The sequence below is a fragment of the Odocoileus virginianus genome, chromosome 20 (genome assembly GCF_023699985.2).
Source record: "Odocoileus virginianus isolate 20LAN1187 ecotype Illinois chromosome 20, Ovbor_1.2, whole genome shotgun sequence".
Taxonomy (NCBI): Eukaryota; Metazoa; Chordata; class Mammalia; order Artiodactyla; family Cervidae; genus Odocoileus; species Odocoileus virginianus.
In genome coordinates, this window is record NC_069693.1 from 10,342,048 (window position 1) to 10,406,861 (window position 64,814).

The window sequence follows — 64,814 nt, forward strand, 5'->3', positions numbered from 1 at the left end:
ATGCTGAAGCTGAAACTCCAATACTTTGGCCACCCGATGCGAAGAACTGACTCATGTGAAAAGACCCTGATGCTGGGAAAGATTGAGGGCAGGAAGAAAAGGGGACAACAGAGGATGAGATGGTTGGATGGCTTCACCAACTCAATGGACATGAGTTTGAGTAAACTCTGGGAGTTGGCAATGGACAGGGAGGCCTGGTGTGCTGCAGTCCATGGGGTCGCAGAGTCGGACATGACTGAGTGACTGAACTGAACTGAAGGAGGTGGAGAAGGAGCCTGAAATCCATCCTTCCCTCTAAACAGACCCTCGGGGCCCCTCCTGTTGTGCCTGCTCTGTGCCCCACGCTCCTTCTAGGGGCCTAAGGACACCCTGCCATGCCAGCGCCCATCCCTGCCTGGCACCCCCACCCATGGGAAAGGTCACAGTGACCACAGGAAAATCAGCCAGGCTGACAGGGCTACCTCTAATGGCAGGGAGGAACGTGGACAGTTTATGAGCCAAGACACAAAGCAGGAGGGTTTCCCCAAACACTTCCTCCGAGGACCAGGGAGCCCACAGTCAGCCCACCCCCCAGCACCAGGTTCCTCTCTTCCCAGGACACACAGGAAACCTTTCCTTCTCACCTGGGTACTGCAGCTCCTCCTGACAGCCAGGTCTGGGTCTCTGTCCCTGAAAACAGACGCCAGGCTGGTGCCACTCTAAGGTGGAGGTCAGGTCCCCTCACCATCATCACTCAGCTGACCCCTTTCTCTCTTCCAGAGTCATCTATAACCTTAACCTTCTCAAATATTTGAGAACAATGGGAAGACCTGGGGCACCCATCTGGGTTTCTATGTCACCACAGAAATTATCACCAATTTTGGAGATCCCAGGGTCTCTGTGTCATGCTGACAGACCCCAGACCAGAACACGGCAGAGGCCGACACTTGGTGGGGGGGGGGGGGGGGGGCGGTCGGCCTCTCGGTTGACTTGTCACCATCAGCCTTGCTATAGAAAGTGTGCTCCACAGTCCAGTATGGTCAGCATCACCTGAGAGCTTGTTAGATGCAGACTCTCAGGTCCACCCCACCCCTGCTGAGTCGGGCTCTGCATTTTAACAGGATCTGCAGACCCTCCCTGTGCATTGAAGTTGGGGAGAGGCTGCCCCACCCCACATTATGAAGTCTCAGCCAGGCTGGGCAAGCATATGACCTGACCGGCTGCTAAAACATTTCGAAGGTGTCACCTGGGGGTTCGCAGTCTTCATGAAGCTCCACAGGTGATTCCCATGCATTGTGGGTATGATGTCCCTGTGACAGGAGTTCCTGATGTGCCTACCCCGCCAGGCTACTGCTCTGAAGGGAAAAGCCAGAAGGGGATGAGGGAGGGCAGTCGGGGAGGCTGAGTGTGCATCTGGTCCAGAGGAGTGGGGACCCTGGAACTGGACACCCCAGGTTTGTGCTTGTCCACGCAAGTGTGTGTGTAGGGGTGTGTGTGCAGGGGTGTGTGTAGGTGTGTGTGTGTGTATAGGTGTGTGGAGTGTGTGTGTGTAGGGGTGTGTGTGTGCAGGAGTGTAAGAGTGTGTAGGTGTGTGTGTCTGTGTGTAGGTGTGTTGTAGGTGTGTATGTGTGTAGGTGTGTGTGTGTCGGTGTGTGTGTAGGTGGAGAATCACTGCTCTAGAAGGCAGAGGCCTCCGCAGAGCTCAGGGAATAGAAACACAGACAGAAGGGGAAGGGGGCGGGGCCACTAGGGAGGGAAGGAAGAGCGGGGAGGCAGTGGGAGGGGCCTGGGCAGAGGCCCCGCCCCGGGCCACGTGACCCAGCCAAGTGCTCCTGCCCCGGGAGGAGGCCCAGCGCAGAGCGGGAAGGACAGCAGAGCTCACACAGCGACTGCAGGCCCTGTGAGCGTTTCTGGACCGGAAGTTCTCCTCACAGAGAGAGGGGCCAGCAGACAGCAGGCCCCATGGAGCCCCCGTCAGGCCCTGCAAGCAGGAGGCATGTCCCCTGGAACAGGCTCCTCCTGGCAGGTGAGAGGGGCCAGTTTTCAGGGAGAGGGCAGAGACTGGAGAACAAGAGACGGGCTGGTCTCTGAGGGAGACGCGGCTCTGAGAGGGGGCAGAGGACTTCTGTTCAGGCCTGAGGGCAGAGGGCGGGGAGCAGGGGAGGTGGGGGGCTCAGCCCCAGGGGACTCTCCATGAACTAGAGTCAGTGAGGGGCGGGAAGACCTCAAATGGTATAGGTTTTACAAGTTATTTAAGAAATTATTCTTCACTGAGCAATAACTGTTGAAGACTGATGGCAATAATAACAATTTATGTCTGGGTGTTACTCCAGAAAGAACACACCAGGACACTAGACAACACCCTTTTCTACAACTCCTAAAAGGACAAACACCAGGCTGTAGAGGCTCCTTCACCAGGAATTTGGGTACAAGAAAATCAGACAAGCCCCTGCTCTCACGGAGCTTACACTCTGTGGGGAGGAAGACAGACAAGCAGAGAGATCTAGAATGTGCTGTCGGTGCTGACAGGCGTCATGCAGGAAACAGACAGGGAAGGGTCAGCAAGTGAACACGGAGGGTCTTTAGAGCAGGTGGGGGGGGGCATCTCCCAAGAGCACCTGAGTGTGAGCAGGTGTGTGAGGGCAGCGAGGGAGTGAGCCAGGGGACAGCTAGGAAAACAGAGGAAAAAACGACCCCAGAGGGGCTGAAGTGACGGGGTCATGCTGCTGACCTTGAACCACGCACACACACACACACACACCCCCCAAGGCTGAGGGATGAAGAGAGCTGCTCAGAACCCAGGGCACCATTTCCCCATCCCCCACACAGGCCAGAATATTAACTGGTTTCTCTCGCTTCCCTCCAAGTCGCGCTCTTATCCTTCTGGCCCCCGCCCACCACTGCCCGCCTCACTGTTGACACGGTGCCCCCACTGGCTGCAGAAGGGTCAATCGTTGTTTTCAACGTCCTCGGAAAAGAAGGACTTGTCCTAGGCTATGGCTGGTTCAGAGGGAACAGGGTAGATAGAGCAGCTGCAATTGACGTCTACCAAGTACTTAACAATTCATTTACACCTGGGCCTGCAAACACCGGTCGAGAGACAATAAAACCCAATGGCTCCCTGATAATCCAGTCTGTCCAGAAGCGGGACTCGGGAACCTACACTGTGGTCACTGTAAAGGCTGATTTAACAAACGTTTCGGCATCTGGAGATCTCCAAGTATACAGTGAGTACTTCCTCTCTGACCCCAGGGTGTCGGGTGAGGTGACTTCTGTTCACACTCGCAGGACTGACAGACCCAAATGGTGCCTCCATCTCCCTCTACATTATGTGCCGTGTTGGGGTTTGAAGATTTAGTGCAGGACACACACTGTGGAGACAAACTCCAAAGGGTCAGAATTCCATTCAGGGGATCTGGACCCTGCAGACACTGTGCAGAAAGAAGGACGGTCTGATGGGAGGGACTCAGCAAAGGGAGAGAACTCTCAGTCCAGGCCCCTGGGTCCCTCCCTGCAACCATGACCCTGAGGAAGACCCTGCAGGACTCAATAGGGGCCTGGCCTGAGGGATCCTCACAGAGAAGCTCAGGCCCACAGGGAAGCCCCTCCCCAGACCCTGTCCCAGGGTCCCGGCTCCAGCGACCACGGAGAACCGTGCCGCCGGTGGGTGTTGGCCTCCCAGGCAGGGCTAATGGGGCGGATGATTCCCAGCTCCCTGAGGCCAAGGTTTCTCTGGATGCAGAGTCCTAGGAGGCTCTGGCCACACGTGCCGCCTGTCTCTCCAGGGAGGGGAGCCATGTTTATCCTCTGACTACCTGCCCCTAAAGTGCACTGAGAGCCGAGTCTCACCGCGGCTGTGGGGCTGCTCTGCCGTGGGAGGGTTTCCAGGGGTGGGGGGCAGGGGGCCTGCTTCTGGGCAGTGGTGGGGCTCTTGGACCTCTGGATGTTTGAAGTCACTTGAAACCCCCAATTTGAAGTCGCTTGCAAATGGACATTTCTCACTTTCTGCTCTTCCCATGTGTCTCACTTCTTTCTCCTTCATTCCATCAAGGACTGGCCCTGCTCTGCACAGCTTCCCTGCCCTTAGATGCAAACATGTGCGCTCAGTCATGTCTAACTCTTCACGACCCGATGGACCGTAGCCCGCCAGGCTCTTCTGTCCATGGGATTCTACTAGAGCAGGTTGCCGTTTCCTTCTCCAGGGAATCTTCCCAACCCAGGAATCGAACTCACATCTTTTATGTCTCCTGCATTGGCAGGCAGGCTCTTTACCAGCTGAGCCATCAGGGAAGCCCCCACCCCCTGCCCTTAAGCCTTCCACAGATATTTCCCCAATTGACTGACTACCCTGTTCCCAGCCTGGCTTGTGGCCAGGCACGCCCTCCTAGGCGATAGTAAAGGACTCAGAAATCTGGGAGCAGCAGCCTCTGTGGGACTCCAGAACGAGCCACTTTCCCCAGGTCACCAGGAGAATGAGCTTCTGCTGTCATCATTTTATGATAGGAGTAACACATTAATGTCTCAGACGCAGAGTGATGGAAAATGAGGGGTGGTTGTAGTTGGAAATCTTTCCAACAAGATTGTACCAAGCTCAGAGGGTCACTGTCACTATATATATCTAGACCGGGAGACTGGACATGGTCATCCTCATTCCCTAATAAATTATTTTGTTGTTGTTTCTTAGTTGCTCAGTCAGGTCTGACTCTTTGTGACTCCATGGACCATAACCCTGCAGGCTTCTCTGTCCATGGGATTTCCCAGGCAAGAACACTGGAGTGGGTTGCCATGCCCTTCTCCAGGGGATCTTCCCGACCTAGGGCTTGAACCCATGTCTTCTGTATTGACAGGCGGATCTTTTACCTCTGAGCCTCCGGGAAAGCCAGTAATAAATTTTTTAAAAAGAAATAATTGCCTTTCCTGCTTTGTGTAAAGTTCCCTCAGCCCCACAGAAACACAGGTGTGGCACAACTGTCTTCCGTAACATACACAGAAGGGTATATAACGAATGAGACCTGAAACTTTTTAGAACCAAAGGAAGTTCTAGGAAAGGGTCCATCAAAGTTCACAGGAAAAATTTCACTTCAGGCTGAGGATGCTGTATACACGGGTTGAGAAGGTATTACAGAGATGTCTCATGGATGGGTCAGGGTCATCCAGGTATTGTTGGGGTGAGGGAGGAAAGGGAGCCTTCTCCTTACACATCCTGTCTTGAAGAGAGACCCACGACCTTGTTCACAGGCTCAGGGTCCTGCTCGGGGTCGCCTTTACAGAGCTCGCTGGGCCCCGGCAGTGGCTAAGACACCCGAGGAAGGAGCATGGCCCCAGGCCACTGACCTCGTCTCAGTCACCTCCTCTGTTCTCTCCACAGGCCTGCTGCAGCAGCCCTCCATCCAAGTCAGCGACCCCGTGGACAGAGATAAAGAGAACAAGGTGGTCATTACCTGTAACACAAACGAAACTGACATCAGCATCAAGTGGATCTTCAATGGCCAGTATATAAAAGCCGCAAAGAACATCTTCCTGTCCGAGGACGGGAAGAAACTCACCATAGACCCCATCAAGAAGGAGAATGCCGGGAAGTATCAGTGTGAGATCTTCAACATAGGCACTTCCAACAGAAGTGGGATCTTTGAGCTGAAGGTGAAGAAATGTAAGTGACTGCGTATCCTGTGTTCCACCTTCCCAGAGGATGCCTCCACCAACGGGAGGCACGATGGCTTGAGGTCACAGCAGGCGGAATATCAGTGAGGAGACCGTTACAATAAAAAGCCAGCAAGATCTTAATAGCTCTATCTCTGAAAAAAAAGTTGGAGGGGCTTCCCTGGTGGCTCAGAGGATGAAGAATCTGCCTGCAATGTAGGAGATCCAAGTTTGATCCCTGAGTTGGGAAGATTCCCCTGGAGAAGGGAATGGCTACCCACTCCAATATCCTTGCCTAGAGAATTCCATGGACAGAGGAGCCTGGTGGGCTACAGTCCAGGGGGTTGCAAAGAGTTGGACCGGACTGAGCGACTAACACACACACACAAACATGCACACACACACACACACACACACACACAGAAAAAGAAATACAGTAAGTTTCTAATCCTGGGGCTGGCATTTACTCTGTTACCTTACACAAGATTTTTTTTCCTGGTACACACTCTTTATAAGGTAAAAAAAAAAAAGTAAGATTTATCATGTAAATAATTTTGAAGTTTATAGCCCAGTGGTATTAAGTCCATTCATATTGTTTTGCAGTCATTACCCACATCTATCCAGTACACCTTGCTTAGTACTGTCATCTAAGCAATATTAAGGCTTCCAGTCCATGAACACTTATCATTTATTCATGTCTTCTTTAATTTCTCATACTATGTTTTTCCTTTGAAAAAAAAATTTTTTTAGTTTCTCTTATACAAGTCTGTCAGCTCCAAAATTCCTCAATTTTATTCTTATTGATGCTGTTATAAGTGGAATTTATTTTTATAAAAATGATGGTTAGATACTATGATTCAGGTAGCAATACCTTAACTGTATGAATATTGTCAGATCCACAGGCCTCTGCCATTTTTGTCAAAGGGAGTGTTAGCCTTATCTCATTCATACAATATATAAAGGGAAGTTTTAAAACTTTCTTTTCATATTGTTCACTGTTCATATATAGAAATACAACTGCATTTATGTGTTGGTTTCATATGCTGCAGCTCTATCAAATTTGTTTATTAGACCTAACAGTTTTTTGTGAAATTAGGGTTTCCTGTTAATATATAAGGCCACATCCTCTGCAAACAGTTAATTTTGCTTCTTAATTTACAATTTCAGTATCTTTTCTTTTTTCTTTCTTTGGCACTGAATTGGTCTATTACTTTTTTTAAATGTTATTTTTTTGTAATTCACAAAGTTTTATTAGAATTAAATGAGATACCTGGTATAGGTTCTTAATGCAATGGGCACTTTTTTATTAATTATTTAAAATAATTTTTAAATTTATTTTTGGCCGGGCTGGGTCTTTGTAGCTGTGTGGGCTCTTTCGCATAGACTTAATTACTCTATTGAATATGGGATCTTCTCAGACTGGGGTGAAACCCATGTCTCCTGCATTGGCAGGTGGACTCTTTACCACTAAGCCACCAGGGAAGTCCTATCTATTTCTTTTAATATTGTTTTGAATAGAAGTGGCAAAAGCAGGCATCCTTATCTTGTTCTTGATCTTAGAGGGAAAACTTTCAGTCTTTCACACTTAGAATGGTGTTAGATGCGGGTTTTAATATATGGCCTCTATAACACTGGAGCTTCCCAGGTAGCGCGTGAGTAGTAAAGAACCTGTCTGCCAAGGCAGGAAATGTAAGAGACACAGGTTCAATCCCTGGGTCAGGAAGATTCTCCTGAAGAAGGGCATGGCAATCCACTCCAGTATTCTTGCCTGGAGAAGTCCATGGACAGAGGAGCCTGGCGGGCTACAGTCCATGGGGTCGCAGTCTTTGTGATTCCACTTTGGTAGCATCTGTGTTTCTAGGAATTTGTCCATTTTACTGAAGTTATGCAATTTGTTGGCATGCAGTTATTCATAATACTCCTATAACTCATCATTTCTTGAGAATTAGTAGCAATGTGCCCACTTTCCTTCCTGATTTTAGTAATCTGAATCTTCCCTGTTTTTCTTGATCAGTCTAGTTAAAGTTTTGTCAAAATTGTTCATCATTTGTCCCCAATTATTTATTTTCTTTGCTGTGCTGGATCTTCATTGCTGTGCTGGCTTTTCTCGAGCTGTGGTGAGTGGGGTTTACTCTCCAGTTGCAGTGCACGGGAGTCTCATTGCGGTGGCTTCTCTTGTTCTGGAGAATGGGCTCTAGGGCCTACGGACTTCAGTAGTTGCAGCCCGTGGGCTCAGTAACTGCAACTCTCTGGCTCTAGAGCACAGGCTTAGTAGTTGTGGAGCACAGGCTCAGCTGCTCTGCGGCGTGTGGGATCTTCCCAGATCAAGGGTCAAACCGATGTCTCTTGAATTGGCAGACTAGTTCTTTACCACTGAGCCACCAGGGAAGCCTTTCTTATTCTTTTCTGAAGAACCAATTTCTTGTTTTATTGTTTTTTCCCTATTACTTTTCCATTCTCTATTTTATTTATCTCCACTCTGTTATTTTGTCTTTCCTTCTGCTAGCTTATGGTATGGTTTGTTCTTTTGCTAGTTCCTTCAGTTGTAACATTTGGTTGTTGATTTGAGATCTTTCTTCTTTTTTAAGGTAACCATTTACAATTATAAATTCTTGCATGAGATTCCTAACTTCACTGAGCCTCAGAGTCCTCAACTGAAATCGTACTAAAAAGTCTCTGCTTCATGTCATTGTTTCAAAGATTTAACGTACTATTCAGTTAAACCCTTAGTAAAATGCCACACGCTGAGGACATGTTCCATAACTATTAAATGCTATTATTACTGTTACTACCATTGGGTTCTATAAAATCAGGTATTCCTACAGTCAAGGACTACACTAGATCCACCTCTTATTAGTTATATGACTTTGGGTACCTTTTTTTTTTATCATCACTGGAAGTCTCGGGTTTTTCATCTATCATGTGGAATAATGTTGACCTGCACTCAATATGCCAGCAAACTGGGAAAACTCAGCAGTGGCCACAGGACTGGAAAAGGTCAGTTTTCATTCCAATCACAAAGAAGGGCAATGCCAAAGAATGTTCACTCTACCATACAATTGCACTCATCTCACACGCTAGCAAAGTAATGCTCAAAATTCTCCAAGCCAGGCGCTAACAGTAGATGAACTGTGAAATTGCAGATGTTCAAGCAGGATTTAGAAAAGACAGAGGAACCAGAGATCAAATTGCCAAAATCCATTGAATCATAGAAAAAGAAAGAGAATCCCAGAAAAACATCTACTTCTGCTTTATTGATCACACCAAAGCCTTTGACTGTGTGGATCACAAGAAACTGTGGAAAATTCTTAAGAGTTGGGAATACCAGACCACCTTACCTACCTCCTGAGAAATCTGTATGCAGGTCAAGAAGCAACAGTTAGAACCGGATGTGGAACAACAGACTGGTTCCAAATTGGGAAAGGAGTATGTCAAGGCAGTATATTGTCACCCTGTTTATTTAACTTATATATAGAGTACATCATGTGAAATGCCAGGCTCGATGAAGCATAAGCTGGAATCAAGATTGCCAGGAGAAATATCAATAACCTCAGATATGCAGATGATACCACCCTTATGGCAGAAAGTGAAGAGGAACTAAAGAGCCTCTTGATGAAAGTGAAAGAGGAGAATGAAAAAGCTGACTTAAAATACAACATTCAAAAAACGAAGATCATGGCATCCGGTCCCATCACTTGATGGCAAATAGATGAGGAAACAGTGGAAACAGTGACAGACTTTTATTTTCTTGGGCTCCAAAATCACTGCAGATGGTGACTGCAGCCATGAAATTAAAAGATGCTTACTCCTTGGAAGAAAAACTATGACCAACCTAAACAGCATATTAAAAAACAGAGACAAACAAAGGTCCATCTAGTCAAAGCTATGGTTTTTCCAGCAGTCATGTATGGATGTGGGAGTTGGACTAAAGGAAAGCTGAGTGCCGAAGAATTGATGGTTTTGAACTGTAGTGTTGGAGAAGACTCTTGAGAATCCCTTGGACTGCAAGAAGATCCAACCAGTCAATCCTAAAGGAAATCAGTCCTGAGTATTCATTGGAAGGACTGATGCTAAAGCTGAAACTCCAATACTTTGGCCACCTGATGCAAAGAACTGACTCATGTGAAAAGACCCTGATGCTGGGAAAGATTGAAGGCAGGAGAAGGGGACGACAGAGGATGAGATGGTTGGATGGCATCACCGACTCAATGGACATGAGTTTGAGCAAGTTCTGGGAGTTGGTGACGGACAGGGAAGCCTGGTGTGCTGCAGACCATGGGGTCGCAAAGAGTCAGACACTACTGAGCGACTGAACTGAACTGAATGTTGACCTGGCAGGGTTATTATATGAATCAAATGTGGTATGTGTAAAGTATATAGCAGAGAGTCTGTCATATAATAAGTACCTCGTAACAATAGCTAACATCAGCATTCATCTTCAGATTTGAGTTGACTAGTGAAGAAAACAGAAATAAAAGAGAAAGTGATGCAAAAAACATTACATATTGGAAGGGAGGGAAAGGATAAAACAAAAGACTCATAGGAACATGTTACTGACTAAATATGGGAGAAGAATAAAAAAGGATTTGACTGCAAGGTTTCTTGTCTGATATGATACTTTTCATCCTTCAGATGCAGCCAAGATGACACTAGACATACAAGACATTTACTGGAAGAGTGCCTGTTTAGGAAAGTGGGGCAGAAGTGGGAGGAGCCTGGGAAGGTCCTCAGACCACAAGGCATATCTGACCCAAGTGAAAGAGAAAGAGAAGGAAGGAAGTTTTAGGCTGCAGTGCAGTTTTAGAGAGTGTCTGCAAAGCTGATGGGGAGTCCTTGAGCTAAAGTTACCCATGGGGGAAGATCATTTCTCATCAGTTCAATTAAGTTGCGGGAACTGGAATTCCATCACCTCCACTAGCTTTGCTTGTAGTCATGCTTCCTAAAGCCCATTTGACTTTGCATTCCAGGATGTCTGGCTCTAGGTAAGTGATCACACTATTGCGGTTATCTGGGTCATGAAGATCTTTTTTGTATGGTTCTTCTGTTTATTCTTGCCACCTCTTCTTAATATCTTCTGCTTCTGTTAGGTCCATAACATTTCTGTCCTTTATTGTGCCCATCTTTACATGAAATGTGCCCTTGGTATTTCTAATTTTCTTGAAGAGATCTCTAATCTTTCCCGTTTTATTGTTTTCCTCTATTTCTTTGCAGTGATCACTGAGGAAGGTTTTCTTATCTCTCCTTGCTATTATTTGGAACTCTGCATTCAAATGGTATATCTTTCCTTTTCTTCTTTGCCTTTGGCTTCTCTACTCTTCTCAGCTATTTGTAAGGCCTCCTCAGCAACCATTTTTCCTTTTTGCATTTCTTTTTCTTGGGGATGGTCTTGATCACTGCCTCCTGTACAATGTCATGAACCTCCATCCATAGTTCTTCAGGTACTCTGTCTATCAGATCTAATCCCTGTCACTTCCTCTGTATAATCATAGGGGGTTTGATTTAGGTCATACCTGAATGGTCTAGTGGTTTTCACTACTTTCTTCAATTTAAGTCTGAGTTTTACAATAAGGAGTCCATGATCTGAGCCACAGTCAGCTCCTGGTCTTGTTTTTGCTAACTGTGTAGAGCTTCTCCAGGCCAGAATAGTGCAGTGGATAGCCTATCCCTTCTCCAACAGGTCTTCCCAACCCAGGAATCAAACCCGGGTCTCCTGCATTGTAGGGACATTCTTTCCCAGCTGAGCCACCAGGGAAGGCCCTATCATTTCTCATAGAATTATTGAATTAACATCCTTACCGGGAGCCAGTGTGAAGGGTGTTCTCTGTGCAAAGGGGCAGTGAATTCAGAGGGCTTTCCATCAATAAATGCCCACCACAAGACACCTGAGAGGCGTATATTTATAGCTGTTACACCTGGTACCCAGAGAAAGATGCAGTCATGAAACGGTGGGAAGTGATGTGTGGGTTAGTCACTCAGTCGTGTCCGACTCTTTGCGATCCCATGGACTGTAGCCCCCCAGGCTCCTCTGTCCATAGAATTCTCCAGGCAAAAATACTAGAGTGGGTTGCCATTTCCTCCTCCAGGGGATCTTCCCGACCCAGGGATCAAACCCATATCTGCTATATTGCAGGCAGATTCTTTACCAACTGAGCCACCAGGGAAGCCCCAGGAAAAGGTGGGAAGTTATAACGTACAAAACCATGAAAAGGGGGGAAATAGTAACATACAAAAATAACCATCAGTCCTTCTTACATTTCCAAAGCCTTCAGAAATATATGTGTGCAGAAAAGGCCAGATTGGAACTGAGGCAACTCTGGTCACCAACCTAGAAATACATGGAGAGAGAAAGAAACTCACAAGGATCTAGTCACCTAATCACCACACAACAGCTGTCCCAGAGAAAATCGATTTCTTGAAGGCACAAGTAGAGACTACTTAATGTTGACAGCTGTTTCGTAGAGCACCTCCCACTGTAAAATAATGTCACTTTCATTCATTCTTTTCTTTTCTTTCCATTACAGCCTCTCTGTTTGACCTCACAACTGGTACTGTTGTTGGCATCCTGGTTGTAACTTCAGTTTGTTTGGGTCTGATAGCAGCCCTGGTGTATTTTCTGTTTTTCAAATAAACAGTAGGGTATGCCACCTTTCCTTTTGTTCCACTTTCTTTGAGACTGACTGCCCTGCTTGGGAGAGGGAAGGAGAGTTCGTCTCCATCTCTGGCCTTGATCTGTTCCTCAGTCTTCCTAAAGCCCTACTTCTCAGCACTGATTTTTATGGGTCTCCTCTTCCCTGGTCTTCATGCTTCCTGAACCCCCCCCCCCTTGGACATGGCTATTCCCACGCCCATCTGATTTACAGGGGTGTCAACTAAAAAAGGTGAACAACTTGAGAGCTGCGAGTTACGTTTTATTTGGGGCAAAATGAGGACTGCAGCCCGGGAGGCAGCACCTCAGATAGCTCTGATAGCCTGCTCCGAAGAGGCAGTCGGGGAAGGTCACTATGTAAGATTTCGTTGAAGGGGGAGTTCAAGGCAATTAAGCGCTTACTTTATAAGAGGCTTTCTGCAAGACATGAGGAGGTAATGTCATCATGACGGGACTTAGTGCTTTTCTCGAGATGAGGAGATGCAAGGATGGGAATCATGCAAACAGTTTTCCTCTAGTTGTGGGTAGCTGGGGCTCCTTTTCATCACAGTGCGCAGGCTTTTCATTGGGGTGGCTTCTCTTGTCGCCTTGCCTGGAGACTTCCATAGACAGAGTAGCCTGGCAGGCTGTAGTCCGTTTGGTCACAAAGAGTTGGACACGACTGAACGACTAACACTTTCACTTTCTGTGGAGACTGAACCCTGTGCTACTGCAGCTGTTGACCTTCAACACCCACTGAGGGAATTCAGGGTGGCATGAGGCACTCTGTGCTCCAGGGAATCTGGTGGGGTAGCTGGACATTTTCAGGAACTGATTTCATGATTCCCATCCTTGCGCAGCCAAAAATAAATAAATTTTTAAAAACCTGTTTCTAAAACAATCTATGAACTTTCAGGAGTTGAACAATCCAGGTTAGCAACACCCAAATCAATCAATCAATCAATGTGTCATTCCTACTCTAAAGAAGACCTCCAGTTAGTTCCCTTCAAAGAGTAACCAGCATCCTCACTTCCAATGCATGAGATAGGTCTGCCTGTTCTTGGTTATCCACACAGGAAAAACACAGTACGTCCTTAATGTGTCTGGTTCTCTCATTCAAAATCATGAGAGTCATCCATCTCATTGTATGCTGTTGTGCTTAATTTATTCTCATTGCTCTATCATTGTATCTGTTGTAACCACGAGTTCTGGGAAACAAACTCACTCAGAAGGACAATGCAGATAGTGGAGTGCAGTTTATTACACTGGCGGGCCCAAGGCAGAGTCTCCTCTTAGCCAAGGACCCCGACCAGTTTTTGTGAAAACCTTGTATACCCTAAGCGTACGTGCCCAAACCCACCTCCCCAAAATTCCCTGAAACTAGTCTGAACAAAGGATAAAGAAAGATACAATCAAAGTTAACCCATGATTCATATGTCTTAAGCCTAGGTAGTTAACAGTGGACAATTATCAATAGGCTTGTGGTCATACCCCAATAAGCATAATAGAATGTATGATTCTATTCGGTTACCAGATAATTAGGGTGTTTTTTAGGCGATGGAGAGCCCTCGGGCTCTTCCTTCCAGGGGCCTGGTTTTCCAGTTGGTATGTCGTTTCCATAGATACTGGGCATATAGCTCAAAGTCCACAGTCCGGACCAAGATGGAGTCCTGCTTTCAAGATTGAGCCTGTTCTGTTTCCTCCTTCATTCTGATTTCATGGCTGCAGTTACCATCTGCAGTGATTTTAGAGCCCAAGAAGAAGAAATCTGTCACTACTTCCACCTTTTCCCCTTCTATCTGCCATGAAGTAATGGGGCCAGATGCTATGATCTTAGTTTTTTTAATATTTAGTTTTAAGCCAGCTCTTTCACTCTCCTTCACCCTCATCAAGAGATTCTTTAGTTGCTCTTCGCTTTCTGCCATTAGAGTGGTATCTGTATATCTGAGGTTGCTGATGTCAACATCAACCAGATACAATCTGTTTTCATCTATGAGCTCTTATCAGTGTTATGCCCGATGTCCGAATCCCCGAGCAGGAAGAGAGAAGGCTTCCAAGACAATGCAACTCGCAAAAAGGGAAGTTTATTGCTGAGTCGAGTCAGGGCTCCTGCCCCATCCAACGCAGTGGTGCGGGGTCAGAGAGCCCTGAGCCCAAGCTGTTACACAAATTTATAGGGTGAGCATAAGCAGTTGGTAGCTGGCTTAAGTGGATTGGTTACATGTTTGCAAAGCAATTTTATTGGTCCAAACTTTCGCGGGCTTTTTTCAAACTTGGGCGTTCGCGGGCTTTTTCAGCTTTCCCCTAATAGATTCCCTTTTTCTTACTGGGCGCTTATTGATTGGCTGGCTCCTGGTGGCCTGATGGGGGTAGGGAATCGTACCGTTTCGGGGGGAATCTTACCATTTCGGGGGAAATTGAAACTTAGGTCCAGGCCGCCTGTCATGGTGTTAGCCCTGGCAGCCTCACAATCAGATACAATCTGCTGGGACTGGGGAAAGGACTCAGAAATTTACCCTCTAGAGATTATTTAAATAATGGTCAAAGAATGTACAACTGGGATTATTGTTTTTTCCCCCTTGCTTCTGAGATATTCTGCCATTTTAATTTTTGTAACTGCTTGTTTATGTGAAAGGGGTTCTGTTTAACTTGCTGCATAAGCCAGTCTGACTGCTTTAGAGGAAAGAAGCCACCAAAGTCCTGCATGTCCCTCTGACCAGGAGTTCCCCAAGGCCTCTGTGTGAGGGGCCCCACACAGAAAATGAGAAGCAGTAGTTTTCTACATTCATGCCCGGAAATGGATCCCACTCCCATTCTCGGCACCTCAGGCCAGTCATCTGCTTAGTTGCTCAATTACGTCCGACTCTGTTCGACCCCATTGACTATAGCCCGCCAGGCTCCTCTGTCCATGGGATTTCCCAAGCAAGAATACCGGAGTGTTTTGCCATTCACTTCCCCAGGGGATCTTCCCCACCCAGGGATCGAACCTGAGCCTCCTGCCTTGGCAGGCTGGTTCTTTACCACTAGCACCACCTGGGAAGCCCCAGGCCAGTCACCAACCCCCTGCTCTTCCGTCCGTCTGCCCCACTCACCTTCTCAGGATGCCTTGGTCTCTGCTGAGGGGTGTTTGGTCCTTGAGAAGCAGGAGCGCCCTGAAGGGAACACGGCCCCTTGCACTGTTAGCATTGTTTACAGTCCAGGAGGCCGCACTGGTGCGCAGGCTCCTGAGGACACAAGGTGCAGATTATGACTCAGCCCTGGGTTTCTTGAAGAGCCTCTGGAATTCTTCTCCCATGGGGTGCACAGGACCAAATTGTCGGCACAGAAAGGGAGGATGGGAAGAGGAGAGCCGCCCCTGCTTCCCACCAGCCTTCTGCACAGACGAGGCCTCCTTGGGCTGCTGAGAGAAAGGCTTTATTCCACCTTCATGATGGACCTCCTGCTGTGTGGAACTGGCCCCCAGAGAGGGGTGGCTGGGAGCGCTCTGTACTCAGGTACCTCTTTCAGGGTTTTCTCACCCTGATACAGACTGTGTACACCTGCCCTCATGCAAGCACTTCTGCATAATTTAATTTTGCCTGGCTAAGGCCACTTTTGAATGATTTGTAAAATTTGCTTTATTTTATAATAAAAATTATATATCAGACACCAACATGTTGCCTCGCAGTTGGTACTGCTTTCTGCATTGCCTTCTTTACAGGCAGAAGAAACAGAAATTGTTCAACAGAGAGTCAGAGTGAGCCTGTTTTTAAGTCCAGAGGTATTGGATCCTGGGATCCAAGAGCTCAATAAATTCACGTGCACCCTGCTGACAAAGTGCGTCCACCTAGAGCCACAGGTCACTGCTCCAACCTGCCTGGAAGTACCTGCCTGTCTTCCTCTGGGAGAGAAGGAGAGAAGATGATTTCATGAGTAAAAGGTCTGCTGGGCTCTTCGCTAAGGACACATTGCACTGCCCACGCAGATGGCTCCAGGGCATCCCATGCCTGATCCAGTGTTCACTCCCACAGTCTCCATGGGCTCAGTTGTGTAGAAATCTCTCCAGCACATCCCGCCTCCTTGTTCTCTGTCCCTTTTTCTGCCCCTCAGAGAGTCAGAGCTCTTCCAACCAGGATAACCTTCCTTTATTAATTCCACCAAGAATTAGCCTGTCATCTCATTTCCTTCACTTCCAAGCAATTGGAACATGTGCTGTGTTTCCCCTCCTCTTCCCCTGACTTCTCCTGGCCCTCTGCTGTGGTGCCTCCTTCCCAAGACTGCTGGAAGCAGCAATAAAATCAGTACCCAGGGGACTTCCCTGGTGGTTCAGTAGTGAAGAATCTGCCTTCCACCGCAGGGGGCACCAGTTCAATCCCTTGTCCAGGAAGATCCCACATGCCATGGAGCAACTAAGCCCATGGGCCACAATTACTGAACCCATGCTCTGCAACAAGAAAAACCACCCCAATGACAAGCCAAGCACCACAACTAGAGAGTCGCCCCCCGACTCACTGCAACTAGAGAAAGACTGAGTGCAGCTACGAAGACCCTGTGTAGCCAAAAATAAATAAATTCTTAGAAAGAAATAATATGCTGGCTTCTAAGTCTGTAAGTGAAGGAAGAGTCAAGCAGACTTCATTATGGTGTTATTCCAAGAAATTGCCACTGACACCAACCTTCAGCACCCACCAGGTGCTTCAGATGGCCCAGACGCCCCCACCACTTCCTCAGACTCCTGTTACCATCCAAAGGAAAACCTCACCTCTCCTGCCACACAGCTTCTAACCCAGTCACACAGGATCCTTGGCTTGTCAATGCGAGCCCCCAGAAATACACCCAGGTTCTCTTTATCCCCAACCATACCGTGTACTCAGATCCAACATTACCTGACAGGCCTGGATAGCACCACAGTCAGAAAATTGGGGTCTCTAATAAGTGGTCCCTGGAGCATTCTGACTGAGCCTCAGGTGGAGATCTCTCTGGTTTTCTTTCTTCTTTCTTTCTATCTTCTTTCTCTCTTTCAAGAGAAGGTTGGAGGGGTGGGAGGGATAAAGAGAGGCAGAGACAGAGAAGTGAAGTGAAGGTGAAAGTCGCTCAGTCCTGTCCGACTCTTTGCGACCCCGTGTACTGTATAGTCCATGGAATTCTCCAGGCCAGAATACTGAAATGGGTAGCCTTTCCCTTCTCCAGGGGATCTTCCCAACCCAGGGATCGAACCCAGGTCTCCTGCATTGCAGGCAGATTCTTTACCAACTGAGCTATGAGGGAAGCCCAGAGACAGAGAAGGGAGAGAGAAATAGAGAAGGGGGAGAGAGAAACAGGGAGAGAGACACAGAGCGAGGCTTCTCTGGTCTTCTAAAACATCCTGGGAGTAATTATTAACCAAGCGGTGTCCCATAGACAGTTCCCCTAGTTTATAGAAGGATTAATTTTTACAGCCTTTTGTTAAAACCATAACCACTTCTCTCTAGAGATTTCCTTCACCATGATATTCACTCCACAGGCCAGGATTAAAAGACTTCTTCAGATTAAGAAATCATTCAACTATAATCTCCCGTGGTCCTAAGATCATGAAAACTAACCAGATCATCTTCATTCCCAACTAAATTATTTCACAAATGGGAACACGTCCCTTAATAATATAAAGCTGTTCTGCCCAAAACATCGAGAGAGCGGGCAAGCCTGCCTCCCCAAAATAAACAGATGTGTGAAGGTCCATATAGTCAAAGTTATGGTTTATCCAGTAGTCAGATTTGTGTGAGAATTGACATAAAGAAGAATGTGAGAATTGACCATAAAGAAGGCTGGGTGCCAAAGAAATTATGCTTTCAAACTGTGGTGCTGGAGACTTTTAAGAGTCCCTTGGACAGCCAAGAGATCAAACGAATTAATCCTATAGGAAATCAACCCTGCATATTCATTGGAAGGACTGACGCTGAAGCTGAAGCTCCAGTACTTTGGCCACCTGATACAAAGAGCTGACTCATGGAAAAGACCCTGATGCTGGGAAAGACTGAGAGCAGGAGAAGAGGGCAACAGAAGATGAAATGGTTGGATGGCATCACTGATTCAATGGACAAGAATTTACGCAAACTCTGAGAGATAGTGAAGGACAGGGAAGCCTGGTGTGCCGCAACCCCTGGGTCACAAACAGTCAGACATAACTGAGCAACTGAACAACAGTGTACTGAATGAAAGGGGCTAACATTTATTCTGTCACAGAAGACCTTTGGATAGGGTCACATGGAAGCATCCTAGAAGATTTCCACCTGATGATGAGGTTGCTGGATACATGGGCTGAGAAGAGGTTCCCAGGGCTGATACCACAAGCTGTCCAATACTACAATGTTGTCCCAGCAACCAGGCAAGGGTCCCCCCAGGTGTGATCTGGGGTTCAGAGGAGATGTGCGATCATCTCTCCCATTGTCACCTGAACAGAGACCCAGGGCCTTCCTTACAGGCGCCTGTACAGAGGTCACTGGGCCCCAAGACTGAGGACGGGGCATGGCCCAGGCCCCTGACCCACTCTCAGCAGTCACCCCTCTGTCTCTCCACAGACCCAGTGGCACAGCCCTCCCTCAAGTCAGCAGCGCCACAGTCACAGAACATGAGGGTCCCGTGGTCCTGACCTGCCTCAGAGATGAGACTGGGGTCTCCATGTGCTGGTTTTTCAAAGACCAGAGAAGATGACAGAGGGGATGACCCTGACCCCCGACAACAGCACCCTCACCATAGACCGGCTCAGCACAGAGAATGCCGGGAATTATCAGTGTGAGGTCTCCAGGGGGCCAACTCCAGAATAAGTGACCCCCGTAGGCTGAGTGAGTAACCACCATTACCTCCTGTGTTAGTCGTTCAGTCCTGTCCAACTCTTGGAGACACCACAGCCCGCTAGACTCCTCTATCCATTGGATTTCCCAAGCAAGAATCCTGGAGTGGGTTGCCATTCCCTTCTCCAGGGGATCTTTCTAGCTCAGGGATTGAACCCATGTCTCCTGCATTCTTTATTGTCTAAGCCTCAGGTGAAGCCCATTTTAACCTGGAAAAACTTCTTTTATTAATTCCACCAGGAATTAGCCTATCATCTCATTTCCTTCACTTCAAGCAGTTGGAATGTGTGCTGTTTCGCCCCTCCTCACCCCTGATTTCTCCTGGCCCTCTGCTGTGAAGCCTCATTCCCAAGACCACTGGAAACAGCACTAAAACCAGTACCTGGGACTTCCTGGGCAGTCCAGTGGTTAAGACTCCACCTTCCACTGCAGGGGTTGCCATGTCCTCCTTCAGGGGATCTTCCTCACCCAGGGATTGAATCTGTATCTCTTACATCTCCTGCAGTGGCAGGTAGGTTCTTTACCACTCGTTCTACCTGGGAAGCCCCAGTGAGGTATTAAAGTCTAAATCTCCTTTTTTCTTAAGTGTACAGTGGTGTTTATATGCACTTTTATAACGTTTTGTGATAGGCTTTCCAATGAAGGTGGAAATCACACAGCAGATGAGTATTCAGGAAGTAGGGCTTCTCTGGTGGCTCAGCTGATAAAGAATTCATCTGCAGAGCAGGAGACCTGGGTTCAATCCCTCAGTTGGGAGGATCCCCTGGAGAAGGGAAAGGCTACCCACTCCAGCATTCAGGCCAGGAGAATTCCATGGACTGTATAGTCCATGTGGTCTCAAAGAGTCCAACAGGACGGAGCGACTTTCACTCTCACTTTTTCACTTTCAAGTGTTCAGTATGTTAGTTGGCACTGTTATTATTGGCTTGCTGTCACATTCAACTCCAGGTCCCTCCACTTGTCTTTCTTAGTTGCACCATCATCACTACAGTGGAAGTGACACCATTTCTTTATAGGATGGGCGGTGGTCATGTGTGGTGACAGATGGGAGCCTTGAGGCTGTAATTTGCACAACATAAACTCCCATGACTCTGTGTTGCCTATTGGTCGGTTAGGTCTCTGCTTACAGTGCTTTCATGTTCTCTAGTTTCTCACTGAAATTCTCTCGGATTCTGTGTCCATTATTGAAAGTGTGGTGTTGTAGTGTCACTGTTATGACAGAGCTATTTCTCCCCTTGATGATGCCCATTTTTGATTCACAACTCCGGTGCTGTGTTGTTAGGTGCATTATTCTATTTCCTTGATGAATGGAAACTTTTCTTGATATGTAAGGTCCTACTTTGTCTCTTGTAGGCTTTTTAGATTTAGAGATGATTATGTCAGACACTCATACAGCCACCACAATTCTCTTTTTATTACTATTTGCATAGAATATCTTTTTTCAACCTTACTTCAACCTTCTATGTCTTTGTATCTAAAGTGAGTCCCTTGAAGAGAGTAAAGAGAGGGTCATAATTTTAATCCACTCTGTCAATCTCTGCCTTTAATTAGAAGGTTGAGTCTATCTATGATTCAAATACTTCCTGGTAAGAAAGAGCTTCTGCCATCTAGCTACTTTCCATATGTCCTACATGCTTTATTCATTATTTCCTCTATTACTTACTGTTTGGTATTTAGGTGATTTCCTTTCATATGTGTCATTTTGATTCTATTCTTCCACTTTCCAGTGTATTCCAGTTCTTTTCTTAGTGCCTAACTTGAAGATGACAGTTATATCTTAAACATATACCTATCGAGTTGACATACCAACTAGATTCTATGATGTATAATACAATGTGCTCCTACACATCTCCATTCCCCCCATTCTATACACTTACTGTCATATATTTCAGCCATCCGTATACAATGTATGCCAATTATATAGATTTATAAATATCGTTTCATGCAATACCTTTGAGATAAAAAACAAGAACAAGTGATTACATAAAAGACAGTAATACTGGCTTAAATAAGATAGCTACCTACTGTGTCCCTTTGACCACTGTTCTTCATGTATTCCTATGCCTCTGCGTTACTGTGTAATGTTTGTTCAGTCATCTTAAAGGATTCCTTTTACATTTCATATATGCCATGTCTCCAAGGAATAAACTCCCTCGACTATTGTTTATCTGGGAAAGTCCTAATGAGCTTCAATGAAGGAGACTTTTCTGTACATTGCTTTCCTGGTTGACAATCTCCCTTTTAGGACTTAAATCAGTGGTCCCAATATCTTCTGGCCCTTTTCTCTGATGTGAAATTTGTTTTTCACATTATTGAAGATCCATTGTGCATGATAAGTCACTTCTCTCTTGCTGCTTTAATCATCCCCTTTCCCTCGGTCTTTCAGTGATTTGACTCTATTGTGTCAGAACATCTGTATCTTGAAAGATCCTTTTTTGGAGTTCCTTAACCACCCTTGATATGTAATCTCTCATCTAGTTTAGGAAGTTTTAAGCCATTAATTTTTTATATTTTTTTTCTTTGCTTTTTTCTCTCTTCTACTTCAGGAACTGCCATACTGCATATGTTTGTCCACTTGATGGAGTTCTGCATAATACTTTGCCTGGTTTCACTATTCCTCATTTTTTTTCCTTTCTATTCCCCAGTCTGAATAATTTTTTTTTCTATCTTCATGTTCACTAATTCTTTCTTCTACCTGCTCAAATGTCCTGATGAATCACTCTTGTAAGTTATTGCTTTCAGTTCTTGTACTTCAGCTCCAGATTTTCTTCAACCATGGATAAATAATTTAACAGTAAGAAAGAACATGTTCTTCTTGAGAAGCAGGTTCTTCTCAGACCTCTCCAATATGGATACAGCCATCCTCCCACACTAAGGTCTCCAGTGCTTTAGACATGAACACTGATTATAAAGCTACCTGGGTCAATCTCAGACAAGCACATTAGGAGTAGAAAAACACAACAGAAAGGAGGCTAGTTTTGGACCCTGAGAAGGAAGGCTCATCCCAAGGAGCACTCAGATGGCATCGATCAAGGAGCTGGACTTGTCCTCAAGTTTGATGTACCTTCTTCCCTCTAAATGATCAGGAACCACAGACAGAGTCATGCTCTTCAGTAGTCAATTCCTCCCTCCTAGAATTCCCATGCACATTCCAAGCTGGGTGCAAACAGGCCAAGTGACATGGGGACATGCATCCAATGGTCAGTGAATTGATGAGCAGAGTTTACTGCTCACGGAGAAGATGATGCTGGTCTGAGACAAGCAACCACGTCAGGACGGAGGATGCAGGGTCCCAACAGTGTGAAGTCTTCCCCCAGTCAGAATCTGTAGTTGTGACCCCAGCTCCCCAGATGAGCACTGTGAATGACCCTCAACACCTTACATCTTCCCTTGTAATTTCACTGGAAGTGGGTGTGTAATGAATGCAAATAATGAGGGTGTGGGTAGTCCCTTTCAGAGCCTGTAGAAGAATGTGTCCAGTTAATTATGCAAGACTCAGCTAATCTTGTCATGGTTTGGTTATTATTTGTGTGAGTTGTTAGACTGTGAGAAACACACTGAATCTTGTGCTTCAGTTTCCTCACCTGTAAAACTGGAGAAGAATAGCTGGATCTTAGGGATGTTGCGAGGATGTTCACTAGGAAGTTGATGAGATTAAAATCCTTCCCGGGGTACCTACACAGAGTCAGCATGCAAGAAATGTTTTCACAGGTGATATTTTGGTTTTCAACGTTTTGGGTTTTGGCTCTAGAGTTAAACAACTTGTTTATATTTTTGTTTCACCCAGTCCTAGTTCTATGACTTCCATTGAGTTTTTTAACTACTGTGTGTCTCAGATCTATGTATGTTCAGCAGGGATGACAACCCCTCCCTCATGGGGATGGAAAGATCCAAACAGATGGGTGTAAAGGATTTCCCACTGTGCCAGTCACACAGGAGGACCTGGAAACAGTTCATTAATATTATCACTACTAATCAGTGTTGAGTGGACTGGAGAGGACCTGCCCTCTAAGACCGACAATAGTGATAGAAAGAAAAAATCAGAGGGAGGGGGCATAATGTTCGACGAAAAGAGTCCTTCAAAGGAAAATGAACAGGACATGGAACTAGCTACAGTGAGAGAATGGAGAGTTAGAGCAAGTCCAAGGTTTCAAATTTGATAAAGAATGAAACGATGCAAGCACGTGCAGTGGGAGAGTCAGGAGGACACTGTGATGACAAAACACACCACAGGCAGACCTCAGAGCATTTCCTTCCTCCTAACCAGGACCTCCCCCTGTAAGACTCCTCGGGATATTCCCTCCAGTGAACTCGGACCCCACTTCCCCTCTCTCTCTCCTGCTTTCAGGGCAAGAAAACACCCAAGCGCTCAATGTGGAGACCATTGTTGGCATCGTGATTGGGCTCCTGCTTGTGCTGTCACTGGTGGCTGCCCTGGGATGTTTCATTTTCCTTCACAGGTACAATGGCATTCCCAGATTCTGCTCCTGCCCCCAGGTGACCCTAGTCCTAGAGGAAGGACACTCCATCCTCCCATTCTTGGCCTGGATCTCCAGGACCTCCCCACTGCCCCATGGATATTCTCTCTCATCCTTCAGTTCCTCCCTCACCAGGTATTGACCTGTGGCGGCTTCCTTAACACCGTCCTCTTTTATTTTGTTATTTAGTCGCGAAGTTGTGTCCAACTCCTTTGCCACACCGTGGACTCCACTGTCCACGGAATTTCCCAGGCAAGAATACTAGAGTGGGTTGCCATTTCCTTCTCCAGGGACTCTTCTTGACCCAGGTATCGAACCCACATCTCCTGCATTGGCAGGTGGATTCTTTACCTCTGAACCACCAGGGAAGCCTCATCATTCAGTTAACACAATTAAGACCCCTCCTTGTCCTAGTTCCCTATATGTAGGCTGGCAGGTTGTAAGTTCTCAGAAAAAGGTATGTCTTCCAATATATTTAAATCCAGCTACTCTGATGGGAGGCTGTCACAGGGCCAGGATCTGAGGGTAGTCCTCGCCAAGTCCACACTTGGCCAGAGAATGGAAGTCTGGACAGGCCAAGTGGGGTCAAATGCCCCCACGTGGCCGATGCATTAACAACAGCCCCTGATGCATGAGACAGAACATCATGCCAGGTCAGCAGGAGGTGGGATGTCTTTACACTTAAGGTCCAGGTAGATGGAGACAGAGGACAAGGCCACTGTCACATTTCAGCATCTCCTGGATGAAGGCAGGTGGCTGCAGCAGCGACACTGCACTCAGTGAGATCCCAGAGTCACTGGCTTCCCCTTTCCTCCCCACCCACTGGCCCTGCTCTCTCCACAGGCATGATGCATCCACTCAGACAAAGCTTTAGATGGATGGATGCCTTTCCCAGCACCTTGGTCCCTTTGCTGGCCACTTTCTCCTGAACCCTATTAGCCTGTGGTCCTGCCCCTCTGGACTCAGGGCAGATATGGCTTCTTAAGGACTTTCCTCAGCTTCCTTGCTGGGCCCTCCCCTCTAAGTAGCCTTGGTGGAGAAAGGAGGTGTCCAGCCTCTGCTTGGACATAGGGATCCTCCTGTCCCATGTTCTGACACCAAAGCCTTGACCTCCCTCTACACTCTTCACAAATTAGCCTGTTGCTTTTTTTTTTTCTAACCCCGGTTGCCTGCACCACAACAGAGGGAACTGGCCCCCAGAATTCACCTCAGGTGAGTATCTCTTCAGCCCAGGACAGCGAGGAGTCCCGATCAGGCCCTGCCACGTCTGTTCCTGCCTGCCACCCCCAAGGTCTCTGGCCCTTTCTCTGGGGCTTCAGCACAGGGGACCCTGATTGGCTAGTCTGCTTGTCCTGTGGGTTATAATCCTGGGAGGCTCCCTTGCACTCACTGGAAATTGCCAGAGTATCTCTTCCTTTGTGGGGATCTTTCTCCCATGCTTCTCTGGAAGGTAGACTCAGCCTCTCCTCGGAGAATGGGCTAAGCTTCCTCACACTCCCAGTGCTAACCCCAGTCTCTGCTCCAAGGACGTGGTCCCTCTGGTGTCTCTGTCTCCCAGGTAAGTACATCCCTTCCTTGTCTCTTCTCCCCAGCGTCCCCGCTTCACAGGCTCAGGGCAGGGGGACTGTCCAACCCTGAAGCACTGTGAGACACCCTTCACTCGAGGGCAATTGAAAGTGAAAGTCATTCCGTCATCTGACTCATGTGACCCCATGGACTGTAGACCGCCAGACTCCTCTGTCCATGGATTTCTCCAGGCAAGAATACTGGAGTGGGTTACCATTGCCTTCTCCAGGGGATCTCCCTCACCCACGGATCGAGCCTGGGTCTCCCGCATCGCAGGCAGATTGTTTGCCTTCTGAGCCACCAGGGAAGCTCACGAAAGTAGTTAGGACATGGCAAGTCCCACCAAGCTGGGAGCTGGATGCGCTTCAGGGGCATGACCACCCACCACCTTATCCTGAGGCTGCCCTGGTCCCCTGACTTGACCTCAGGAGAACCTTGCAGTCGAGCTAGGAAGAGAGTGGGCACGGGATCATCAGTCAGGGGAGCCAGGCTAACAAGGGTGGCAGTCAGAGCCCAGATAGGATTTGCGGTGGGGGCTGCAGGCTTGGAGATGGCTGCATGGGACAAATGACTGTCCTTCCCTCTTTCCCTATGCCCGTTCTCTCCCGTGCCCAGGCCTCCCTACCTGATGCCAGATCACCAGCTCCCATCTACCAGGTGAGTGTGGGGATCCAAGTTCTGGTGTCATAAGCCCAAGGGGCTCAGGAAATGCCCCTTAAACACCTGGCTGTGCTTGGGGGTCCAAGAAATAGCAGGAAAGATGGAAAAGGGATGAAGAAGAGAGGGGTCTGGGCCAAAAACCCTCTGATACAGCCAGACACCCCCCACAGAGCAGCCCTGGGGGACCTGGAGCCGGGAATCCCTGGTAAGTCATCTGAGAAGGTTACATGAGCTCCGAGGCATCGGTTTTCTTTTGCAGGAATTACTACGCCCCGACACAGATGTTTACTGTGGAATCAACCGCAAAGCAGATGTGGGTTTTTAGTTCCTCCAGACACGTCTCCTTACGGACTGTGGGAAGGAGCTTACCGGAGACCCAAGACCCGAGTGAGGTCAAGAGGTGGAGCCTGAGGCAGAGGACCAGCTCTGAGGCCTGAGGCTATTCGGCAACCTGGGTCCAGGCTCAGGGTCCTCCTGGATTCTTAGAGACCCTGACAGGCTGCCTTGAACCCTGAATGGACCAGAACTCAGACTGCCGTTCCCACAGTGGGGGGACCCACTGTGACCAGCTGAGAGATCTGCATAAAGAGCACTTTCCTTCCCCTGCTTGCAAAATATACGGCCCTTGAGTCCTGTCCAGCAAGAAATTCACCTGAATGTCTGCTCCCGTTTCTCCATGGTCCCACAGGGAAAGTATTAGCTCTGGTTACCTGACCTCCCCATCTATTCCCTGCGGGAAAGCAAGGGGAAGGCTGTGAGAATGGAGGTGGGGGGCATGCTAACAGGAAAGGAGGGTCACCAGACCCTTCGCAGCCACACGGGCACTCGGCAGTCCTCACACTGCCCTGGGGTCCCAGACACCTCCCCGTGCTTGCTCACTTGGAATGGAGTCTCTGGAGCACAGAATGTGGGACCCCCTGAGACCCACTAGAACACGAGTCAGGAAGGAAGAACAAGTCATGGGTGAGACAAATATTCTGGGTGAGGCCCCTTTGCAGCCTCTTGGTGTCCTGAACCCTCTGGTCCTCCTCACCAGGCCCTGCTGGTCCCAACTGGTGGATACCTCAAATGAATTTTTGTTGCTCAGCAGCTAAGTCATGTCTGACTCCTTGGGACCACATGGACTGCAGCATGCCAGCTTCCCTGTCCCTCAGTATCTCCCGGAGTTTGCTCCAAATCATGTCCACTGAGTCAGTGATGGGATAGAAACATTTGCCTGTCCCCAGACCCAGGATCCAGAATGCCTACTCTCTCCATGGGTTTCTGTTGTGTCCTTAAGGGCCTAAGTCCTGAGAAAATCATTCCCTTTGGGGGACACAGAGGAGCAATCAGAGTCACGGAAGTAGGAGGGACCCAGAAGCCATGCTCTGAGCAAGGCCCTCCCAGGAAATTCCCGTGACCTCTGTCCACTTCCCGCTGGTTTCCACTTTGCTCTCCAATGCGAATTGTGAGGCTCCCCCCCCCCCCCCACGCGCACACACACACTCAAGCCTAAGGGCGGAGTTGCAGGGCTCTACCTAAACATCAACCTGGCTACCACGGCGAAGGGCCCACCTGTCTCCTCCTCAAAGGGTCCCAAGGGCCTTTCCCACCTGCATCTCACCTGAAGCCCCCACCACACACCTGACCTCAGTCTCTCCCTGAGGTCCCTGTGATAGGTGCTGTTCTCATATAGGTCTGCTCAGGTCTCCCCCCACACTCACACAAATATAGCAGGTGTGCGCACTAAGGCAGAGAGCCCACGTTTGACAAGCATACTCTGCCAGTGGCCAGTGTCATTTGTGCTGAGATGAGATGAGAGGTAAGAGAAACCACCTGCAAAGCTTCCGATCATGATTTAGGTCTAAATTACTCCTTATCCCCCACCCAGGTACACAGTCTTGGATTAGACAAGGTGACACCTCTTGATCTTCCTTATCATGCTATGACAAATGACCACAAATTTAGTGGCACAAATCTACCCAAATCAAGGTGTCAGTATGACCCTGTTCCTTCTGGATTCTACAGACAGTTCATTTCCTCACCTTTCCAAGCTGTGAGTGGTGGCCTCCTTTCCTGGGTTTGTGGCCCCTTCCTTCATCTTCAAAGCCAGCAGTGGAGCCTCTTGAAGCTCCCCATGCTCTACTTCCATCACACCATGCCTCTCCTGCCTTCCCCTTTCATTTATAAGGAACATTGTGAATGTATTGGGCTCAGCCAGATATATTCCCTACCTATCTCCCAGTCACCCCCACCATATCTCCCATATATTCCAAAATAATCTCCCAGTCTCATGATTGGAATTTCATCTATAGGTTTCCTTAATCATGGAGCACATTCTCGGCTTTTTAGCATGAGGCTGTGCACATCCCTCAGGAGTCTTTGTTCTGTCTACCAGTCCTCTCAGAGCCATGGTCATCATCTTCCCACACTGCAATATTCTCTGGGCATCTTGGACTTTTTCATCCTGATATGGGGTCAAGTTCTGCCATGATGTCCACAGTAACATCACTGGCCCTGAACCATGGATATAGAGGCCAGTCCACACTCCCTGCAGCTCTCTCCACCTGTTCTTTTTTGTGAAGTGAAGGTTGTTCAGTCATGTCCAACTCTTTGCAACCCCATGGACTGTAACACACCAGGCACGTCTGTCGTGGGATTCTCCAGGCAAGAATACTGCAGTGGGTAACCATTCCCTTCTCCAGGGGTTCATCAAACCCGTGTCTTCTGCATTGCAAGCTGATTCTTTACTGTCTGAGCCACAAGGGAAGCCTCTTCTTTTCTAGCAATGCTCGATTTTTCAGAATGAAAAGAAAACAGATGTGACTCAAAGACCACAACTCCCAAGTCAGTAGGTAGCCTGTGTTCGTCAGCACCATGGATAGTGACTCTGCTGTGCTCAGCACCGGGCTTCAGCAAGAAGGGCTCAGTGAGAAGGGGCAGCTGGATATCCTGCCCATTTCTATTCTATGACAACAGTGAACACAGTAGAATGTGTTCAGGGGTAACCCAGTTTGCTCTAGTTTATCAATCGGGAGCACTTTCTCCTGTCTGTGTGTTAGTTATAGCTACACCCATGACAACTCCCAGGTGAACGATTCCTGCACATGGTGGGTGTCCTCAAGGAGTTTGGGAACTAACTACCCTCTCAGAGTATCTCCCCACCTCTGAGAGCCAGGTAACTGTCTTGTATTCAACTTGGAGGGAACGTTTCATGATTAAGTCCTGACCCCCACTGCCTGACCTAGGAGACACGGCTATTACCTAGCCTGGAGGCCTCCTGAGCACAGCCTATTGTTCCCCCAAACCCCAGATGAGGCCCCTCCCCCAGGGAGCAAGAATGAGCTGAATGCCTGGACTACCCTCCCAGCTCCTCCTGCCTGAAACCCAAGCCTGGTGTCAGAGCCTTTGCCATCTCTCCATGCTTCCAACAGAGCACGGGTCCTGCTGAAGGACAAGTGGGGCCTGAGACCACTCTCCAGGTACAGTCCATCACCCGAGGGCTCCTCCATCTGCCTGTGAACCCCAGGGAAGAGAAGGAGCTAGGACTCCCACAGTCACCCCAAATTCCTCTTCTCCATAAATGTACCATTGACAGGGGTAACTCTGACGCCCAAACCCAGCACTGTACTTCCCAAGGGCTCAGGTCTAACCCATCCAGCATCCCAAACAGTCATGCAAAATGCTCGAGATACCCATTCTAATGGTCACCTGGGTCCCAGGGGCCTCTCCTATCTTCCATGGGGACAGACTCTGCAGGAATCACCCGGGCTCAGGTGCGCCACCTGCGGAACCATGGTGTTTAAACGGAGCAGCAGAAGGAGCTACTGAGGGTATCTCAGGGGTCCTGGCATCTGGTCAACCACAGAGGCACAGCCAAAGGACTTCGTGATAAGATGAATGGAAGGCTGGGTAGGGGATAAAGGAGGGATGTGGGCAGGGAGATGGGCATATGGACACACGTGCTATCTCCTCACAGAATTTTCCGGTAAAGGGTGAGGATGCTGGAAATAGACATTCTCCTATACTCCCCCTGCAAATGCAGTTTAGTGGATACAGTGACATTCAGCGTGCACACCTGTTGACCAAGACTCCAGTTCTAAGAGGAACCCTGAGCTGGGAGCTCGGACATGGAAGGATTCACCTGTCCTGCTTCTGCTGAGTCCACTGGCCAGCTCCAGGCCTGGTGCAGGGAGTTTCATACCTGTGTGCCAAATGAATGAGCTCCTGGATCATACTCCACAGGGGCGGAGATTTGTGGCGAGGTGTTCACTGCAGAGCTAATGGTCAGTGTGAAAGGCAGGATGCTAGCTAGTGGCTGTCTAGACTGAAAACAAATTTGCAGTGCAGTCACCCAAATGGCAGAGCAGGTCCTCAGCCTGTGGAAAATCAACGTTTCAGTGGGGTCCTGGATGTTTGAGAAAGAAGGACATGAAAAGAACACCAGACAACTTCGGGAATAACATTTAATTCTGAACTATTCTTATTTTTTTTTTTAATTTCTGTCTGCACTGGGTCTTCATTGCTTTTCCACCGGTTTTCTCTAGTGCAGTGAGCAGGGGCTAGTCTTCGTTGTGATACACCGGCTGCTCATTGCGGCGGCTTCTCTACTCCCGAGCACGGGCTCTGGGCAAGTAGACTTCAGTCGTTGCAGCTCGTGGTCTCTGGAGAACAGACTCAGTAGTTCTGATGCATGCCTTTAGTTGCTCAGAAGCAGGTGAAATCCTCCTGACAAGGGATCAAGCCCATGTACCGTGCTCTGGCAGGCGGAATCCTATCCACTGAGCCACCAGGAAAGTCCTCTAAACAATGCTTAACTTGTAGATAGACACTGGTTCATCATGGCCACCCCATACATGAGGTTTCCATATTTGAGTATGGGTAAATAAACAAGCAATGTATGTCATACTTTTTGAATACACAGACACACAACCATCAGCTCTGTATTCATTAGCCCTGCAGACACACAACCACCTGCTCTGTACTCACTAGCCCTGATGATGTGACTTTGGCAGCAGGCCTGTCACTGACATTGTGGTTGTTCTAGTTGCTGAGTCATGTGCAACTCTTTGGCGACCCCCTCTATCCATGAAATTTCCCAGGCAAGAACACTCAGGTGGTTTGCCATTTCTTCTCCAGGAGATCTTCCTGAGCCAGAAATCAAACTGGGTCTCCTGAATGGGCAGGATGATTCTTTACCACAGTGCACCAGGGAAGCCCATGTTGCTGATAATCACTTGTTCAAACCCATGCAATTTACAGCACCAACTGTGAACCCTAATGGAAGCTATAGAAGCTGGGTAATTTTCATGTATCCATGTGGGTTCATCAATTGATAAAATGTACACCTCGGGTGTGGAAGGCTGAATATGGAGGAGGCCCTACACTTGTGGGCAGCTGGTCCCTAGGAAAACTCTGTACCTTCCCTCACTTTTGCTGTGAAACTAAAGCTACTATAAAAGATAACCTTTAAGACAACTGAACTGCCCTGGCACCAACCCTAATCAGGCTCGAGGAAGATGGAGATTCACCTTTGAAACTTCAAATATCAAAAGGTAAAAAGAAGTAAAAACAATCTAATAATTAAATTAGAATGCTAAAGAGGCCATTAGATCCTAATAATTCAGTTACTACAATCATACAGGGTGACAGGGACGCTGAGGCCAGAGCTAGCGTGCTTGATCCCTGTGTCCCTTTTGCTGAAAGAATCTCTGATCAGGGGCCTATGGAGAAGCCCCACCTTCCTTCCCACCATGAAGACCAGGTCCCCTGATGGGGTCAGAGATAGAGAAGGTGGGAAGAGGAGGTTCAGAATCACCGCACCACCCCTGGTCTTCCAATTCCACCTGGCCCTGCCCCATGCAGCCTTTGCATGTCCACATGGACCCTCTGGCACAGGCGAGACACACGGAGGTTTCCTCACCCTCCTCCTACTTACAGATGCTCCAGTCCTGCCCCAGGGCTGAGAATGTTGCAACTGGATCCTCTTCTACAAAGAGAAATTGGCCTGGTATCAACACAAATCTCAACTGAATGAAATCTTGGAGTGGGGTATGTAAAAGAAGATCTTGGATGAGAGAGTTGGAAATTCAGAGTGGGACATGATTGAGCATAAATGACATGTAGTGTTGAAAGGGTTAGTCACTTGGTCGTGTCCGATGCTTTGCGACCTCCTGCCTGTAGCCTGCCAGGATCCTCTGTCCCTGGGGTTTGTAAAATGATATGTAAACACTTGACAAATGCTTGAGCTGTCTTAGGAGAAAACTTGCTTGAGGGCCTTTCCCTTCTACACTCCCCTCCTTGGCCACCAGAGGGCGGCAGAGCTCCTCCACAGTCGGGCGCCTCCACAGGGCTGCCCACCTCCTTCCCACTTAGCAGCTCCCACCGCCCAGCAGCCTCTGACCCTCAGCAACCTACTCCGTCCACGGTCCTCCCCACTCTCGCAGTTCCCCACACTGGACTCTGTCAGCTCCTCCTCCCAGCCAGGCCCACCTGAAGGCCAGACTCCCCTCAGGTAGCTCTGCCCTCTCAGGCCCCTGTCCTTCTCTGCTGAGGGTCTGCTCACCCTTCACGTCTCAGGCAAAAGCTCACTTCCTCAGGGGTGCTTTCCATGATTCCCAGTCCAGCTGAGATTCCATGACAGACTCCGGATGCACCAGAGCCTTCCCCTTCAGTCCATCCCTCCATTATAATTGCTCCCTATTTCCAGGATTTTCTCTGGGTGTCTGCCTCCCCATCACAAGTCAAGTGTGTTCACCCACGACCCAACTCTATCCTATTCTCTGGAGTCCAGGACACAACCCAGGGCTGACATGTCACACATGCTCAATAAATACTCTTTAAATAGTTAAGGGAATCTACATAACAGAAGCCAGACCCCCCACTCCCCACCCATGTGACACCAAGGGGTCAGAGAATATCCCTTATGGACACAGGGGCCCTGACATCAGAGTGGGGGGAGACCTGCAAGTGCCCACAGCCTCTCCAGGGCGGGACTCTATTCCTCCCGGAGTCAGGAGTGAGGACAGGGGCTTCTTATCTGTGAGGAGGCAGACCCTCTGCTCATTCCCAGATTATCACACCCACTCCCATCTCTACTCAGGAGAATCTTCTAGTCTCCCAGGAGGGCCTGGGCTGGCAGCTTGAGTCCTTCTCCTTCTCTTGGAGACCTGACGTGGCTCAGAATCCTGATCCTCCATCCGAGGAAATGACCACAGGGGAGGGGGAGCCCCAGTGTGAACTCACAGGAATTGGGGAGCAGCGCCTCATCCCAGGGTCCCTGATCTGGGGGGACACCTGTGGTCCTTGGAGACATCTCAGTCCCCCAAAACATCCTGGGAAAGGAAGGGAACTTCCAGAGCAGCGTGGCACAGGGGAACCCAGCTTATGCAGTTGCTCCATCTCAGGGGGACTGGGGTCCCGTGGGGGAGGTGGAACTGCCCCAGGTCCCGGCACTGTGGGGAGACCGAGAGCAGACCACCGATGGGGACACAGAGAACTAGGGCGCAGCCCCAGTGCTGAGAGGTGGGGAAGGACAGGGCCTTCTGGGGTCCAGCCCACAGGCCGCCACCCTCGCCCCAAAGCCCCAGAGACTCCCCACCGACCCTTGCTTTGAAACCTCATGGACTGAGAGCTCCTCTTGAGCACACGTCCACCTCAATCGATGGTTCTGCTGCCACTGAACAACGCCCATCCTCTCCCTGGGCTCACCCTGCGCTGGGATGGAGTTGGGAAGTCTGAGGACAGTGACCTGCACCCTGGCTGAGAGCCCCTAGTCTGGAGGTCAACGCCCCCCTCTGCCCAGGGCGCAGAGCCGGCTCACACCCTTTGGCATTTGCACCCTTGTGCAGCCCGTAATATTGTCCCCAGGTCTGCTCATGACCTCCAGGGGGCGATATGGGGCCACACAGAAGATTAACAGGTGAACTTTGCCTTGGCTAAGGAGGTGGAGAAGGAGCCTGATTTCCATCCCTCCCTCTAAACAGCGGTCCCCAACCTTAAGGGCACCAGGGAACGGATTCATGGAAGACAGTTGCGGAGTGGTGGGGATGACTTGGGGATAATTCAAGCGCATTACAATTACTGTGCACTTATATCTATTATTATTACATCAACTCCACATCGGATCATCAGGCGTTAGACCCCAGGGGACCCCTCCTCTAAAAGACCCTCAGGGCCCCTCCTGTGTGCCCACACTATGCTGCCCAACCTTCTAGGGGCCTATGGGCACTCATGCCAGCTCCCATCCCTGCCTGGAACCACCCATGGGAAAGATCACAGTGACCTCAGAAAAATTGGCCAGGGTGACAGAGGAGGCCCTATAATGGCAAGGAGGACCTGAACAGTTTCTGAACCAAGTCTCAGGCAACAGACACAGAGAGGGAGAGTCTCCTGGAGCTTGACCCAAGGACCAGGCAGCCCACAGTCAGCCCACCCCCCAGCACCAGCTTCCTCTCTTCCCAGGACACACAGGAAATCTTTCCCTTCTCACCTGCAAACTGCAGCTCCTCCTGACACCCACTTCTGGGTCTCTGTCCCTGGAGAAGGCAGTGGCAACCCACTCCAGTATTCTTGCCTGGAGAATCCTGTGGACGGAGGAGCCTGGGGGGCTGCTGCCCATAGGATCGCACAGGGTCGGACACAACTGAAGCGATATAGCCTGCATGCATGCATTGGAGAAGGAAATGGCAACCCACTCCAGGATTCTTGCCTGCAGAGTCCCAGGGATGGAGGAGCCTAGTGGGCTGCCGTCTATGAGGTCTCACAGAGTCAGACATGACTGAAGTGACTTAGCAGCAGCAGCAGCAGCGGTCCCAGAAAACAGACGCCAGGCTGGTGACAAGCTAAGGTGGAGGTCAGGCCCCTCTCCAGTCATCACTCATGTGACCCCTTTCTCTCCTCCAGAATCAGTGTGTTCTTCCTGTGGTGAGTAAAGCAATCTTCTCAGATATTTGAAAACAACAGGAAGACCCTGGGCACCCAGCTGGGTTTCTGTGTCATGGGAACAGTTACCACCAAAATTTGGAAAGTTTGGATCTGTGCGTTGTGCTGAGAGACCCCAGATGAAAACACAGCAGAAGCCATCACTGGGGTGGGTGGGGCAGCCTAACCGGGGTTCTGGGATCTCAGTCAGGCTGGGCAAGCACGTGACCTGGGCGGCTGCTGAAACAGCATTTCTAAGGTGTCACCTGCCGGTTCTCAGTCTTCACGAAGCTCCACAGGAGTTTCCCACTCACCGTGGGGATGACGTCCCTGTGACAAGAGTTCCTGATGCAACCCCCACCCCCAGGCTCCTGCTCTGAAGGGAAAAGCCAGAAGGGGATGAGGGAGGGCAGTCGGGGAGGCTGAGTGTGCATCTGATCCAGATCATGGGGGCCCCAGACCCGGACACCCCAAGGCTGTGCTTTTCCAGACAAGGGTGTATGTGTGTATAGGTGTGTGTGTGTAGGTGTCTGTGCATAGCTGTGTGTTTAGGGGTGTGTGTGGAGGTGTGGAGGTGTGTATGTGTGTGGATGTGTGTGTGTGTGTGTGTCGGTGTGTGTGTAGGTGGAGAATCACTGCTCTAGAAGGCAGAGGCCTCCGCAGAGCTCAGGGAGTAGAAACAGACAGAAGGGGAAGGGGGCGGGGCCACTAGGGAGGGAAGGAAGAGCGGGGAGGCAGTGGGAGGGGCCTGGGCAGAGGCCCCGCCCCGGGCCACGTGACCCAGCCAAGTGCTCCTGCCCCGGGAGGAGGCCCAGCGCAGAGCGGGAAGGACAGCAGAGCTCACACAGCGACCGCAGGCCCTGTGAGCGTTTCTGGACCGGAAGTTTTCCTCACAGAGAGAGGGGCCTGCAGAGAGCAGGCCCCATGGAGCCCCCGTCAGGCCCTGCAAGCAGGAGGCATGTCCCCTGGAACAGGCTCCTCCTGGCAGGTGAGAGGGGACAGTTTTCAGGGAGTGGGCAGACACTGGAGAACAAGAGACGGGCTGGTCTCTGGGGGAGACGGGGCTCTGAGAGGGGACAGAGGACTTCTGTTCAGGCCTGAGGGCAGAGGGCGGGGAGCAGGGGAGGTGGGGGGCTCAGCCCCAGGGGACTCTCCATGAACTAGAGTCAGTGAGGGGCGGGAAGACCTCAAGTGGTGTTGGTTTTGTAAGTTATTCTTCACTGAGCAGTAATTGTTGAAAACTGATGACAATAATATTTTATTGTGTCACCACAGAAAAAGACATAACCAAGACAGTAACCACAGTCCTTACCCGGCACCCTTAGAAACTGACAAACACCAGGCTGTGGGATTCCTGGGAACACTCCTTCCTTCATCCCCAGCTATTAATACCTGGAGCCTGGTCCAGGCACTGGGGTGTAACGAGGATCAGACAAGCCCCTGCCCTCACGGAGCCCACGCTCTGTGGAGAGGAAGACAGACAAGGAGAGAGATCTAGAATGTGCTGTCAGGCGCTGACAGGCGTCATGCAGGAACCAGACAGGGAAAGGTCAGCAAGTGAACACGGAGGGTCTTTACAGCAGCTGTTCGTTGTGGGGGGCAGCTCCCAAGAGGCCCCTGAGTGTGAGCAGGCGTGTGAGGGCAGCGAGGGAGTGAGCCGGGGGACAGCTGGGGAAACAGAGGAAATACAGAGCCCAGAGGGGCTGAAGTGATGGGGGTCATGCTGCTGACCTTGAACCAGAAGGACACATATATACACATACACACAAACACATACACACGCACGCATGCACGCACACATATACACACACAGACACATACACACACATATACACAGACACAGATGCACATACACACAGACACATATACACACACATATACACATACACACATATACACACACACAGAGACACAGACACACACACACAGCCTCACACAGTATAAAAACACACACCAAGGCTGAGGGATGAAGAGACCTGCTCAGGACCCAGGGCACCATTTTCCCATCGCCACACACAGGTCAGAATATTAACTGATTTCTCTCTCTTCCCTCCTAGTCTCACTCTTTTTTTTTTTTTACTAGTCTCACTGTTAACTTTCTGGCCCCTGCCCACCACTGCCGGCCTCAGTGTTGACACGGTGCTCCCCCTTGCTGCAGAAGGGACAGATGTTCTTCTACTTGCCCACAACATGACAGAGAATAGTCTAGGCTATGCCTGGTACAGAGGAGAAAGGGTAGAAAACATCCAGTTAATTGCATCATACAGAGTAGACACTAATGTAACTACCAAAGGGTCTGCACACAGCGGAAGAGAGACACTTTACCCCACTGGAACCCTGCTCATCCAGACTGTCACCCAGAAAGACACAGGATCCTACACGCTGCTCGTTACAAACGATGATTTACAGACAGAAAGACAAACTGGGCATCTCTGCATACACTGTGAGTGCTTCCTCTCTGACCTTGGGGTATTGGGTGGGAAAGTGAAAGTGAGAGTCGCTCGGTCGTGTCCGACTCTTTGTGACCCCATGGACTATACAGTCCATGAAATTCTCCAGGCCAGAATACTGGAGTGGGTACCCTTTCACTTCTCCAGTGGATCTTCCCAACTCAGGAATCAAACCCAGGTCTCCCACATTGTAGGCAGATTGTTTCCCAGCTGAGCCACCAAGGAAGCCCAAGATAACTGGAGTGGGTAACCTATCCCTTCTCCAGCAGATCTTTTGATCCAGGAATCAAACCAGGGTCTCCTGCATTGCAGGCGGATTCTTTACCAACTGAGCTACGGATCGGGGTAAGTTCTGTTCACACACACAGGACTGACAGACCCGGATGGTGCCTCCATCCTCCTCTGCATTATGTCCAGTGTTGGGGTTTGAACATTTAGTGCAGGACCCACGCTGTGGAGACAAACTCCAAAGGGTCAGAAATGCTTTCCAGGAAGCCAGACCCTGCAGACACCCTGTGCAGGAAGGATGGTCTGATGGAGGGACTCAGCAGAGGGAGAGCACTCTCAGTCCAGTGCCCTGGGTCCCTCCCCAGGACCATGACCCTGAGGAAGACCCTTCAGGACTCAGGGAAGACCCTGGCCTGAGGGCCCCCAGGGATCCTCACAGAGAAACTCAGCCCCAGGAAGCCCTTCTCCAGACCCTGTCCCAGGACTCCTGCCTCCAGTGACACTGAGCCAAATCCCTAGGCTCCTAGCTGGTCGCCAGCCAGAGCTCAGCCCTGAGAGCCACAACCAGGCAAGGGGACAGCCTGGTCCTGCTCCTGAGACTCAGCATGGAGGTCACAGGGGCACAAGGTCCCCAGGTGGTCAGTCAGCTGCCCTGGGGGACTTGGAGACTCCAGAGAAGTCTCAGCATCCCCAGGGAGGAACGAAGGAAGGAAGACACTCCTAGAAGCTCCTCATCCCCGGGGTGCCGCCCAGGGAGCTGTCTCCCGAGGCTGGTTGATGAAAACCAGGAGACACAAGGTGGTCTCTGAATCCCTCCCTGTCCTGTCCACCACTAAACGCAACTGCACAGTCAACCCCCGAGGAAGCCTGTGCTTCTCCTAGACATAGAGCAGGTGGCCTCACACTCTCTGAGCTCAGCTCCCCATGCATTTGTCTTCGATACACAGACCTGCCTTATTCTTTAACGGCTCAGTCTGGCTGAGAGGTGAGAGATGCCAATCATGATTGAAGATGCTTTTAGAGAAGCCAAAGGTGGAAAAGGGGCAATGTTCTGTCTGTTATCTGCACAGCGGTGCTACCCACACCCGTCATCATCAGCAACAACTCCAGCCCCTGGGAGCACGAGGACACTGTGGTATTAACGTGTAGATTTGAGACTCAGGACATCTTCTACATGTATTCGATCAACAATCAGAGCCTCCACAACAGCACCAAGCTGGAACTGTGCAAGAGAAACAGGGTTCTCACAGTGTTCAATGTGACAAGGAATGACACAGGACCCTATGTGTGTGAAGCCCGGAACCCAGAGAATATCATCCATGGTGACCCAATCAACCTGAATGGCCTCTGTGAGTAACCTCTGTTCCTACATGGCCCAGGCCTCCTGGCTGAATCTACAGTGCCAGAGGCCAGGCCGTACCCATCCCTCTCAGGTCCAAGAGCAAGGACCCTCACCCTGGGACACCCAGGCTGGCCATGACTTCCTGTCCCAGGCAAGCCCAGGCAGGCCCACCTTGAATCAAGACTAGGAGGGGATGGACTGCTCTGTCTTGAGAGGCTCAGGGTCACCAGCCTGTGATGGAAGAAACAGGTTAATGTCTTAGACTCAGGATGAGTGAACATGAGAGGTAATGGTTGAGACTTTCTACAACAAGGCTGTGATCCAGACAGAAGGACGCTGTGGCCCTAATACAGACCAGGAATTTCCCTTCCCTCTGGTTGTACCATGTGTGGCTTTATGCTCTTTGCTTCAGATGGCCCAGACACCCCACCACTTCCCCTCAGACTACTGTTACCATTCAGAGGCAAACCTCAGCCTCTCCCACCACACAGCCTCTAACCCCAGCCACAACGTGTCCCTGGTTTATCACCGGGAGGCCCCCACAATCCATACAGGAACTCTTTATCCCCAACATCACTGCAGATAAGAGTTGATCCTGTAACTGCCTTGTCCATAACTTTGTCACTGATCCCAGTAAAACCACAGCCAAGGCTATCACAGTCTCTGGTAAGTGGCCCCTGGTCCATCAGTACCAAGTTTTGTGGTAGAGCCTGTAGGTTTTCAGAAAAGAATCTGAAAGAAGTTACCTCCCAACTTCCCAGAAGTTACAAACAAATTCCAAATCAGCCCCTGAACCCTCCCACTACATCTCAGCAGACCCTTCTTCCTCCTGCTGTCTGATTTCTCCTGGCAGACCTTGGGTCCAGCCTGGAATGTGGGGAGGAGATTCTCTCAGACCCTGACAGCCTCATGTAGGGGGAGATAGGAAACAAAGAAGGGGCCCCAGGGTCGAGTGCCTTTTGTTGTTGTTGAAGAAATGGATATTAATCTCTTACCAGATGTGATTTGCTATGTGCTCGGTCGCTCAGTTGTGTCCGACTCTTTGCGGCCCCATGGACTGTAGCCCACCAGCCTCCTCTGTCCATGGAATTTTCCAGGCAAGAATACTGAAATGAATTGCCATGCCCTCCTCCAGGGGATCTTTCCCAACCCAAGGATCAAACCCAGGTCTCCTGAATTGCAGGCAGATTCTTTATTGTCTGAGCCATCAGCGAAGCCCAGTTGTGTGAACTCCGTTGGTTTATTTAAGCGCCATGGGTCTCAGACGTATGTACACACAGCAAGGACGACACCCCCTCCGTCATGGGAAGGGGAGGATCAGAACAGATGGACCTAAAGGATTCTCCCACAGTGCCAGCCACACAGAATGAACTGGAAACAGTCGGCTAATATTACTATTACTCATCAGGCATTGAGCAGACCTTCCCTCTAAGACTGGCAATAGGGATGGGAAGGAAAAACAAGGGGAGGGGGCATAATGTAAGAGGAAAGAGTCCTTAACAGGAACATGAATAGGACATGGAGCTGGCTACAGTGAGAGAATGTCGAGTTAGAGGAAGTCCGAGGTTTCAAATGTGATTAAAAAAAGAGAGAGAGAGATGCAATCGCCTGCAGCAGGAGAGTTGGGACGACACTGTGATGACAAAACACACGACCACACACAGACCTCAACGCGTTTCCTTCCTCCCTAACCAGGCCCTCTCCCCCATAGGACTTCTTGCGGTTTTTCTGGTCAGGTGAACTCAGGCCTTCGTCTCCCCCTTTATCTTCTGCTTTCAGGCCAAGAAAACAGCCCAGCCCTCAATAACGAGATTGTTATCGCCATCATGACTGGGATCCTGGTTAGGTTGGCACTGGTGACCACTCTGGGGTGTTTTGTTTTCCTCAAGATGACTAGAAGGTACAAATGGCAATGCCCGATGCTAATCCTGTCCCCCAGGCTGATGCCAAGCCAGGAAGAAAGACACCCTATCCTTGGATTCCGGACCTGGCTCTCCACAGCCTCCCTACTCCCCCCAAAGACATTCCCTCTCATCCGCCAGCCCCTCCTTCACCAGATGCTGACCTGGGGTGGCTTCCCAACACCTTCTTCATCTGTATATTAGACACAGTTAACTCCCCACTGTCTCCCCATTTTCCCTGGTGGCTCAGTGGTAAAGAATCCGCCTGCAATGCAGAAGATGTGGGTTTAATCCTTGTGTCGGGAAGATCCCCTGGAGAAGGAAATGGCAACCCACTCCAGTATTCTTGCCTGGAGAACCCCATGGACAGAGAAGCCTGGAGGGCCACAGTCCACGAGATCGCAAAGAGTTGGACGCGACTGTGCATCTGACCACATACGTACACACTCCCTATTTAGAAAAGGGAACCCTCCTTGTTCCCTGTTTTGACACCAAAGCTGTGACCTCCTGCTGCCTCCTGCAACCCTCAGAGATAATCTTAACCTTTCCTAGGGCCAGTGGACAGAATGACCTCAGAGAGCAGCAGCCTCCAGCAGCCACCCTGGGTGAGTGTCTTCTCAGCCCACGAGCAGCTGGGACACCCTGTTCCTATCCTCGTCTCTGCTCCAGCCAGCCACCGCCCTGGGGCTTCATCACAGGGGATCCGCACTGACTGGCCTGCTAGATGTGTGAGTTCTGAGTCATGGGTCACCTCACTGGACCCTAAATGCCCAGAAGGTCCCTCCCTGGGTGATGCCCCTTCTCCCATGGTTCTCTGGAAGCTGAGGACCCCCAGCCTCTCCTGGGAGGATGGGCTAAACGTCCTCACACCTCTGGTGCTAACTGCTGTCTCTGCTCCTAGGACATGATCCCTCTGGCAGCTCTGTCTCCCCGGTAAGCACATCCTTTCCTTGTCTCTTCTCCCTGTGGTCCCAGCTGTGCAGACTCAGGGCAGTGGGACTGTCCAACACTTCACAGCACAGACACCCTTCACTCTAAGGTAGCCAGCAACATGAACTCCTTCCTGGTCAGGACTGGGACTCACTTCACGGGCAGGACACCCCCACACCCTGCGCTGAGCCTGCCTGGTCCCTTCACGATTAACCCTGGAGTCCAGCCAGGAATAGAGTGGGCACTCGGAGCTTCAGACAGGGGTCTCGGGCTATCGAGGGTGTGGCATACAGCCCAGATGGGGACTGAAGTGAGGGCTTCAGGCTTGGAGGTGGCTGCTTGGGAGGCAGGGCTGGTCACTTCTGAGGAGAAATGACTCTCTCCCTGCCCTCCTGATGCCCACTTTCTCTCCTGCCCAGGCCTCCCTACCCAGCCCCAGGCCAGTTGTTCCCCTCTATGAGGTGAGTGTTGGGGATGAATGGTCTGATCCTGCACTTCTAAGGGCACGTTCTTGAGGTCCAGGAAACAGCAGCAAAAATGGGAAAATGGGTGAAGAGGAGTGATGCATCTGGGGCTAGAAAGCCTCCAGTACAGCCATGCTCCCCACAAAGCACCTCTGTGGACCCCGGGCCAGGGAGATCCTGGGGCCTGTTCTGAGAAGTTTATAGGGGCTCAAAGGCCTCTTCTTTCTTTACAGGAATTACTGTATCCCAACAGATCTCTACTGCCAGATCCACCCCGAAGTAGATGTGGTTTCTTAGTTTGCTCCAGGAACTTCCCCCTAAGGGCTGTGGAGAAGAGCCCGCCTGAGACCCAGAGTCTGAGTGAGGTCAGAAACCTGAAGCAGAGAAACAGCTGCGACCTGTGAAGATACTGGGGGACCTGGGCTCAGCCTTAGTGTCCCTCCTGGCCTTCTGGAGGCCCTGACAAGGCTGCTCTGAGCCCCGGATGGATGAAGGCAAGGACTTCCATTCCCTGAGGAACTGAGGGCTTCCAAGGGAAGTGGCTGGGCCTGTGACCCGCTGAGAGGTGGGCTGTGGACCACCTGAGAGGCCTGAATAAAGAGGACTTTCCTCTCATTTGCTCTTTTTGTGCACATGGGCTCCTGCCACCTAAAACTCACCCAGGTTCCACAGCAGTGGGACAAACTGTCTCCTCCTCAATGTGGCCCTCGGGCCTCCTCCCACCTGGGCCTCATCTGCCGCCCCCTCCACACACCTGAAGAACTGAGGTCACCTGGGGAGGGTGAGCTTCCCATGTAAGTTCACATGGGTCAGTTTAGCCACATTTCACCCAAACAAAAGTGGTCTGTGCACTAAGGCACAGAGCCCAGAATTCAGGAGGATGTTCGGCCATTGCCTGAGTGTTGTTTGTTATGAGATAAGAGACAGTTACGAAACCTGCTAAGTTTCACATCATGATTTGGCTCTAAGATACTCCTTATCTCGTATGCACACAATGTTGGGTTAGAGAAAGTGACACCTCTTGTTGTTTCCTATTGCTGCTGTAGCAACTTATCACAAACCTGTGGTATAAAACAACACAAATCAAGATGTCAACACAGCTCTGTTCTTTCTGGATGGTCTAGGAGGGAGTTTGTTTCCTTGCCTTTCCAAGCTGTGAGAGGCTACCTGTTTTCCTTGGCTTGTGGCCCCTTCCTCCATCTTCAAAAGTCAGCAGTGGAGTATCTTAAAGTCAGGCTCTGCTTCCATCATCACATCTCTTTCTCTGGCTCTGCCTCTCCTGCCTTCCTTTTTCTTTATAAGGACCACCCTTGTGATTATATTGGGCCCAGCCAGATAACTCACCATAATCTCCTAATCACATGATCCTTAATTTATAATTTCCCTTTACTTTGGGACATCTGCAGAGATTCCCACTTAAGCCACCTAAGCCTGCATGCCACAACTACTAAACCCACACACCACAACTAGAGTCTGTGCACTGCAACAAAAGATCCTGCGTGTTTCAACAAGACTCAATGCAGCCAAATAAATACAATTTTTAAAAATATGTGGTCAACTTTGAGGGGCCGCTGTTCTCTCTATCACATCTCTCAAGGTTGTGGTCATCATCTTCTCTCACTGCAAACTACTCATAGTGCTTTAGTCGCCAAGTTGTGTCTGATTCTTGCGACCCCATTGACTGGGAACCTACCAGGCTCTTCTGTCCATGGGATTCTCCAGGCAAGAATACTGGAGTGGGTTGCCATTTCCTTCTCCAGGGGGTCTTCCCAACCCAGGAATCAAACCCAGGTCTCCTGCATTGCAGGGAAATTCTCTACCGATTGAGCTACAAAACTACTACTCATGGGCAATCTGGAATTGGTCTTCCTGACTGTGGGGTTAGTTCCTGATTTGATGTGCACACCACCCTCACTGTCCTTTAGCCATGGAGACAGAAGCCAGTAAACACTCCCTGAAGCCCTCTCCACCTCTTCCTTGTTAGAACGCTGTGTTAAGAATGTAAAGAAAGCAGATGCAGCTCCTTTGGGTAGCTAGTGTTGGTCAGCACCATGGACAGGGTCTTCACGGGCTGCACAGAAAGGACCCAATAAAAAGGAATGACTGGAAATCCCGCCCATTTCTATTCTTTCTTTAAAAAAGATGCAACGAGGCAGAACGTTTAAGGGATAGCCTGCTTTGCTCTAATTTATAAGTCGTGAACCTTTTGCATGTGTCTGGACAGTACTTGCTGGCACATCTTTTACAACTTGCCACACTGCTGCTGACCACAGCCCCTGGGGAGGCTGAGAACTTACTTTGGCATCTCAGGGAGTCTCCCCACCCCTGAGAGTCAGGCAACTGTCCTGCCTGCAACATTAAGGGAATATTTCATGATTAACCTTCTGAACCTTGGTGCCTGACCTTGGAAACACAGCCATCCATCACTGAGCCTGGAGCACCACCTGAGCACAGCCTTCTGTTCCCTGAGCACAGCCTTCTGTTCCCTGAGCCCCAGCTGAGCTTCCCAGGGTACTCAGGCTACTGAGTACTGAGCAGTACTCAGTACTGCAGGCTGAGCAGAGCTCCAGGTTACTTTCCCAGCTCCTCCAGGCTGAGAGCCCTGTGCTGGGTGTCCTTCCCAGCAGAGCAAACCTTTTTCCTGAGGGAACAGTGGAGCATGAAGACATATTTCCCAGGGCAGAACACCAAAGAACTGTTCCATCTGCCTGCAACCCCCAGGTGAAGAGAAAAGACTGGGACCCTCAGAGTCATCCCTTCTCCTTGTTCCCATCCACCTCACACTCACAAAACCAAATCTGACCCTCCAGACTCATCCCTGCCCTTCCCAGTGGCTCAGGTCCAAGCCATCCATTCATGGAACCTAGTGTAAGGATCGTGGGTGCTCTTATTTTTATTAATTCTTTCTTCTGCTTTGAGTTGGATTCTTTTTGCTGTCAGTTTTCTAGTTTCTTGTGATAGAATCTTAGATTATTAATTTGAGGTGGTGTTTCCTCTTTGCTAATAAAAGCATTTTGTTGCATAAGTACCCTTCTCGGCATTACATAAGCTACATTCTACAAATGGTTGTATTTATTTTATTTTTATTTATTATTTTTATTTTATTTTAAATTTGGTTAGATTTTAGATATGACACCAAGCCTAAGCAATGGAAGAGGATGAACTGGACCTTCTTCTCTTTGGCCAGTCTTTGAAAGGTCAGCTAGCAGCAAATTCTCATAGTTTTCCTTCATCAGAGAATTTCCTGATTCCCCTTTCATTCCCAAAGGATAAATCTGCCAGATTAGAATTCTTAGTTGACAGTTCTTTCCTTTCAGCACTTGAAAAATACACCACTTCCAAATTTTCAGGTACAAAATCTACTGTCATTTAAATTAGAGTTTCTGGGATTTCCCTGGTGATCCAGTGGTTAAGAGTCTGAGTTTCCACTGCAAGAGGCAGGGGTCAATCCCTAGTCAGGGAACTAAGATCCCCCATGCCTCGGGGCAAAAAAAAAAAAAAGATCCTGAATAGGAAATGGGTTGTTTGTCTGGATTTTTTTAAATTGAAGGATAATTGCTTTATGTACTGTATTGATTTCTGCCGTGAATCAGCCATAGGTATACCTATGTCCCCTCCCTCTTGATACCCCCTCTCACCTCCCTCCCCAACACACCCCTCTAGGTTGTAAAGATATTTTTTACTTTGTCATCAGTTTTTGCAAGTTTAATATGTATCTTAGTGTGAATTTGTTTAGACTGATCCTATTTTGAGTTCACTCAGCTTCGTGAGCCATTATTGTTTCAATTTTTTTTTCAGTCCATGTTTTCTTTTCCTCTGCTTCTGGTATTTCAATGGTACAAAAGTTAAATCTTTTTATTATTGCCCCCGAAAGCTCTGGGACTCCGTTCACACATCAAATTCTTCCACAGAATAGAAAAAGAGATACAGTTCCCAACTCATCCTGAGATTAAAACCAGAACCAAAAGGAGAATGTCAGACCAGTCACACTTACGAACAGAGATGCAAAAATCCTAAGCAAGGTTTTAGCAAACCAAATCCAGCAGTATGTGAAAAAAGATGACACACCATGACTAAGTTTTGTTGGCCCCAGAGAAGTAAAGGTTATTTAACATTATAAATCTATAAATGGAAGTGCGCAGGAGCTTCTAGGGTGCAAGCAATGTTTTGTTTTCTGATCTAACTGCTAGATACGTGGGTATGTCCAATTTTTTAGACATGATTAAGCAATACACTTATGACTTGCACATGTCTTTGCATGTAATACATCAGTTTTTAAAGTTTTAAAAAATCTACATTGTGTGCCATATTAACATATCAAAGGGAAAACTCCTGATTATCTCAATAGATATAGAAAAATAATTTAATAATATTTGCCATCAGCTTATATTTGTAAACTATTGCACTATGAACACAAGGGAACCGCCTTAATCTGATTAAGAATACCTAGCAATTTCTACATTCTCGTGTTTTTTACAGCATTGTTCACAATAGCTAAGACTTGGAAACAACCTAAGTGTCCATCAATGGATGAATGGATAAAGATGTAAAGAGGATGTGAGATAGAAAGATGAAATATTATTCAGCTATGCAAAAGAAAGAAATCTTACCATTTGCAAAAAAAAAAAAAGGTGGATGGACTTTGATGGCATTATGCTAACTGAAATGAATCAGACAGGCAAAGATACATACTATATGATAGTGGCCCCAACCTTTTTTAGCACCAGGGACTGGTTTCATGGAAGACAATTTTTCCACAGATGGGGGCTGGGGGATCATTTCAGAATGATTCAAGCACATTACATTTTTTGTGCATGTTATTTCTATTATTACATCAACTCCACCTCAGCATCAGGCATTAGATCTCAGAGCTTGGGGGACCTATGCTATATGATATCACTTACATGTGGAGTACAAAAAAAGCCAATGCATAGAAACAGAAAGTAGGGTGGTAATTACCAGGAGTTGAGGGGTAGGGGGGATGAGGAAATGTTGCTCAAAGAGTACAAACTTCCAGTGGTAAAATAAACAGGTTCTAGGAGTCTTATGTACAGCACGCTGATTATAGTTAGTAAAACTCTATTGTATACTTGAAAGTGCTAGGAGAGTAGACTTTAAATGGTCTCACCACAAACAAGAAATGGTAATTATGTGATGAGATGGACATGTTAGCTAATGCTATGGTAGCAATCATTTTGCAATACACATGTGTTTCAAATCATCACAGTGTACAACCTAAATAAGTGTTGCATGTCTATTATATGAGGCTGCCCCGGTGGCTCAGTGGTAAAGAATCCGCCTTCCAATGCAGGAGACGCAAGAGACGCAGCTTCCATCCCTGGTCTGGGAAGATCCCCTGGAGGAGGAAATGGCAACCCACTCCAGAATTCTTGCCTGGTGAATCCCATGGACAGAGGAGCCTGGAGGGCTACAGTCCATGGGTTGCAAAGAGTCGGCCATGACTGAGCAACTGAGCATGATGTTTCTTATATCTCATAAAAGCTGGAAAAAAATTTTTTTAATCTATCCCCCTCAAAAAAGCAAGCAAACAAGACACAGCAACATTGTTTTCTAGAAAAATGGCAGTATTACACTGAAAATCAAGAATAACCCAAGAATGCCCAGCATTGTCACTGCTGTGCTAGGATGTCCCAACCAGCACAGACTGACTGTCATTATTCACAGATGCTTTTTATCTACACAGAAACCTCTCCCCAAAATCCTGTAAACAAATTATTAGATATAATAATATAGTAAAGTGTCTATCTTTAAGATCAATACACTGTACAAAATTTATTGCATTTCCACATTAAAAACAAATAGAAAATGTAACTTTAAAATGACATCATTTATAATAATGAACACTATAGATTATTTTGGAATAAATTAACAAAAGATGTGCAAGATCCTAATGCAAAAAATTTTAAACTTCCCTGAAAAATATTAAGGAAGACCTCAATAGAGATGTCCCATGTTCATGGATAGAAGGGTTCAGCTTCGTAAATATATAGACTCTCCCCTAAATTAGCAGTTAGTCAATGAAATTCCAACCAAAACCCCAACAAGAACTCCTTGGAACTTGACAAGTTGGTCCAAATTTACATGGAAGTGCAAAAAGTCCAAGAATAACCAAGTTTCTCCTGAAGATGAAGAATAAGTGGGGAGGGGGAATGACTTGCCTTGTCAGGTAAAATGACTTATTAAAAAGCTATAAAAATACAGTGAACTGTTGGCACAAAAATAGATAAATTGATCGATGAGAAGATAGGAATTCCAGAAATAGACTCACACAAATACGAAACTTTGAAATACAACCAAGATGCCATTGCAGATAAATGGGGAAAGACAGAATTATTCTATAAAAGGGGCTGGGCAATTAATTGTCTATATGAAAAAATGAAAATATCTTAAAGACACACAAAAATCAATTCTAAATAAATTAAGAACATAAATGCAAAAATCCAAACTTGCTTTTTTGGAGGAAACAAAGGAGAGCACGTTTTGGGTTCTGGGATAAATAAGAATCTCTCTTTTTTTTAATGTTATTTCATAATGAGATAGTTAATAAGACACAGTGTGTCAATAGGGTTTTTGTGGAAAACAGTCTGAAACATGAATGGAATCAGACTGTCAAGGGCCTTACTGCCATATTAAGCATGCAGCCTTTATTTTTGTTTTAACTTTTTTTGGAGGGTGTGATCCCACTCTGTGTCTTACAGGATCTTAGTTCCCTGACCAGGGATTGAACTCAGGTCCTGGCACTGAAAGCACTGAGCCCTAACCAATGGACAACTGGGGAATCACCAAGAAGGATCTCTTAAGCAAAGCACAAAAAGAATCACCATAAAACTGAAAGGTTGATAAGTTCAACATTAAAATCCTTTTCTTTAAAAGAGACCATAAGATATAAAGACAAGCCATCTAACTGACAAAGAATTAGTACATAAGATATATGCATAGCTAAGGAAATCCTATGTATCCAGAAGAAAAAGTTAAACGATTGTATAGAAAAAGAAACCAAAAAAATAAAATAAATAGGCATTTTACAGACAAAGCACAGGCAATACACATCTGAAAAATTGCTCAACCTACTCGAGAGTCCCTTAGACAGCAAGGAGATCAAACCAGTCAATCCTAAAGGAAATTAGCCCTGAATATTCATTGGAAGGACTGATGCTGAAGCTGAAGCTCTGATACTTTGGCCACCTGCTGTGAAGAGCCAAGTCAATGGAAAAGATCCTGATGCTGGGAAAGATTGAGGGCAGGAGGAGAAGGGGGCGACAGAGGATGAGATGGTTGGATGGCATCACCGGCACAATGGACATGAATTTGAGCAAACTCAGGGAGACAGTGAAGGACCGGGAAGCCTGGCGTGCTGCAGTCCATCTGAACAATAACAGCTTAGTAATCAGGGAGATATAAATTCAGACCACAGTGAGATGCCATTTTACATCCACCAGACTGGCAAAAGTTTTAAAGTTGGAAAAGTTGGAGGTCATGTAGATGAACAAGAATTCTTTACTCTCTACCAGTAATGTATAATTGCTACAAACACTTTGGAAAACAATTTGGCATTATTTCCCAAAGCCAAACAAACCTACAGCCCAGCATTTCCATACCTGGTTGTACACCCAGGAGAAATTCTTACACACAAGCACTAGGGGACACTCAGCAGCAATAAGTGTCCCAAAACCGGGAGTAGGGGAAATCCAAGCATAATTGACAAGAATTATATTGTGATACAAATAGCACAACAGGAGATAACACATCAGTGAAAATTCAGGAACAAAACCACACACTGGAATATGGATGAATATTAGATATAGGCATTTTTTAAAGTTCCAGAAAACTCTGTATAACAAACCATTTTACAAAAGGAAACAATTCTAACAACATTTATTGTTTAAATATATTATTCTTGAACTTCCCTGGTGCTCCAGTGGTTAAGAATCCATCTGCCAGTGCAGGAAACATAGGCTCGATCCCTGGTCCAAGAAGATTCCACATACTACCAAGCAGCTAAGGCTGTGCCCATGCTCTAGCGCCTGTGAGCCGCAACTGCTGAGCCTGAGCACCCCACAGCCCATGCTCCGCAACAAGAGAAGCACTGCCGTGAGAAGCCTGCACACCGCAGTTAGAGAGTAGCCCCTGCTTGTGGCAACTAGAGAAAGCCCTCACACCGCAACGAAGACCCCGTGCAGCTAAACATTAAGTAAATATTTTAAAATAAATGTGTATTATGCACATATGATCAAAGTATATAAAAACCCAAGCCAAGTAAAATGTAGGGTGGTGGTTACTTCATGAGAGAAGGCAAAGAAATGCGATAGGAAGCACTGTATAGGTAAGATGCACATTCCTCTTGATAGCCTATTTCTTAGGTTGAGTGATATGTTTGTGGGGTTCATTAAATCACACTCCATGGCCAATCGTCCTGTTACATATAATCTTTTGTACATGGTAAATATGTCCCATCTCTCACATCATGATTGGCGCCTCCCATCCACCCAAAGATACCATCCTTTTGACTCTCCAGTTCCCTTTGAAGGTTACTGATGTTCTCAAGCCCCTTGGCTAATGAGAAAAGAGATTCTATGGGGGTTTCCCTGGTGGCTCAGTGGTAAGAATCTGCCTGCCAGTGCGGGAGACATAGGTTCAATCCCTGGTCCAGGAAGATCTCACATGCCACAGAGCAGCTAAGCCCGTGAGCCGCAACTACTGAGCCTGTGCTCTAGAGCCCAGGAGCTGCAACTACTGAGCCAGCTTGCTGCAACGACAGAAGCCTGCGAACCCTAGAGCCCGTGCTCTGCAACAAGAGAGTAGCCCCTGCTCACCACAACTAGAGAAAATCCCGGGAAGCAACAAAGACCCAGCACAGCCAAAAATAAAATAAATAAAATCATTTTTTAAAAGAGAGAAAGAATGTACACACATATGCCTTGGCTCACCCATGCCCTGGCTCAGCCCTCTAAAATGATCTACTAGCTCAACTGGTCAGAAGTACAGACTAGGAGGAGCCCAGTGATAAATTTCAGCTCACAGCCTCTTGCCACAGGCTCTCTCTGGTCTCCAGTCAGACCTGACCCACTTCCCATGACCTCCTTTGGCTCCCCAACCACCTTCCAAAACTCATCCATAGTAATCAAGGTCCTCATGACAGTCCAACTTCTGAGGTCTATGGCAGGCACTTCAGATCTCACTTGTCCAAGTCATTAACAGAGGTAGGATTTGAGGGCTCAGGTAGTTAAACCTGTTCCTTCCACTGCAAAATGGAAATACAGAAGCGACAATATCTTCTTCATAGTATTGTACTAAGAATGAATGAGGTAAGGCACAGAAAATGCTTAATGCCGAAGTCTTTGACTGTGTGGATCACAACAAACTGGAAAATTGTTAAAGAGATGGGAATACCAGACCACCTGACCTGCCTCCTGAGAAATCTGTATGCAGATCAAGAAGCAATAGTTAGAACCGGACATGGAACAACAGACTTGTTCCAAATCGGGAAAGGAGTGTGTCAAGATTGTATATTGTCACCCTGCTTATTTAACTTATATGCAGAGTATATCTTGTGAAATGGTGGGCCAGATGAAGCACAAGCTGGAATCAAGATTGCCAGGAGAAATATCAGTAACCTCAGATACACAGATGAGACACTACCCTTATGGCAGAAAACAAAGAAAAACTAAAAAGTCTCTCAGTGAAAGTGAAAGAGGAGAGTGAAAAAGTTGGCTTAAAACTCAACATTCGAAAAACTAAGATCATGGCATCTGGTCCCATCACTTCATGTCAAATAGATGGGGAAACAATGGAAACAGTGACAGACTTTATTTTGGGGGGGCTCCAAAATCACTGCAGAAGGTGACTGCAGCCAGGAAATTAAAAGACACTTGCTCCTTTGAAGAGCAAGTGTCCAACCTAGACAGCATATTAAAAGGCAGAGACATTGCTTTGCCAACAAAGGTCCATCTAGTCAAAGCTGTGGTTTTTCCAGTAGTCATGTATGAATGTGAGAGTTGGACTATAAAGAAAGTTGAGCACAGAAGAATTGATGCTTTTGAACTGTGGTGTTGGAGAAGACTCTTGAGAGTCCTTGGACTGCAAGGAGATCCAACCAGTCCATCCTAAAGGAAATCAGTCCTGAATATTCATTGGAAGGACTGATGCTGAAGCTGTAACTCTAATACATTGGCCACCTGATGTGAAGAACTGACTCATTGGAAAAGACCCTGATGCTGGCAAAGATTGAAGGCAGGAGGAGAAGGGGATGACAGAGGATGAGATGGTTGGATGGCATCACTGACTCGATGGACATGAGTTTGAGCAAGCTCAGAGAATTGGTGATGGACAGGGGAGCCCGGAGTGCTGCCGTCTATGATGTCGCAGAGTCGGATACAACTGAGCGACTGAACTGAACAATAAAAGTACCCTAAGTGTCTACCTCCCCACCTCATAACAGAGTGCAGAGAGTTAAACTGAGATTCCACAGGTAAATAGCCTAGCACAGAGTCTCCCATCACTATTCCTTACCTGCGCTCAGTCACATCTGCGACCCCATGGACAGCAGCCCCTCCAGGCTCCTCTGTGGAATTTTCCAGGCAAGAATACAGGAGCAGGTTGTCATTTCCTCCTCCAGGGGATCTATGTGACCCAGGAATCGAATCTGCATCTCCTGTGTCTCCGGCATTGCAGATGGACTCTACCACTGAGCTTCCTCAGACTCCCCCCTTCCTCATCTACAAAACCCTCTTTTGAAGGCCTGAAGTTGCAGGGTCTGATGTATCTGCCGCCCCCTTATGGCCGGAAAGAGGAGTTAGGAGCCTACAACCTGAACCTTAGGTGAAAACTAGCCACCCCCAGCACTCCTTCCTCCTATCTGCCAGCTTGCACCAAAAAAAGCAATTAGTTGGCAGAGGAAGTCATCCCAGACCTCCAAATGTCTCAACAAAATCCCCTCAGTAGGGACAGATATCTTCACAGGAGGCAAGAGGAATTCTACACTGGACAGGTCATTTAACCTTCCACAGCCAGTTTCTTCTTTGCAAAATGGGGATAAAACTGATCTCACTGGGGTCTTGTGAGAGTTGAAAGAGATCCTGTATTTAAAACCTTAGTCTCAGATAAAACTCTTAATTCAAAAAGATACATGTACCCCTATGTTCATACCAGCACTATTTACAATAGCCAGGACGTGGAAACAACCTAAGTGTCCATCAAAGATAAATGGATAAAAATGGTGGCGCTAGAGGTAAAGAACCCACCTGTGAAGGCAGGAGGCACCGTAGGAGACGCAGGTTCGATTCCTGGCAGGGGAAGTTCCCTGGAGGAGGGCATGGCAACCCACTCCAGTATTCTTGCCTGGGGAATCTCATGGACAGAGGAGCCTGGCTGCAGTTCATGGGATCAAAAAGAATTGGACATGACTGAAGAGACTTAGCACAGCACAGCACAGTGTTACATATATACAATGGAATACTCCTCAGCCACAAAAAAGAATGAAATAATGCCATCTGCAGCAACATGGATGCAACTAGAAATTAGCAGACTAAGTGAAGCAAATCACAAAGAGAAAGACAAATACCATATGGCATCACTTTTTTGTGGAAGCTAAAATATGACACAAAGGAACTCATCTATAAAACAGAATATAGATAACAGACTGGCGGTTGCCGAGGGGAAAGGGGTTAGAGGAGGAAGGGAGTGGGAGGTTGGGGTTAGCTGATGTGAACTTTAATATACAGAATGGATGAACAACAAGGTCCTACTATATAGAACACAGACCCATAGTCAATATCCTAGGATAGACCAAAATGGAAAAGAATATTTTAAAAAGAACATATATATATGTGTGTGTGTGTGTGTGTGTGTGTGTGTGTGTATGCATATATGTGTGTGTGCTAAGTAGCTTCAGTCATGTCCAGCTCTTTGCGACCCATGGACTGTAGTCTGGAGCCTGCCAGGCTCCTCTGTCCATGGGATTCTCCAGGCAAGAATACTGGAGTGGGTTGCTGTTTCCTCCTCAGGGCATCTTTCCAACCCAGGGATTGAACTCGTGTCTCTTACTTACCTCTCTTGCACTGGCAGGTGGGTGCGTTCCCACTGGAGCTACCTGGGCAGCTATGTGTAAGTAACTAACTAACACAAGACTGTAAACCAACTTTACTTCAATTTAAAAAGAAAAAAGGGGAAAAAATACTACATGATATCACTTGTGAAATTCCAAAAATAGTTGAACTTGTAGAAACAGAGATTCAAAAAGTGGTTGCCAGGGGCTAGGGTTGGAGGAAATAGGGAAAAGTTGGTAAAAGAGTACAAACTTTCAGTTATACGATGAATAGGGTCTGAAGATCTAATGTATAATATGTTGACTATCGCTGATGATACTATGTTGTATAACTGCAATTTGCTAAGAGAATAGAGGGGCTTCCCAGGCGGCGCTAGTGGTAAAGAACCCATCTGCCAAAACAAGAGACATAAGAGACACAGGTTTGATCCCTGGGTCGGGAAGATCCCCTGGAGGAGGGCATGGCAACCCACTTCAGTATTCTTGCCTGGAGAATCCCACGGACAGAGGAGCCTGGCAGGCTACAGTCCATAGAATCACAAAGACTCGGACACGACTGAAGCAACTTTGTATATATGCACACAAGAGAATAGAATTTGTGTTCTCACCAGAAAAAGAAAAAAAGGTACACATGTAAGGTGGTAAATAAATGTGTTAGTTAACACAATGGTAGGAGTCCTTTTACACTATATATGTATATCAAATCTTCACATTGTACACTTTAAATATATTGCAATTTTGTCAATTACACCTCACTAAAACTGGAAAAAAAGTGACCTGCAGCATGAGTTTAGCTGGCTCAAAACATATCTCACCCATGTCCCACACACCCTTTGTATACAAGCCATTTAATAAATTTTTTGCACCAAAAGAAAAAGAAACCCTAGCAGACACTAACACAATATCTGACACATACAAAATAGACTGTATTTAAAAATCACCCTGATAAGCTGCAGTTCGAATTCATAAAGACTTCATTTTATTGTCTTTAATGGAAACAAGTCTTTATTAAGTCACTTTTAATATCAGAAAAATGAAATTCTTAAAATTATCTTTATAATAAATTCATATCCGTGCTATGGCTATCTTTTTTTAATATTTAAATATTTATTTATTTGGCCGCCTCAGGTCTTCCCTGGTGGTATTGTTCAGTCGCCCAGTCATGTCCGACTCTTTGCGACCCCATGGACTGCTGCATGCCAGACCTCTCTGCCCCTCACCATCTCCCAAAGTTTGCCCAAGTTCATGTCCATTGCATCAGTGATGGTTCAGTGGTAAAGAGGCACTGAGTGCCTTCCCCGATGGCTCAGTGGTAAAGAATCTGCCTGCTGCCAATGCAGGAGACGTGCGTTCTATCCCTGGATCAGGACGATCCCCTGGAGAAGGAAATGGCAATCCACTCCAGTATTCTCGTCTGGGGAATCCCATGGACAGCGAACCTGGCGGGCTACAGGCCACGTGCCCAGAGTTGGACACGACTGAAGCAGCTTAGCAGCGCGTACCCCTCCAGCCTGTTGTGGCTCACGAGCTCCGGAGCTCGCGGGCAGTAGTTGAGGCATGTGGGCTTAGCTGCTTCCTGGCCTGTGGGATCTTAGTCCCCCACCAGGGATTGAACCCTGCCCCTGCATTGCAAGGTGGATTCTTAACCACTGGGCCAGAGAAGTCCCTTTTTTAAAAATGACATTTCCTTTTTAAAAAATATTTATTTGGCTGCATCAGGTCTCAGTTGTGGCCTGTGGGATCTAGTTCTCTGACCAAGAACTGAACCCAGGCCCTGCTTTGGGAACATAGGGTCTTAGCCGCTGGACCACCAGGAAGTCCTTGACCATCTAAAGTCAAAGGCCCTTTATCATTAAACATGTGATTTTAAACTTTACTTGAATCTATAATCCTTACGACTTCCCTACAAGGCCTTCATTTTAAATACTCATCTGGCTACACCGGGTTTAGTTGCAGCACACTAGATCCTCAATTTTCGTTGCAGCTTGTGGGATATTTAGTAGCAACATGTGAACTCTTAGTTGCAGCACGTGGGATCCAGTTCCCTGACCAGGAATCAAAGCCAGGCGTCTGCATTGTGAACAGAGTGTCTCAGTCATTGGACTGCCAGGGAGGTCTCAAGCCTTAATTTTAAAGGGGAGGAAATGGAGGCCCAGAAAATGGAGGAGATTTGGCCAGGATCTCAAAGTCAATGGTTGAATCCAAGCTAGAATTAATGCTCCCAGGAGGAAAAGGGGAGCGTTTGGGTTCCTCCTGCATGCTGGCCATGATTCTGTCACTTTGCCAATGATCCTCCTCCCGGAGCACCCTGCTCACTTCCAGCGAGCACTGCACATTGCCTGCCCCTCCCCTCCGCCTACCACCCCTCTTCAGCTCTTTCACAACCCCACAACCCTCACGGACCACAAGACAAGGCAGAAATACAACTTTGTGACTTTATTTGGCTCTGTGAAAAGGGAGGGGGGTGTTGGTCTGGTCCAGCTAGATCCTCAGCCCTTGAAGGCAAACAGGAGGCCTAAGAGGATGCCCCAAGGACTCCGACAAAGGGTCCCTGCACCAGTAAACAGGGCCTTCTCTACGATGTTGATGACCTCGGTCACTCTGATGCTCCCAATATGGTGAAAATGGGCTAAAACACTGGTATGTTCACGAGCACAGCCCATGAGGAGGAAGGTGGTATTGAGAGACCCTGCAAGGAAGAGGGGGGCAGTCAGGGACACTTTGAAAACACAAGTGCCTTGCCCCTCCTTCCAGACACCCCTCACCAACCAGGACACCTTCTTGCCCCCCAGAGACCCAGCATCAGGCACCTTCCCCCTGTTCCCCTTGGAATTCTGTACCACGAGCACCTCTCCGAGTGCCACCCACCTCCCTCAGGGATGGAAAGGCAGCAGGCCTGGAGCAGGCATCTGAGAAAGAAAGTTTGTGTCCTCTCACCTGCCTGGAATTTCACTGTGGAACTGTAACACTTAGTAGCATCTCTGGGGCAAGACTCAGTGGAGACAAAATTTGGGAGGCAGCTCTTCGAGTGCTCGCCCACACAAGTTGGGCAACTGTGCGAAGAAAATGCTAAAGTCTTGGGAGTCCTGGCCTTGAGCTGCAATATAGCCTCCATGTTGGTGAGGTTATTGCAGAGATAGGTCCGGCAGACCCGGCTATAGGAGGCGATGGACAATCCAGGTGGCGAAACCAGGTAGGAGACTTGCGGGGGGTAAGATGAGGCTGGGCTGCAGCCTTTAAAACCCAGGATTCCCTTTCTGGTCCCTGTGGAGCAGAAGATTGGAGAGCTCTGATCAGCGTCGTTGGCCACACCCAGTCCGACCTCCCACCACACCCCACCCCACCCTGCCCTTGCTGCTCGCTCTGCCCCACCACCAGCTTTGCGTCTCCCCTACTGTCCACTCGCTGCTCAGATCTCCCAGGTTTTATCTGCCTGTCCTCACCCCTCTCTCCACGAGAGGAGCCCCTCTGCTCCTCTCTCCTGTGTGTCCCAAACTTGTCTTCTCTCCCACCTCCATTCTGCCCTCTTATCCAGCCCACAGCGCAACAGGCTGGGTCCTGCCCCTCTCCTGCTGGTGTCTGGACATTGTTCCCAAAGATATGACAGGGATAAATATCTGGAACGAAGTCCAGAGTCCTGGGTGCTGGGAAGGAAGGTAGGGGTCAGAAGAGCAACCCGGAACAATGTAGCAAAGTCGCCCCTGCCCACCTGCCTCGATGAACACCAGCGTCTCCTCACAGCCCTCATTCAGTTTACACACCATGCTCCTCAACAGAAACCACTGCCACTTATGGAGACCTACAGCTCTGAAGAGTGAAGATTTTGCTTCATAGCACAGAAGAGCTTCAGCCCCTAAAGAGAGAATCTTTATCTGGTCAACTGCTCCTCACATTGCCTTCTCAACCCTTGAGCCGCCAATCAAGAGTTCAGCCTCCACAGATCTTGTCCCCAGAGGGACCCAGATACGCAGCTTTCCCTCTCCCAGCGACAGGAATCCAGGCCCCCCCATTCTCCCCAGCCAAGAGGGTCCCGAAGCATCCAGCCCCACAGGACATACAAGGCAGAGAGGAAATGGCCCCCAGGAGACAGAGCAGCTGCATGGGGCTGAGATGCTGGGGTCCCATGGTCCTGTGTTTGGGTCCTGGATTCTGGAACCAGTTTCAATCTAGGTCTCAAAACGCCGTTCTTGTTGGCCTTTAGATCACTGTTTCTGAAGCAGAAAGTTGATTATCAGTTCCTGTGACATAGGCTTCCTGAGACCTTCAGGGACACAGGTCTTCATCTCCATGGTCTTTCCTCCAGCCTAACCTGGACCCAGCCCGTGAGCTTCTTGAATCCTGAGTCTCGCTCTGCTGCTTAGTTCCTGCTGTTGGAAATGGTGCTGAGCAGAGAAAGCTGGCTTATTCAAAGGATCACTACTTATACAGGATGTTCTCCATCCAAAGACAATGAGATCAGAACAACAAATGCGTGAAAGTTAACTGATGTATTACTAAGTAACCCCTGACTTGAAAAAGAAATGAGAAAGTATTTAGTACTGAATAACAGCAAACATACTACATGTCACACACACACACACACACACACACACACACACATGTAAAATCTGATGAAAACTGAATAAGGTCTGTAATTTAATTCAAAGTGTTGTTGTTGTTGTTGTTTAATCACTCAGCCATGTCAGATTCTTTTGCAACTCTATGGGCTATAGATGGACAGGGAAGCCTGGTGTGCTGCAGTCCATGGGGTCACAAAGAATCAGACACGACCAAGTGACTGAACTGAACTGAACTAAACTGATGGACTATAGCCCCCCAGGCTCCTCTGGGGGAGGAGTCCATAGGATTTCTCGGGCAAGAATACCAGAGGTTGCCATTTCCTTCTCCAAGGGATCTTCCTAACCCAGGGATTGAACCCACATTTCCTGCATTGCGGCGGGATTGTTTACCACTGAGCAACCAGAGAAGCCCCAAGAGTACTATACCAATGTTAATTTCCTGCTCATTTACTACAGTCATACAAAATGTCCCTATGCAGAACCAGAAGAAGGGTTTTAGGGATTCTATACACAATTTTTGCAACTTCTTGTGAGCTAATAATAATTTCAAAATCAAAGTTCTTTTTTAATTGGACAATGATTTCTAAATCAATATTTAGAAGTAAATTTATAATTTAAGCACATTTATCAAGAAACAGTAAGAATTATAAAATATGCTTGTGAATTAACTCAAGAAGTTATACAAGGAACAACAAAGCAACCTCCCCAAAAAGGAATAAAAATGATGACCAGAAATCAACGAAATTGATTAAAAAAAACTATTTACAAAAAACTATTACCAAAAACTAACATTCATTCTTTGACAATATTACTAAGATAATCCTCCAGGAAATCTACTCAAGAAAAAAAAAAAAAGAGAGATGCAAATAAAATGCAAAATGAAAAATAGAAACTAAAAGACATTACATGTTCTAAGAATAATAAAACTGTCATTAACAACTCCATATTTGGGACTTCCCTGGTGGTCCAGTGGTTGAGAATCTGCCTTCCAATGCAGAAGACATAGGTTTGATCTCTGGCTAGGGAACTAAGACCCCACATGCCTCAGAGCTACTGAGCCCATGCGCTCTAGTGCCCAAGCACTACAACTAGAGAGAAGCCACAAGACGAAGAACCCTCATGTCGCAATGAAGACCCAATGCAGCCAAAAATAAATTTCTTAAAATATATATTTAAAAAACAAGCCTACACTTACAAACTTGAAATTTATATACTTTATAAGTGGATAAATTTCTAAAATAATATGAAATGCCAAAATGGTCACAAGAAGAATGTATGCAAAGTCTTAAACCAATAAGAATGAACAAAGATCTCAGGCAAATTGATTAGAAAAAGAGAGAAATTTAAGTAGAGAAATAGGCCAAGTATATGAAGAGGCAATTCTCAATTCTCAGAAAAGCAAACCAGAAAGGCTAACAAGCACATGAAGAAACACTCGTGCTCAACAATAATCATAGAAACGCAGTATATTCAAATGAGCATCTGCCAGACTGACAAGAGGTCAGAAAGCTGGAAAAATATGAATGTTGGTAGGACTATGGGGTGGGAGAGGCCCTTGTGCATTGGTGCTCATGGGGTAGCTGTGGCCAGGGATAGGGTCCTCTTCTGGACCCTGAAGAATGGAGGCGCTAAGGGTTCTGATCAGTGTCTCAAGCCCAAAGTATCATTCATTGCAAGAAGTCTGGCAATACTTAGCCAAATTAGGTTACAAATAGCTATTTCTGGTATATCCTAGGTACACAAAACAGATTTCCACCTTCAACTACAAAAGAACACATAAAAGGATGTGCCAGTATGGTGGGGATAGTGATGAAAGCAACATGGGCATCTCTCCCTGAGACCAAGTGAACACATAACACACAGGGGATGCATACCATGGAATAGTGTGCACTAGTTAGAAGCAACTGGTTAGCTGTACACATCATGCACACATGGATGGATCATAAAAACACTGTGTTGATTATTTTTAATAATAAACAACTCAATGTCACTATAAGTTAAAAACATCATGCACATAAAACACTGCACATCTTGCCAAGAACATACACAGACTAAAAGAGATATGCATGTGCCATCTGAAATGAGCACCTGTGGGACAGTTAGGGAAGAAAAGTGGGGAACTGGGGATTACTGGAAATAAATAAAATGCAGTAGGTAGTACAAAGTTCTTAAGATTTTGAACTCAAAGACAGACCAAGGTTGGAATCTTTACCTCTCCATTGACTAGCTGTGTGATCTTGTGCCTCTTATTGAAGTCATTTATAAAACATATTAAAAATATATCTCATAGGCTCATTATTAAGATTATTAGCATAAAGTTCCAGGCAAGTGCTAAGCTCTCCAAAATGTTGCCCCCCTGCCCCCCATCTCTCTCTCTCCACTATCTAAAAGATCAAGGTCAATCTCTTTAGCTGGCATTCAAGCCTCCCACATACAGGCCACCCTTCATCCCTCAGATGGGCCCCAAACAACCTTTCCAATTTTGTCTAGTACTGCTCCCTTGCACAGCAGTCCAGATAGATGTCACTGAATACCTGACACAGGATGCGTAACCCAGAAATCTGCCGCAAACCAAGAAGCCAAGACCAGCAGAAAAGATGGGACATGGGAAGGGGGGATGAAGGCAAAGGATCGAAGGAGTTGGACCCAGCAGGGGACAGGGCACACACCTGCCTGGAATGCAAAACCACAGGCCCCAGCAATCTCGGTACAAGCACGGACACAAAAAGAAAAGACTGGAATAAAATCCTCAAGGAAAAAGGGTTGTAGCAGTGGTCAGAGAAGACACTATTCCTACAAGAGAAACCACACTGAGGAGGAGGAGCAAATTAATGGAACGGAAACTTGCAGGGAGACAGAGGATGAGCAGCAAAGAAAGCACAATAGGAAGTGGCAGAAAAATGAGGAATTGGGCACAAAGATCGGCTTCTGGGGTGGGGAGGAGGCTATCTGAGAGGCTCAAAGACAGAAAAGGAGACTGGACGGGATGCATAGAGAAAAGGGGACAACACGGAGGATGGGGGTGGGGAAACCGTGAGATGGGTCTAATAAAGATGCACAGAGAAGGCTACAGTTACAGAGTGGAGGCCAGAGAATGGGGTGAAATCCGGGAGGAAGATGAACACAGAGGATGGAAAGGGTTACAAAGAAAACTCACAATAGCATCTCGGGAACCAAAGACAGGGATGGGAGGGGAAGGGGGACAGACTATGAGGGGATGAGGCACGTGGAGAAAGGGTTTCGAAAATCAGCAGGATGAACAGGCAAAGAGAGAGACTCCCGGAGAAGAAAAACGTCAAATTTAGGGAAATCAGCATGGACACAGCCAATAAGAGACACAAGGAAAGGGCCACAACGTTAGAACGTGGGGCCCGGGAGGGAAACAAGGATATCACAGGTAGGGGAACATAAAAGGAGAGGTGTAGATCTTGAGTTCAGGTAGTGGGAGAGAAGCGAAAAAACACACGGGCGTCCACGCAGTGAAAGGCCGCTCAAGCCAAGTCCTGGCCACCAGATGCTCCAGAGGCGGGGCGATGCAGCGCAGGCCGGATGACGAGACTGCGCATGCGCCGATGCGTCCAGGTCAACGTTCGCGGGAGGGCGGGCCAGGCGGCCGTTCTTGGGGGCGGGGCCAGCCTTGTACTGGAACCGGTACTCGACGCCCCATTGGCCACCTCTCCCAAAAGAGGAAGAACAATTTGGGAAGGCAAATCACAAGGGGAAGGGATAAGTGCGAGACTCAACTCGACGCGCTATTGGCTGGATTGATAGTCCAGCGCGAGGAGAAGCGGATAGAGGTAAAGGGGCGGGCCGTCAGTGCAAGATCTTGAAGCGCATTGGTCGGTCGCCTCGGCGCCGGAGACGTCGCTTGAAGTTCATTGGTCCTTTTGAGAAGGGGCGGGAAAAGTGGCGCGAGCACAGCCGTTTTTCATACCACTGTCTCACCGCCTCCTTTCGCCTCCTCCAGATTGACCCTAACTGTGCTCCAGGCTGAGGTAACTCCGAACGGACGAGATGAACACGACCCTGCCCCTCCGTGTCTCTTCCACTCCCTCTCTTGCCCTGGATTCCCCGCCCCAGGCATCCCCTCGCCTCCCTGCTCGCGCTCCTCGCGCCCCGTTTGCCCTTCCCCCACCCCGCGGACCCTGGGCGCGCTCCCCGAGCCCCGCCCCCTCCCTGAGACCCTGGAGCGGGGCGGGGCCGCGGACCCAGCGTTTGGGGGGGACAGCTCCAGAATGGGGTGCGCGTGAGGAACAGCTGAGTGGGGCGGTGGGGCGGGAGTGGCTCGAGATTACTTGTTGGTAGTCGGTGAAGGCGCGTGATGGCCCGGCGCAGTGACGTGCCCGGGTTTGCCTTAGTTTAGGAGTGTGGGTGCAACAGAGGAATTTGGGCCGCGGAGAGGGGGGTCTTTGGGCCTAGATCAGGGCCTGGCACGTGGAAGGGGCTCAGTAAACCTTTGCTGAGGAAATGAAAATAATTCTTTAAAATGGGACAAGGGATTCTTGAGAATGATATATTTACTGGGATGCAAGGGGGTCTGATTAAAAGGGCTGCAGGGGGAAGTTGAATTGCACGGCATACATGAGGGTTAAGGATTGAAAGGGTGGCATGAAAGCAGGTGTGGGAATTGGATAACTGCAGGAGGGAAGGATGATAATCGTGGAAGAGGATGCCAGGAAAATCGTGGGAATGGGGTGGTGATGGAAAGGGGAGTGTAAGAACTGTTGTAGGGGGCATGAGAGTGCCTGAGTGTGCCCCAAACTGGTATTTGTGCTTGGGAAGGTAGAGGTGAGCAGAGAATAATGTTTGGATCGAAAGATATGTAAGAAAGGAACGAGGAGAGGGGTTCTTGGAGAGGAGGATGCCCCAGGAAGGGTGAAGAAGGGAGAGAGCCAGGGGAGAATCAAGGGTGACATCTGAGTCCCGGGATGGGCAAAGTGGGAAAACCCTTTTGGTGTGGCCTCTGAGAGGCAAGAAGGATAGTCAGGACAGGACCCACATACGTGGCCACCCTGACCTTCCACTCCTGCCCCTAGAGCCATGGACCCCAATGAAATGCCTGCTGTCCACCACTGCCCTTCAGACTCTGCCACAGGGGGTGAAACCAGAGCCCCCCAGGGCATGGAACTTATCCCCAGGAGAGCTGTCAGTCGGTCTCCAACCTGTGCCCGTTGCCGCAACCACGGTGTCACTGCCCACCTCAAGGGCCACAAGCGCCTGTGCCTGTTTCAGGCTTGCGAGTGTCACAAATGTGTCCTCATCTTGTGAGTATGAGATCCAGAGAAGGGAGAGGATGGGCCTCATGTTAAAAGGTGGCTGATTTGACTGTTGACTCACCACTTCCCGTCTTTAGGGAGCGCCGAAGGGTCATGGCTGCCCAGGTGGCCTTGCGTAGGCAGCAGGAGGCACAGCTAAAGAGGCACCTAGCCCAGGGACTCATGAGAGGGGCAGCTCCTCCCAAAGCTCCCAGCCGTGTCAAGAAGGGAGTCACTCGACCAGGGGTCCACTGTAAGTGTCACTGGCTGTGGCCAGGGCAGGAATTTAGGCAGGAAAAGCCTAAGTAGGGAATAGGGCCCCAGTCCTGCCACTGAATTGATGTATGATTTTGGGCAAGGAGTTTCTGTTCTCTGGGCCTCTCCCTCCCCAACTGTAAAGTGTGATTAAGTGTTGGAAGGATGTAATGAGATCAAGGGGTAGAAATGGGACAGAGGGAGATAAAAATTCAATATTGGGCTGGAGTGGGAGGCACGCAGGAGAAAGAGCTCCCCAAAGCTCTCCCTGGTCCCTCACAGCTGGAAAGGAGAACGTAGCACCCCAGCCTCAGACTCCCCATCATGTAGTTCCACTGGCACTGACACCTCCTGGAAAGGTAAGGAAGGCCTGTGCCAGTCCCACTGGCACAAGGTCCCCTGGGCCCTGAGGGAGTGACTCCTATTCTAGCCCCTGCCCAGATCCCTTCCTCTGTGCCCTCAGCACCTGGATTCTAGGTCCAGCCCTGACTTGCTGTATAATCTTGGGCAAATCACTTCTATTCCATGGGCAAAATGATAGGGTGGGATTTTGCAGCCCTTCAAACTCTGAAGTTTGGGGGCCCCAATTCTATCCTAGAACATTCCTTCTCCAGCCTTGAACTTGACTCCAACCTGTGCTCCCTGCCCTTGCAGGAGAACTCTCGGGGCCCTCTGCTGCTCAGTCATCCCCCAGAAGCCTTGCCTTTG

General features: G+C 48.2%; 4 protein-coding genes, 1 long non-coding RNA gene, 1 other non-coding gene and 1 pseudogene across 19 annotated transcripts in view; 5 read left to right on the top strand and 2 right to left on the bottom strand.

The window, feature by feature from the left end:
* Positions 1-1,154: 1,154 nt before the first annotated feature.
* LOC110123303 (cell adhesion molecule CEACAM21-like) lies at positions 1,155-12,269 on the top strand. Of its 5 annotated transcripts, none has more exons than XM_020871103.2 (5): positions 1,155-1,433; positions 1,914-2,005; positions 2,847-3,206; positions 5,348-5,629; positions 12,141-12,269. In XM_020871103.2, exons 2-5 carry the CDS (start codon positions 1,942-1,944, stop codon positions 12,245-12,247), a joined length of 813 nt encoding a protein of 270 aa, XP_020726762.2. In that variant the 5' UTR covers positions 1,155-1,433; positions 1,914-1,941; the 3' UTR covers positions 12,248-12,269. The 5 variants fall into 5 exon arrangements, with proteins under 5 accessions (XP_020726762.2, XP_020726760.2, XP_020726758.2 ...); XM_020871101.2 differs by having other exon boundaries at positions 1,156-1,433; positions 1,824-2,005; XM_020871099.2 differs by having other exon boundaries at positions 1,162-1,258.
* LOC139030113 (U6atac minor spliceosomal RNA) lies at positions 6,451-6,575 on the bottom strand. The gene has a single exon (XR_011482426.1). It is a non-coding gene; the product is annotated as a U6atac minor spliceosomal RNA (small nuclear RNA).
* A 6,357-nt stretch (positions 12,270-18,626) lies between the features above and the next one.
* On the top strand, positions 18,627-24,682 carry LOC139029983 (cell adhesion molecule CEACAM1-like; annotated as a pseudogene).
* A 796-nt stretch (positions 24,683-25,478) lies between these two features.
* On the top strand, positions 25,479-26,414 carry LOC139029855 (uncharacterized). The gene is made up of 2 exons (XR_011482098.1): positions 25,479-25,754; positions 26,017-26,414. It is a non-coding gene; the product is annotated as an uncharacterized lncRNA (long non-coding RNA).
* Positions 26,415-35,458: 9,044 nt separating this feature from the next.
* Positions 35,459-42,363, top strand: LOC110123319 (cell adhesion molecule CEACAM7-like). Its single transcript, XM_070450766.1, is given in 9 exon segments — positions 35,459-35,646; positions 36,742-37,101; positions 38,407-38,685; positions 40,458-40,578; positions 41,132-41,184; positions 41,481-41,512; positions 41,929-41,970; positions 42,207-42,223; positions 42,225-42,363. Coding segments are annotated over 9 exon segments (1,014 nt in total). The 5' UTR covers positions 35,459-35,582; the 3' UTR covers positions 42,271-42,363.
* Positions 42,364-56,460: 14,097 nt separating this feature from the next.
* LYPD4 (LY6/PLAUR domain containing 4) lies at positions 56,461-62,654 on the bottom strand. Of its 8 annotated transcripts, XM_070450767.1 has the most exons (7): positions 62,063-62,214; positions 61,266-61,389; positions 58,347-58,545; positions 58,096-58,248; positions 57,747-57,890; positions 56,975-57,301; positions 56,461-56,726 (listed from the first exon to the last, which is right to left on the bottom strand). In XM_070450767.1, the coding sequence occupies exons 4-7, from the start codon at positions 58,160-58,162 to the stop codon at positions 56,527-56,529; spliced, it is 738 nt and encodes a 245-aa protein (XP_070306868.1). In that variant the 5' UTR covers positions 58,163-58,248; positions 58,347-58,545; positions 61,266-61,389; positions 62,063-62,214; the 3' UTR covers positions 56,461-56,526. The 8 variants fall into 8 exon arrangements, with proteins under 8 accessions (XP_070306868.1, XP_070306870.1, XP_020726844.2 ...); XM_070450769.1 differs by lacking the exon at positions 61,266-61,389; XM_020871185.2 differs by lacking the exon at positions 58,347-58,545 and having other exon boundaries at positions 62,063-62,213.
* DMRTC2 (DMRT like family C2) overlaps positions 62,421-64,814 on the top strand; it is a 5,427-nt gene continuing 3,033 nt past the window's right edge. Inside the window, exons 1-5 of one of the 3 annotated variants that reach the window (XM_020871182.2) lie at positions 62,421-62,591; positions 63,633-63,860; positions 63,950-64,104; positions 64,389-64,465; positions 64,761-64,814. The exon at positions 64,761-64,814 is cut by the window's right edge and continues 130 nt beyond it. In XM_020871182.2, the coding sequence (XP_020726841.2) occupies positions 63,637-63,860; positions 63,950-64,104; positions 64,389-64,465; positions 64,761-64,814 (510 nt within the window). In that variant the 5' untranslated portion in view covers positions 62,421-62,591; positions 63,633-63,636. Of the gene's footprint in view, positions 62,592-62,761; positions 62,837-62,878; positions 62,964-63,632; positions 63,861-63,949; positions 64,105-64,388; positions 64,466-64,760 lie in introns of those variants that run through there. The other 2 variants (XM_020871181.2, XM_020871184.2) reach the window with 2 other exon arrangements.

Excerpts from the sequence above, each read along its gene's own strand:
- LOC110123303 (XM_020871094.2), top strand. Across the intron at positions 3,207-5,347 it reads TGGAGATCTCCAAGTATACA|GCCTGCTGCAGCAGCCCTCC; the intron begins GTGAGTACTTCC and ends TTCTCTCCACAG. Across the intron at positions 5,630-12,140 it reads TGAGCTGAAGGTGAAGAAAT|CCTCTCTGTTTGACCTCACA; the intron begins GTAAGTGACTGC and ends TTTCCATTACAG.
- LYPD4 (XM_020871189.2), bottom strand. The coding sequence starts at position 58,162 with ATGGGACCCCAGCATCTCAGCCCCATGCAGCTGCTCTGTCTCCTGGGG. Across the intron at positions 57,891-58,095 it reads GGCCATTTCCTCTCTGCCTT|GGGCTGAAGCTCTTCTGTGC; the intron begins GTATGTCCTGTG and ends TTCTCTCTTTAG. Across the intron at positions 57,302-57,746 it reads GCTGGTGTTCATCGAGGCAG|GGACCAGAAAGGGAATCCTG; the intron begins GTGGGCAGGGGC and ends TCTGCTCCACAG.